The 72089-nt window shown below is 40.2% G+C and overlaps 1 protein-coding gene and 1 non-coding gene across 2 annotated transcripts; both read left to right on the top strand.

Annotated features, from left to right (window-relative positions):
• The first annotated feature begins 25151 nt into the window (after window positions 1–25151).
• On the top strand, window positions 25152–25258 carry LOC141615764 (small nucleolar RNA R71). The gene has a single exon (XR_012530166.1). It is a non-coding gene; the product is annotated as a small nucleolar RNA R71 (small nucleolar RNA).
• A 2820-nt stretch (window positions 25259–28078) lies between these two features.
• On the top strand, window positions 28079–29092 carry LOC141613166 (uncharacterized). The gene has a single exon (XM_074431908.1). It carries the CDS (start codon window positions 28079–28081, stop codon window positions 29090–29092), a length of 1014 nt encoding a protein of 337 aa, XP_074288009.1.
• Window positions 29093–72089: the final 42997 nt, after the last annotated feature.

Consider the following 72089-nt stretch of genomic DNA (forward strand, 5'->3'; position numbering starts at 1 on the left):
TTTCGGGAGGAAGTACATCAAAGAGAAGAACAAGCTCGCATAAGGGAAGAAACGATCATGAAAACCCAAGAAGATAATTCCGGCGGAGGTGGGATTGGGGGAGTCGGTGTAGCTTTTCAAGTCAATTAACTTTAGTCTTTTTTTAATTTAAGGTTGGTATGTACTTGAGACATAATGTAGTTGGTTAGACTTGGTGTTAGATGTTGTGTAGAAGACTTAGCTTGGTTTTGAATGTGTTATGTATTTGAGACAATTTAATTTGGTCTTTGTTAAATGGCATGGTGTTCGTTTGTTGGACCAAAAATGTGTGTATTTGAAGTTGCAGAAATTTGTAGTTGTGTGAAGAAAACAACAATTATAGGAAATGGGGATTTCCTCGAAAATGTTATGCTGATAAAATTACCGACCGAATAAAAGTAATTACCGACCGCAAATAAGCAATTAGCGACCGAATTTATTTTGAAAATTTATTGTGCGCAAAAATTTAGTGACCGAAAAGACAAATTACCAACCGAAAATCGGTCACTAATTACCGACAGACAAAAACTTTACCGACCGAAATTGCTTCTTTCACTACAAGAAAAACGCGGCATAGTGACGGTCATACCGACGGAAAAAACAAGCCGTCAGAAAACTCGGGATACTGACAGATTTTTGACGGAATTTCCGTCGATATCAATTTCTGACGGATTTCCCATCACGAGTAATTGGTGCGTTGACAAAGTCAATGGCGCTAAAAAACATGTGACGGAATATCCGTCAGTATTTCCAAAAAACTGACGGAATTTCCGTCATTGGCTGCCACACCCAACAGTGCATGACAACTGTATGGCAATTAAGAAAACTGACGGAATTTCCGTCAGTAAAACACAAAAACTGACGGAATTTTCGTCACATGTTTTATTTTTTTGAAACACACTGCATTGCAGGCTGGCACAATAATTGAGACAGTGACGGATAGTCCGTCAGGAATTAGAAAAAACTGACGGAATTTTCGTCAGTTGTCCATATTATGTGACGTGTCCACTTTATGTATTATTTGTCTGATAAAGTTGGTTAGTGACGGAATTTCTGTCAGTTTTTTAGAAATACTGACGGAATTTCCGTCAGGATTCCTATTTAATTGACGGGATTTCCGTCAGTCCTTCCTTTTATCTCAAACACAGGAATTCATTCATATCACTTTACCAATTTTCTCCCAAAATAAAATCGCCAAACCCTCCTCCACCACCTTAAAACCCGACACCACCACCACCCTCCTCCACTTCCGGCGCCGCCACCAACACCAACAACACCACCACGCCGTCGCCATCACTATAAGGTAATTTTATTTGTTTTTCTTCTTTTCTCCTTTCTCTTTTTCCTTTTCCTTTAATTGTTTTTAATTTTTTTTTCTCCATAGCCTCCCGCCGCCACGCCCCTGCCACCCCTGCTGCCTCCTGCCGCTGTCACACCTTTCCTCTTTCTCATCCTTCTTTTTCATTTTTTTCTTTGTGGAGCTAATTAGGTATTTCTCTTTTAAGTTTTTTTTGTTTAATTATCTTAATTGAATTAGAATATTAGTTATTGTTTTAATTATTGTTGATGTTGATGCATGTTGACTTAGGATAGAAGTCAATTTTGTTTAAATGTATGTTGTGACGGTTTTAATGTATGCATCTAATTTTTTTGTTAATTAGATTATTGTTAAATTTTGTGAAATGTTAATGTTTTTAAAATGATAATTAGACTAGATATGTAAATTGAAAAATTATTCATGTTAGTTTTTAAAATGATAATTAGACTAGATATGTAAAATGAAAAATAAATCATGTTAGTTTATGTTAATTGAAAAAGTAGTCATTGTTGTATGTTTTATTTTTAATATTGTTAAAATTATTGTTCATATTGACCTAGTACCCGTTCAAAAATTACTCACTAGGAGTAATTTTTGAATAGTCCCCGTTTTGGGACTGTCTTTGTACGTTTTAAGTCACTTAGGTAGTAAACATGTGCTTGTGATTTGTTAATGAGAAAAGAGTTTGGTGACAATTCCTTTAATGTTCTCTAAATGCATATGTAGAGTAATTATTTATTCTACATTGTGTATTTGGAGAACGGATGGGAATTGCTGCCGAATTTTTTTCCTCATTAATAAATCACAAGTACATGTTTGCTAGTGACTTGAAACGTACATTGATGGGTTTAAGTTGGAGTGATAAGGACCCAATTCAAAGAAATACAATATTTATATTGGTTAAAATGTTAAATTATTGTGTATTATTCTTGATTTTGATTGTTGTTAGGTTATTATCTTTTTTAATGACATATATAAATGTGTAGATACATAATAACATGAAAAGATTAGAACGGCAGTGGATGTATGAAAGATTAGACGAAAAAAAGAAACCCAAGAAAGCATTTGCAGAGGGGGTGAAAGAGTTTATTAAATTCGCGGAAGGACGTAGTGAGTACAAGAATTTAGGTGAAATGAGGTGTCTGTGTAAGAAATGCAAAAACCTAGGTTTTAAAAGGAAAGCAGATGTTCAAATTCATCTTTGGTCGTATGGTTTCGCCGATAATTATTATGTATGGACATATCACGGTGAGAAACTACCTAGTACAAATGCTAGTGAGAATCCTTACCGTGAGTTCGTGGAAAATGCATTGCGTGATACTGTTGACCAAATTTTGGAGGATCGACTTAATCCTGATGACCTTAACGATGAAGAAGTGCGTTATGAAACGCCGAACCCCCAAGTTTCTTCGTTCTTTAAAATGTTAGTGCAAGCCGAACAGCCGGTGTTTGAGGGAAGTGATATGAGTTTGTTGCAAGCAGCTGCTAGGTTGTTATCACTCAAATGTGAGAACAACATATCTCTTAGATGCGCTAATGGTTTTGTGTCGTTCGTTGGTGACATAATTCCAAAGGAAAATCAAATGGCGCGCAATTTTAATGAGATTAAAAAAGTTCTGAAGGGACTCCAACTTCCCCATGAAAAGATTGATGCATGTCTCAATGGATGCATGCTTTTCTGGGAGGAAAATTCTAATCTTGAAGAATGTACAAAGTGTCGTGCATCTCGGTATAAAGGTAAAAAGAATTCAAGTGGGAGGCGAATTCCATGTAAACCAATAACTTATTTCCCGCTTGCGCCAAGGTTACAACGGCTATATGCAACCAAGCACATAGCAGGTGAGATGAGTTGGCACTACAAAAACTCTCGATTAAGAGAAAGGGGGACAATGGCACATACAAGTGATGGAGAAGCGTGAAAGCATTTCGATAGAGAGCATCCAGATTTTGCAAGTGAACCCCGGAATGTTAGGCTAGGTTTGTGTACGGATGGATTTCAACCTTTTGAGCAGTTTGGGACGAAATACTCTTGTTGGCCTGTGATTGTGACTCCGTACAACTTACCTCCTTGGTTATGCATGAAGAGACAATTTATGTTCTTATCTGTACTAGTTCCCGGTCCTAAGAACCCTATGTCAAATTTAGATGTTTTTCTCCAACCGTTGATCAAAGAGTTGAAATAACTTTGGGAAACCGGCGTGGACACTTACGATATCTCTAAGAAACAAAATTTTTAATTAAAGGCTGCATTAATGTGGACGATCAACGATTTCCCGGCATATGGCATGCTTTCTGGTTGGTCCACAATTGGATATCGTGCCTGTCCTTATTGTCCAGAAAATGATCATAGATCTTTTTGGCTTAAAAATAGCAAAAAGGTTTGTTGGTTTGATTGTCACCGTGAGTTCTTAAGACCTGATCATCCTTTCCGCGACAATTGTAAGCAATTTCTTAAAAACAGAAAAACTGAGAATCGCATAGCCGCATCGAAACTAACGGGTGATGAAGTGTGGGAATCCGTAAAAGACTTGCCTAAAATAGTTGATGCTTCTGATCAAGAATTGAAAAGATTGAAAGATCAGAATGAAGGTTGGTGGAAACAAAGCATATTCTGGGAACTTCCCTAATGGAAATCGTTGCTGATTCGACACAACTTGGACGTTATGCACATTGAGAAATTTTTTTTTGAACAACTTATCAACGCCATGATGGATGTACCAGGTAAAACTAAATTTGGCCCTAAGGGTAAAGAAGACTTTAATGAACTTTGCTATAAACGGCCCACATCATCTAGGTTTGTTTTATCAACCGCGGAGAAAAAGGCTCTATGTGACTGGGTTGCTAATTTAAAATTCCCGGATGGTTATGCTTCAGATTTGAGTCGGTGTGTTGACCATAAAAAGATGGTGTTACATTCCATGAAAAGTCATGATTGTCATGTCTTTATGGAACGACTACTCCCTGTTGCCTTGAAAGAGTTGCTCCCGACAGGTCCTTGGAATGCAATAACTGAGATAAGCCAATTTTTTAGAGACCTGTGTACTTCTACGATTAGAGTTGATTCTATGGAACGCCCGGAGTCAAACATTGCGGAGATAATATGCAAGTTAGAGAAGATATTTCCCCGTCTTTTTCGGTTCCATGGAGCATTTGCCTCTTCACCTACCTTATGAAGCGAAAGTTGGAGGACCTGTTCAATATCGATGGATGTATCCATTTGAGAGATTTCTTTATCATTTAAAAAAAAAGATTGGCAACAAAGCTCGGGTGGAGGGTTCAATATGCAACGCTTTTTTGTTAGAGGAAATTTCAAATTTCTGTTCTTTTTATTTCGAAGATCACATTGACACAAAAGCAAAAGACTTAGATGTTGGTGTAAATTCCGATGACCAGTTGAAATCTAAGTTACCTGAGTTATTCAATGATGACATGGGAACTACAACCGGAAAATGTATACAGAGGTACTTAACTGAGAAAGAGTATGAAAAAGCTCATTTTTATGTGCTAAGGAACTGTGGAGATTTTTTAGAGACTTATGAAAAGTAAGTTAATACTACATCATTACTCAATTGTTTTTTAATTATCAAATTAGATCGAATTTATAGGTAATACATAACTAAAACATGCTTTCCCTACTTATAGGGAATTTGAGACACATATCAAAATCAATTTTCCTGATGTCACATCCTCTGATGATGTTTGGGCATCACATGACAAAAGTTTTCCAAAATGGTTCCGAAATCAAGTAAGTGATGATACATTTTCTTTGAAATTGAACTACACATTTAGATTTTTTATTAGATATTGAAAAAAATATAACAACTTAATTAACATTTTTTTATTCATAGGTTCATAGATTGAAGGATCATCTAATAATAGCTTTAGCATTGGGTCCTCGTAACATGGTGAAGTCTTGGAGACGGTATTCCATCAACGGCTATAAGTTTCGAGCTTTTAAGGAGGGAGTTGATGTTTCGAAGTCTACGTCAAGCAAAGGGGTTTCTGTGAATTCAACTGAAGGGTTGGACTACTATGGAACCCTAAATGAAGTAATTGAGCTTTCTTATTATGCCGAGCAAAGGGTTTATAGGGTTATATTATTTAAATGTGATTGGCTTGATAATTCCCCACAAGGACTTAGTATCCATAAGGTTTATGGACTTGTAGATGTAAACGAGAAAAAGAAACTTCGTGGACATAACCCATTTGTGGCAGCTTTTCAAGTCGATCAAGTTTGTTATGCTCCTTATCCAACCATTAAGGGGTCGTTTGGTTCACTACTTAGAAATGGAATGGATTGGAATGAGAAACCATAGAAGTATGGGGTTCCAATTCCATACTTTCCAAAACATGTTTGGTTCATTAGAAAAATAAACATGAAGGAATGGAGTTTGAATCCATGGGGAGGAGGTGGGTATGGGATTCCAAGGGGTTGGGGTGGAATGAGAATCCATCAGGATTCTAACTCCATTCCAAAATACACCAACCAAACACTAAAATGACTAGAATCCATTCCATTCCATTCCAAACCTCCCAACCAAACACCCCCTAAGAAAGGTAATCACGGTATTCAGTGGTCCGCGGTTTTTAAAACCAAGGCAAGATCACAAGTTGATGCTCCTATTGAAGAAAGTGTCTTTCAAGAAGATGTGGTTGTGAATGATCACTCAATTTCACCGATTTTGTTGGAATATATAGAGGATGAAGATGTATACGAAGTGGCAGTGGAAAGAGGTCAAGGGGAATATGACAGAGACGTCGGAGAAGAAGGGGATGAAGATGAAGTTGAAGAACTTATTAGATACGAAAATGAGGAATCAGAGGAAGAAGTAGGAGTGCTTTTTTCAGAGGATGAACCTGTTTTGATTTGTAGTGACAGTGATAGTGAGGAGGACTAGTTGTAATTGTAGAATTATTGATACATTTGTAAAAACGTTTAAAGTTTAAACATTCAATAAAATTTGCCCTCCGTTTTTTATTACTTGTCGTTCTAGCCTATTTAGTTTTTTGTTTTATACATGTCGTTTTAGCTTAACATCAATAGTGTGTTTCAATTTCCAAGGTTTGGTTATAAGAAACCTCTCAATTCAGCCAATAAAATGCATTAAAGAAGAGGCAAGTGGTAATTAGTTCACAGTTTTCCATTGGACACATGAACACCAAATAAAATAATAATGGTAAAAAGTAGTATAGTTGCAAATCTTAATTTGTGTGAATCAAGTTAAAACGACATATATCCAGTTTTCCATAGTTAGTGTTTGTTTCAATTGTTTATATATACCCTGCAGAAATGGTTGATTTGAACTAACGATTTTTTCTTTCAACTAACAATTTGAATTGTTTTCATGCAGTGATTATGCCGAACGTTTTTCGCCGTTATTTTGGGAGCAATAGGAATGCATCTCAACATGATCGGGAGGACGAGGTGGTTGAGGATGAGGAAGATCCTGAGCCTCCAACAACAAGACAGGAGAACATGCAGGTGACTCTCTCATCGGCCCGTGCTCGGCGAGATCATTTTTGGTAAGTTTATGTTAATTTTTTTATTTTTAAAACTGAACATTTACAGTTTTAATTTCAAATATTTATGTGTTTTTCAGGTGGGATGACGAACCAATCAAGAAATATGTTACTTGGTCGTTCACCCGTAACACAGGAGATGAGTACTTCACTAGGTGGGGTGAAGCGAGTAACGCACAGCGTCAGAAGATGTGGAATTACTTTGCGGTAATTATATTTTTCAATAATAATTTTCTTAAGTTTATAATAATTTTCTTAAGTTTATAAGAATTTTCATACGTTTTATATAACTAATTTCACAATTGTTTTTGAAACAGACTCATGTAAGATCCATCGATCCTGGCTATGATCCTGTGCCTGAGTGCAGTCGAGGGTAACGAGGCGGATTACCACTCTTATTAATGGAATAAAATATAATAAGAAAAAGCCAAAGTGGGTGCCTGTTACTTGGTGGGAGAACCTTAGGAATAGGCCAAATGATCCTACTTTTGCCAAACATTCGAAAATCAACACGACAAATAGGAAGTCGGGTGGTAAAGATGGGAAAGCATTGGGCACTCACACTCTTGGTCGGAAGAGTTGCTCCGATGCTTTCAAGGAATTGGTAAGTATTGTTTATATTACTTTTAAAAAGTGGTTAATATATATGATTGACAAATATATACTTGATTTTACTTGTTTCCATACTAATTTTAGGGTTAAGAGGCCACCCCCCACAAGTTGTTCACGAAGACGAAGAAAAATAAGAAGGGCGAGTGGGTTAACCCTCGAGCGGCTGAGATTGACGTAAGTTTTTGTATTCAATTTAATATTTATTTTTATTACAAAGAACGATAATATCTTTCTTATAAAAATAGGTATATATATATATATATCATTTCTGACGATTTTCTCTTTTTTCAGCGTGATTTCCAAGCGGAGATGAGTCAACCATTGCCACCTGGACAGTCTCCCGACGAGATTCGGGCGTACTTCAAGGTTGTAGGAGGCTTTGACGAAAAGAACCGGATGTTTGGGACCGGAGATAAAGGGGCCGAAATATGGTATGATCTTCCTAATAACAAAGCTGCCCGGCGGTCTTTCTCTTATGCTCCTAGCATGATTTCACAGCTTTCCACCCAAATGAATGATGAGCGAGCCGCTCGAATTGCTCTTGAAAGACAGGTTCGTGAACAGGCTGAACAAATGGCGGCAATGCAAAAGGCTTGGGCTGATATGCAAGCATCTCAACCCCCAAACACGTGCTCACAATTTCCTCCACATAGGCGGGATGACTTTGGGGGTGGTGATCACGGGTTTGGAGGTAGTGGTAGTTTTATTGAGCCTATAGGTTAGAGCCTTTAGGTTAGATTAGTGTTGTCGTCTAGTATGGACTATGAAAAAACATTGGTGATTTGTGTTTAATTAGTAAGACAATGTATAAATTTGACCGACTTTTTATGTACAAAATTTGTGTTCAATTCTCTTTCGTTGTCTATTGATTCCCGCAATAGCGATCGACGTGAAAATGGATTCCCGCTTGGCGGTCGACGATTGTATGTGTTTTGCAGGTTTTGGTTGTATTTGAAACGATGCCAATAGGCATCGTGGCTGTATTTGAAACGATGCAAAAAACGCATCGTGGCTGGGCAGCATGCTGCTGTTTCTAGCCCTGATTTTTAATAGAATTGACGGAAATTCCGTCAATATTCTAAAATAGCGATGGAATTTCCGTCACTGCCTGTTTTTCCTCATTTTTTCAGAATAAACCAGGAACTACCACGTGTCCAAAAACCCGATGGAAATTCCGTCAGTAATACAAAAAAACTGACGAAAATTCCGTCACTTCCATCTTTTTAATGTGATTTCAGAAAATACCAGGAACTGCCACGTGTCCAAACAACTGACGAAATTTCCGTCAGTAATGTAAAAAACTGACGGAATTTCCGTCACTTCCATCTTTTTTACGTGATTCAATTGAGTGTCAAAAAACTGCCACGTGTCCTTGTGTGACGGAAAGTCCGTCAGTACTGCCATTTCCTGACGGATTATCCGTCGCTTTCCAGCTAGAAATAAGGACGGTTTTCCCGTCAGTGATCCGTCAGTGTTTGTGAATACTGACGGAAATTCCGTCAGGATAGGATTTTTACTGACGAAATAAGCTGACCCTGGATCCTGACGGATTTTCCGTCAGGAAATGCAAATACCGACGGAAAAGCCGTCAGTATGGCCTGATTTTTTCCGTCGGTATCCCGTGTTTTCGTTGTAGTGTTTATTTGACCAGTCAACTTGATTTTGCACCGAGCGCATCTCTATTTACCGACCACAATTTCGGTGGGTAATTTACCGACTAACTTCAATCGGTCGGTAATTTATATTTACAGGCCATATTTACCGACCGAAATTTTCGGTCACTAAATGTTTATAATCGATCACTAAGCACTCTTACCGACCGATTTTGGCTTTTTCCGACCGTTTCTAGCGGTTGGTAACTGAGCTGTTTCTTGTAGTGCTCTCGGGTTCGTGACTCGGATTCTCCTATACAATACTCTAAAACCCGAGAATGCGCACCATCCCCAACGTAGTCGATTATTGCTAGGAGTCACTAAGCATACGATAAATTCCCGGCCTTCCCAACCCTTTTCCCAAAGGTGAAGTTCAAACCATTTCCCAAAGGCGCCCCCAATGAATTCCCTCTCCCGGGTTCAACCAAATAGACAAGTACTCTAAAAAGGTGGATGACTATAAACCTAACCAAACCTCATCGGTGGACAAGGGTAAACAATCAACCAAACTCCTAATTAGAACAATAACAAGCTAACCCTTTGGCAAACCCCACTAATTTCCCCTCAACAACTAATTTAAGTGGAACTAGTTGGGTTAATTACTCATGTTGGGTTGTAATCGAACCCTAGTGAACAAATTACTCACTAATCATATTCAATCCAACACAAGACACATAAATAACTACTCTAAACATGGTATTAAACAACATAAAATGATCTAACAACAACTAAACATAAAGGAAGAACATTTATGAACAAACTAACTTAAATATTCAAACTTTGAACAAATGTAAACAATTCAACAAAGGAAAGAAAGAGAAGAGAATATTACCAAACTTGAATTAAGGAGGAAAGAGGTGAGAAATTCAACTTACAATTGTGGTAAATTATCAATAATTAGATCAGGGAGGTGTTTGGTAAACAGTAGATTGGTGAATTTTCAGCATATTCAAGACTTTTAGCATGTTTGACTCACAAATCTACCATTTTGAGTGTTTGGTAAATGTCATATTGAAAGAGTGGATTGAAGCTCAATCTACCGTTTTTCAATATGCTGTTTCACCCAGCATAATCACATTAGTAGATTGTGAAATATGAATCCGTCAACAATTTACACATAGATACAACAATCTATTAACCAAAATCTGTTAATTACCAAACACTTCTACTAAATCTGCTAATTGAAATATACTAGTCAAACATGTTAATGCAATATGTCATTTATAATCTATTTGACCAATTTATTTCTGCTAATATTAATCTACTGATTACGAAACAGGGCCCTAACTTAAAATAAATATTAAATGAAGAAAAGATGATTTCTTTTTAATTTGGAAAATACCCCGGGTCAATGTTGCTGTCCGTCTTATTTTTGATGAAAAATTAATCAAGAGGACACAAGTGGGCTTATTTTCTTTGTTTGTGTCCAAGTCCACGTGAAGCATTGCCGAGGCCCGCATTCACATGATCCACTTGATCCCAATTGATCTCTTAAATTAGTTTCAGTTGATCCACTTACATTATTACGGTTTCCGCTCCGTTTGATACCTACAAATCTACAGTTACACAAAAGAAAACATGAGAGCAATACCAAATTCCAAAAAGTAGAAGTATAGAATAGCAACATTTAAAACTAAATAGGTAATGTGTTATATAAGACAAAAATGGGTGAGTTAGGCTAACTCGGGTTATTAATTCGGACGAATAAGAGGGAAAATGTGGGTTAAAAATAAGTAAAATAAAGTGTTATCAATAATGTCGACAAAATATTCTGAGTAAGCTATTGAAGTTTCTCTTTTCCAATTCTTAATATGAAATATTATCAATAGTTGATTTTATTATTAAATTTCTAAGAGCATCCACAACAACAAGGAGTTTTTGTTGTTTTTTGTGGGCCATCAACCTATTTACATCAATATGATATTTTACACAAAAACTTTTTATAAAATCAAAAAGTTTTAATGGATCTTGAACCTCCTACCACATCCTTTTTTTCTCTCCTACATCACATATACACTCTCATCTAAAAAACCGTACATTTGTACGGAACTACACTAGTCAAGGAATTATATTTTCTAGGTATCAGTAGTAGGACGAGGGCGACCCGTAACGAGAACAAGCGTCTACAAAACCTTGGCATCCTATTCAACTCTATGCGTTTCACCTGTTGGACTTATTTAATAGGAGTACTTTGATTGGATGAATAAGAAGAGCAAGATATTGTTAACGTAAAAAAGTCGGATAATTGTATTGCTAGGGAGAGTCGCGACCTACAACGATAATAGGGAAAATACACACAAATTATTATAATCCTATTAAGAAGCAAAACAGAAGCCTATAACCCTAAAAATTAAAAGAATGAAGTCGTCAAATCGATTATTAGGAGGGCAGCTCGTATACTCCTAAGAGTTCGACTTGACATTGTGATGTAGCCTCAACACACTCAAATAAAGTTTGGTAAAACCGTGGTTTGTTCAAGTAATTAAAATAAGTACGACGGCCACGGAGAGTCAGCTTCTCCAAAACCTTGGCACTTCTTAGCAACAATGTCACTAGATTCAACATTTCTTCGCCAAATTGATCGACAATCGTACTCGTATGCAACTCTATGCGCTTCACATGCTCAACGGGCACAAATACAGCTTCTTGATTCCAAACCATCTTGTCAAGGTTATCAAGACGTAACACAAAAACCTCTAATTTTGGACAATGTACCCTTAAGCCTATTGCTTCAATTACTAAAGGCAAACACCAAGACAATTGAAGATTTGTCAAATTAGGGAAGATAATTGTCTTCTTTGGACCACGGCTGACCCTCGTCGTATCTGCCTCGAGTTCAAGTGACGTGACCACGTTGGAGACCGAATCTAACATTTGCATTGATAATATGGAACTCGAATAATAATTCAATTTATCCAATATTGGAGCATCGATGAGTAGTACTTGCAGCAATCCGATGACACATGTTTAAATCAAGCGATACCAACGAATGCATTCGAAAAATGCTAAGTGGGTACACGTGTTCATCAGAATTATTGCGAGAAAAATTAGTAGTCGTGAAGTGTTGGATGTTACAAGCACGTAATTGACGAGCCCATGCGTCGATGATAGGCCAGCAACGATGTTCGCTATAATGAGCAATGTTAAGATCGAGACAAAACGTGTCAATAATGGGCGGGACTAATACGGTGAAGAGGTTATCTAGGGCGGTCCAAAACTCGTAAAGATCGTAAGTAGGTGCGTGTGTTTGTTTGATAGTGAAATTAGTAGTGGAAACAGTAATGACCACCTCACGAGGAAGGCCAACGCGGGCGATAATTTTGAGGAATATGTCGTCGGGAAGCGAGATCCATCTATGGTGGTATCTATTAATGGGAGGAACGCTAAAAAATGGATCTTCTTTAAGGAGCGAGCTATTAACGGCCGTAACGGCTTCACTCAACATTGAATCATCTTCAGGAAGCGAGCTCCATCTATGATGGTGTTTATCAACAGCCGGAACGGCTTCGTTAGACATTGGCTTTGTTGGAGAAGAAGGAAGTAGTTCCTTTGATTGAACGCTAGGTTTTTGTCCCATTGTTGAAATGTCTAAGCTTATAATTGGAGATTGATTAGGAACGGTGGGGTATTTAAGGTTTATGGAACGCTAGGAGATTGAGTAATATTAGGATTTGGTATTTAGGTTATTTTGAGATTTTATAAGTATAGTTGAATTTAGTCCGTTTTCGAAAAACTAGATCAGATAGGCGTTTAACTTGATTAATCATTTTAAGTTATATAGGAAGTAATTCTTTAACTTCACCCATTGCTCGAGATATAGGTCTATTTCGAACAAATATTCCATTGACTAGACTTCTAGGTGCTCTTTTAGGCTCTGTTTGGTAAAACTGACTGAAAAGGTACCTGAAATCTGAAAAGCTACCTGAAACCTGATAAGGTGACTGAAATTAAAAATGTACCTGAAAAGCTAGCTGAAAATTGGAAACTGATAAGGTAGCTGATTAATTGTAAAGTGTTTGGTAGAACTAACTGAAAAGTTAACTGATTTTTTGTAAAATGACATAAAAGGACATTAATAATTATAATAAATTAATTTAAATAACGGGTAAATATGTAAAGTAGAACATTTCAGCTACCTGGAACTTTAAAAAGCTACCCGGAGTAGCTTTTCATTTCAGGTACCTGAAATGACTTTACCAAACAGCACTAGGTAAAACAACTAGCTGAAATATTAGTCAAATCAGGTTGTTTGGTCAAATCAGGTACCTGAAATGTCTTGCCAAACATAGCCTTAGTCAAATATCCCCATAAAATCAAACACGTCCCTTGATCTCACGAATCACGAGTTCGATCCTCACCTCTATCATCATTGGTTATTTTAATTCGCTTCCGCACTCGTATCAAATGATACCAATGATTATATACTTTAACTCACTCATATGTCAGTGAGCAAACTATTTAATATTCCTCCATTCAAATGAATTTTAAATAACGGTCGTTTTATTTATAGGTGATATATTTTAATTAAACCTATAAAATTCACGTGAATGGAGGAGTATACCCTAGTCCTCAGTAAAACAGAATTCCGATGAACCATGAAAGTAATCTTGGTTTTTACGGCACATGTACATGTAACATGCACTAGTTTCAACAGTGAAAATAGATGTCATTTAATGATTTTTTTTAAATAGGAGCTTAAATTAAATAAAATCACTCACTTTCAACGACAAAATCACTCATATATTGTTTTTTCATAAAACGATAATGATTTAATTGATGAGGAAAGATTAGTACCATACAAAAGGGAGATTAGGGTTCTAAGAGAGTTTTCCAGCAATAACCAAGCAAAGTATAACGTAGGTCTCAATAAAACACGAGTCTTTTAATTTATAACCAAAGATTAACGTTTTAGGAAATTCCGGAAATAAACCCGCCAGAGAGGATCCTCGATCGAGTCAGAGGTGACTCGATCGAGGACAGCTGCTCTTTAATGGCCCACATAGCCCTATACTCAAGCTCTACAAGTAAATGACAGGACTTGCCATAGACAAGTCGGTAAGGTGAGGTTCCAATCGGCGTTTTGAAAGCAGTACGGTAGGCCCACAAAGTATCATCGAGCTTCCGACTCCAATCCTTTCTATTCTTGCTTACTACCTTCTCCAAGATCTGTTTCGACTCTCTGGGAAATTTCTACTTGTCCACTGGTTTGAGGATGATAAGCCAATCCTCTGCGGTGTGTAACGCCATATTTCTTCATGAGAGAATTGAGATGACGCTCATTGAAATGCGTGCCTCCATCACTAATCACTGCGCGAGGCACTCCAAACCGTGGAAAGATAGTCTTCTGAAACAACTTAACAACAGATTTAGCATCACAAGTGGGGGTGGCAATTGCCTCCACCCATTTAGAAACATAATCTCTGACTACTAATATGTATTGGTTCCCAAAAGATGTAGGGAACGGCCCTTGGTAATCAATGCCCCAAACATCAAAAATCTCTACTTCGGAGATTCCAGTTTGAGGCATCTCATGCCTTTGCGAGATATTGCCAGTTCTTTGACAAGCATCACAAGAACGGACAAAGTTAGTAGCATCCTTAAGAATAGTAGGCCAATAAAAACCCGATTGCATTACCTTAGCAAATGTCCTAGAAGGACCATGATGACCACCATATGAAGAAGAGTGACAATGAGAAAGGATGGCACGTACCTCACCTTCTGGGATACATCGCCTGTAGATACCATCGGCACACTCTCGGAACAGATAGGGATCATCTCAGAAGTACCTCTTCACATCATGCATGAACCTCTTCTTCTGCTGATAAGATAAGTCAAGAGGAAGTGTACCTCCTACCAAATAATTGGCATAATCTGCAAACCATGGGGTATTTGCAGCTACAGCTAGAAGATGGTCGTCTGGAAAAGAATCATCGATGGGCAAAATCTCTCTTCCTGAGAATCTCAATCTGGACAAATGATCTGCAACAACATTTTCAGCTCCAGACTTATCACGGATTTCCAAATCAAATTCTTGCAATAATAAAATCCATCTAATAAGTCTAGGTTTAGCCTCTTGTTTGGTTAAAAGATACTTTAAAGCTGCATGGTCAGTGTGAACAATAACTTTAGAACCAACAAGATAAGCTCTAAATTTGTCTAAAGAATAGACAACTGCAAGAAGCTCCTTCTCTGTAGTAGCATAGTTGATTTGGGCATCATCGAGAGTCTTGCTTGCATAGTAAATGGCATGTAACACCTTGTCCTTTCGCTGTCCCAAAACAGCTCCAACTGCATAGTCACTGGCATCGCACATAATCTCAAAAGGAAGGCTCAAATCCGGTGATCGGATAATATGAGCTGAGATAAGTGCTTGTTTAATCCTGTCAAAGGCTTGAACACACTTGTCAGTAAACACAAAAGGAGCATCTTTATGAAGAAGCTGAGTTAGAGGTTGAGCAATTTTAGAAAAATCCTTTATAAAGCGGCGATAGAAACCTGCATGACCAAGAAAACTACGCACACTTTTAACATTAACCGGGTACGGGAGTTGCTCAATTACCTCAACCTTAGCTCTATCCACTTGAATGCCCTTACCTGACACCAAATGACCGAGTACCACCCCTTCAGTAACCATGAAGTGGCACTTCTCCCGATTGAGAACAAGGTTGTTTCCTCACGCACGCAAAAAACTTTAGTCAAGTTTCTCAAGCAAATATCAAAATCAGTACCATACACACTGAAATCATCCATAAAGACCTCCATGATAGACTCTATGTAATCAGAAAATATGGCCATCATACAACGCTGAAATGTAGCAGGAGCGTTACATAAACCAAAGGGCATCCTCCTATAAGCAAATACACCATATGGACAAGTAAAAGTGGTATTTTCCTGATCCTCAGGATGAATGGGTATCTGAAAGAAACCGGAGTAGCCATCTAGGTAACAGAAATAACTATGACATGCTAATCTCTCTAACATTTGGTCAATGTAAGGAAGTGGGAAATGGTCCTTTTTAGTGGCCGTGTTCAACTTCCTATAGTCAATGCACATCCTCCATCCTGTGACAAGTCTAGTAGCAATCAATTCATTTTTATCATTCTTTACTACTGTAGTACCTCCCTTCTTAGGTACAACTTGGACATGACTGACCCATTTAGAATCAGAAATAGAGAAAATAATACCAGCATCAAGTAATTTCTGTACCTCTTTTCTTACCACCTCCTGCATCGGAGGATTTAGTCGTCTCTGACCCTGCGCACTAGGCTTGTGGCCTTCTTCCAGATGAATTCGGTGCATGCAAAAATCAGGACTAATACCTTTGAGATCGTCAATGCTATACCCAATTGCCTTTTTATGAGTTCTCAAAACGGTCAACAAAGCAGATAGTTGACCTTCAGTTAGGCTAGCATTGATGATCACTGGGTTCATTTCACAGTCAACAAGAAACTCATACTTAAGATGAGAGGGAAGAGGTTTTAATTCAGGTTTCTTTACCTCAGTTACCTTAGGTTTAGTATCCAAACTGTATACCCTTTGATGGGGGCATTCCTCTCCAGTTAGAAGCCTCTCAATCTGATGAACTTCTGGACTCCATGAACCTGTTTGATCAGCTGGATCTGAAATCAGGGCAATCTCCAGAGGATCCCTGTCAAAACACATAGGAAGACACTCATCAATAGTAAAATCAACAACATCTATACTATGACAGGTCTCTTCTATCATGGGGTTTTTCAATGCTTTTTCTAAGTTAAAAACAATCATATCATCCCCCACAGCTAAGGTCAATCTCCCTTGCCTAACATCTATAACCGCCCCCGCAATATGTAAGAACGGTCTGCCCAAGATGATAGGGATTTGGTTGTCTTCAGCCATGTCCATGACAACAAAATCAACGGGGATGTAAAATTTCCCTATACGAACGGGAACATCCTCTAACACCCCCAGTGGGTGCTTAACTGATCTATCGGCCATCTGCAGTGTCATATTAGTAACTGTCAACGGACCCATATTTAATTTCTTACAGACAGAATACGGCATAACGCTGACACTAGCTCCTAAATCACAAAGAGCTTTACTAATAAAAAGATTACCAATATGACAAGGGATAGAAAAACTTCCTGGATCCTTTAATTTGGGTGGTGTATTAATTGGCAACATGGCACTGCACTTCTGAGTGTAAGCAATAGTTTCCACCTCGTCAAAGGATCTCTTCCTTGTCAAAATCTCCTTCATGAATTTCGCATAAGCCGGCACTTGAGTAATTAATTCAGTAAAAGGGACACTTACCTGTAGATTCTTCACGACCTCCATAAACTTACCGAACTGCTTATCCAGCTTGGATTTTTGTTGTCGATGAGGAAAAGGTAGTGAAATAATTATGGGGTCGGCTTGCTTTTCTTTAGAAACATCTTTTGAAACACCGTCAGCTGCCAATTTGGGATCCTCGATCGAGTCAGGGGTGACTCGATCGAGCTGGCTGGATCCTCGATCGAGTCGCCTGTGACTCGGTCGAGGAACCTTTACAGGTTCAGCTTTTTCGTCTTTTTTACTTTTATCGTCAGCTCGTGTTTCAACTTCGTCAGGCTCTTTCTCATCATCACTAAGCTCCAAATTACCCAATCCCTCGGGATGCATATAAGGGACCTCATCAACAGTAATGGGCACTTCATTCTCAAGACTTTGCAGGTCGGGATTCGTATAAGAAGTACCGCTCCTCAGCTGAATAACATTAGCTTGCTCATGAGCTTGCTTACCTTGAGGAGGAAGACCTCCGGCCTGTTTTCATGGGTTTTGAAGTGCCATCTGAGCCACCTGATTATCTAGCATCTTGTTATGGGCAATTAGTTCAGAAATTTGAGCCGTCTGCTTCTGCTGCATCGTCAAAGTTTGTTGCAAAAGGTTTCGCAACTCAGCCATGTCATTATTCGGAGCTTGTTGAGGAATTTGTTGAGGAGTTTGCTGAGGAGGCTGCTGATATTGATTGTTGAACTGCTGGCCCCCTTGATTTTGCCTTTGATACCCCCCTTGTTGCTGATTACCGCGATTGTTGGGAGGGATATAAGGATTCTTTTGCGGTTGTGACTGCTGCGGGTTTCGCACATTCTGGCTAGACCATTGAAGGAACGGATGTTCCTTCGTTCTTTCATTGTAAAAATTGGAGAAAGGTGTACCTTGTGCACCTTGTCTGTAAGCCTGAAAGGCAGCAACCTGCTCAAATGTGCTCATACAATCAGCTGCACCGTGACCATCCAAACCGCATCTAGCACAAGTCTCCTCTACTTGCTGACTCATAGCATGAACTCTCTCTTTGCTACCCAATGATTGGGTAGTCTTTATCTCAGCAATCTGGGCAGAAATAGTCTCCAGCTGTGCCGCCAAAGCACTATCAACTCCAGTACCTCGCGTGCTTCCCCTAGGATTTCCATACCTGGCGGTATGGGTAGCAATCTGATCAATCAACTTCCACGCGTCACCATCATTGGTGTTATCTTGAAACCTCCCATTAGCAGATGAATCCAAAAGGGCACGATGATCGTCAAACAACCCGTTGTAAAACTGGTTGCAAAGGAACCACTTTTGGAAACCGTGATGGGGAACCGATCGAACTAAGCGCTTGAAGCGAGTCCAAGCTTCATTCAAATCTTCAGTAGGTCTTTGCTTGAAACTAGTAATTTGATTCCTCAAAGCATTAGTCTTTTGAGGCGGGAAGTACCTCTTGTAGAAAGCAAGGGCCAAGGAATTCCAGTCTGTAACTCCTTCAGTATCCATATCCATATCTCTTAACCACTCAGCAGCTCCATCCTTCAGAGAGAAAGGAAAGAGCATTTGCTTCACCTGATCTTGTGTCACTCCAGCTGATAATGGAATAGAACAGCAGTAAGTGACAAACTTTTCCATATGAGTTGCAGGGTCCTCAGCAGCTGTCCCTCCAAACATGTTTCGTTCCACCAAGTTGATGTAAGATGGCCGAATCTCGAATGTTCCATTGGTAGTAGTGGGCAGCTTGAATCCTTGTGGAATAGAAGCCAAGGTTGGCTCAGAATGACTGGCTAGAGTAGGCATGATGATAGTTTCGGGAATATCAGGAATAGGAATATCAGGAATAGGAATTTCTTCCTCCTCCTCTTCGTAAGACCGACCGGCTGACTCAGTGGAGCTCGCCGTTTCGACGTCAAGTATACTCAAGTCTTCTACTTGACCCACTTCTTGATTAAATTTCCGTCTGTAGCGAAAAGTCCGCTCGGGCTCAGGATTAAAAGGAATAATCTCGGACCTGTTAGACCTGGGCATAAACGGAACTAACAAGAAAGTGTGAGAACAGTCTCAAGGAACTGGATTCCCTGAGACAAAAAGACAAAACAAACACATCAAATTTGGCGCCGTTGCCGGGGAGGCAACAATTGTTTAGTCTTATCAATAAAAGAGTGGCTTTATATAAATAAATGGATTAAAAGCAAAAAGAACGTGCTCCTAGGGTTTTTCTAGGGTTTCATTAGAAATCACTGTGGAGATTCTGTCTTTGCTCGTCTCTGCTCTTCCTTTTCGCTCGAGGCTTTTCCCTTTCGTCCTGACGGAGAGGTGTCTTTCTCTTGTGCTACTTTTGTTCTTTGGTTTTTGGTGGCTCGGGATCTGAGTAGGTATTATGGGGGATAATCGATCTCGCGATAAACAACTTGGAAAACGTATAATTAGTGTCGACCAAGAGGATGAAGAAGATAATTATATATGGGAGGTTGGGGATGATAGTACAGAGAAGAAACACCTCTAGTAGGAGGTTTGAATTTCAAAAAGCCTGAAAATATATTTGTAAAATAACACAAATACTATATTACAACCAGTTGTATATTAGCATTGTACAACCGCCTCAAAGTTGTTGAGTTCTTTACACAAAGTTGTCGAGCTATTTTATAAGTTATTGAGCTAATTTAAAAAGTTATTGAGTTTAATAATTATTCCTCTTAAGCTCAATAATTTGTATTGTAACTCGACAATTTTGTTAGTAAAGCTTGACAACTTTATAACAAAACTCGACAATATTGAAAAGGTTGTACATAAACTACATACAACCAGTTGTATAATCTACTAATTGGTAAAATAATGGTATTTTATCCACATATCATCGGAGGTACTCAAATTAGGTACCATCCCGGTGGTAGCATCTCTTTTCCCTTAATAGCTAGAATTAATTCCTCATATCCCTTCTTTGGACCAAAAGTAAATTCTAGTACAAACGATTTGTGTAATACCATCAATAATGACCAAGGTTTCAGTTTGTCACAATTCAGAAAATAACACGAGTAATAACAACTGTAAATAATTATGATCGCAACGTTCATAATGGTAATTGTGTACTATGACGAGCTAAAATGTATCTACATAGAAAACTTTACAGAGTGAATTTGCATTTTGTAAAGATAAAGTTTAGAAACATAGAAAAAAAAAAGAATTTGGCCTAAAAAATAAAGATAAACAACAAAATACTTGATTTCTTGGATTATTCTTGAATCCTTACCAAGACTATTAGGCTCATCTCAATGTACTAGCTTCTGATATGCTCCTAAGAGTTCGATTTCACAACGCGAAGAATTCTCTTTACACTCAAACAAAGCTTTGGGAATAATATGCATTTCCTTCATCAATAGAGTTAAGTAGTCGTTTCCCGCCTTGGCATTTTTGTGTTTGAATTCGTGGTAGGCAAATGGATAAGGTGGGGTGACAATGGAGGAGGAGGGCTCGACAACTTCTTCCCCATGGTGTTGAATAATGTATTCGGCTTCTTTGGAGAGTGGGAGAAGGTAATTCGGTCTATGAACATTCAAGCGACAAATTTTGCTAGTCAATGTGAAGGATCTAGCTTTCATTTGTCAACCACCCAAATTTGTTATCAAGATTATCATTCTTGACCCATTTTTATTTTTGAACCATGGTGGGCAAATCGCTGATATGGCCTCCCTTTACCGGTGTGTATGCATCATTCTTGTTGAAATCCCTGTTAAAGTGCTTAGCCAAATAAGTCACTAATCCTCCATTAACAATAAAGGTCGTGCCTTCTTTGCCACAATCAACATTGAGTCATATTTCAATCAAGGGTCGTAAAGCGTTGTATGGCTTTGTGAACGCTCTTCCAATGTTCAAAGTCGACTCGAGAAGAATAAAGTCAAGTTTGGTGAGATGATTTGTACCATTCCTAGCTATCAAGGTATGCCCAATGACTTTATGCCACACTCTTATGCCCGGATGATGGACTAACAGAGCACGACAATCATGATAAGAAGTAAATTTCCTTCCGGAAATGGCTTCCCAAAGAGGAGCGGGGTCATACTTGGTAGGCTTCTTCGTGTATGTCATGTTATCACTAAGGCCAAATATTTTACCGAACTCTCCATAAGACAAACATCTATCAACATTCTCGAGACAAAACTCAATAGTGGTTCGGGTCTCCACCTTTACGACTTTCAAAGAGCTCAAAGACTCTAAGGTGAGGGAAGAGTAGGTCAATTCTTGCATCTCAAACAATGTACTAAATCCCATAGACTCGAAAAAGGCTTTGGTTTGTTCTAAGACACCCAATTTGGACAAAGTGTCTTGGCATATGAACTTGGTGGGCATGATAGTTTTCTTAGCAAAGGAAATAAATTTCTTCCTATGGGAGTCGGAAGTGAAAATTACCTCCGGATAATCGGCTAGTTGTTCAACAACCGGAGTAGTAGGAGTAGTAGCTTCCATAAGAGGAGTTTGCTCTTGAATTTCAAACCTTGCATTATGCACCACCAATGCCTTGGATGCTTGTTTATCTTGAAGAGCTTGTTGCCTTTTAGAAAGGTTCTTCATTTGGGGTGCCTTGTTTCCACCTTTCGTTCTTGCCATACTCCTTTGCTTAGTAACACCAAAGAAAGCTTGAAATCTTCAATTTCTAGTAATACCCAAATCGATTTTAGGATAGATGAATGTTGCCTTGTATCCCAAAAATCAACTCAAAACTTGAAGATTTTGGTGTTTTAATTACTTGTTGTTGCTAAAGGAGTGATTTAATTTGATTTTGAGGAAGTTTGGATTTGATTTGGTTGATTTTGGTTGAGAAATTTGTTGTTGGTTGATGGAGAGAATGAGGGTTTTGGGTAGTGTTTATGTTTGAATGAGTGAAAATGAATTGGGAAAAGGGGCTTTAAAGATCCGTTGGATTTGAAAAGCACAGAGGAGACGAGCGGATAGTCCTCGGGACGCTCAGATTCTTTGATTTCTGGGTTCAGGAAAAGACGCCTGGGGAGGAGCGTCTCGAAGGTAAGATGAGCGGATTCTTGAGCTAGGACGAGCGTCCTATGCTGGAGACGCTCGGATTCCTTTCCAGGGAGAAATCCCAAAATTTGACAGTATAAAGACGAGCGTCTTTTCTCTGGGACGACCGTCCTGACTGAGACGAGCGGATTCCTTGCTGGGACGCTCGAATTCTCAGTCAGACCCAAAAATTATTTCTGCAGCTTCACAAGACGAGCGACTTATGCCCTGGATGCTCGGGTTCACTTCAAGACGAGCAGACCTGCTTCGGATCGCTCGGATTGTTCCTCTTCCACACGGATTCAGGTCCATCAGTGGGTGCTTCGTAACCCATGTCATTTTTACCCTTCATTTCTTGTAGTCTTCATTGTGGGGGCACTACAAAGGCTTGTATAGCCTAGGCAATTGTTATCCCCACACTAAGGAAAAACACTACACATCAATAAACTCATAAGTCCATCCCTCACTTCTCTCAAAAATAATGAAAATCTTGATCAAGGCATAAAAATGTAAATCCAAAATTGACAAAAATGAAATACAATGATTAAAATGTAAGTTAGGGAGTTAGAATATTTACAAATGGTGGTTTAGGGAGGACTCCACCAAACTCTCATCTGATAATGAGATGTCAAGGGGGCATGTTCAAGGTGTTATTGATGTTGCTCAACACCTTGAATAAGTAGTCGAAAGCTTGTTTCATTGTCATGATAAAGATCTTCAATAGACCTTTGCACTTGTTGTTCTCTATGATGGTCTTGGGTCATAGCATTACCGATGTAAGGATTTAATATCCCTTCAAAATCATCATCCCAAAGACCGCATACTTCGTCTACTTGATCACTAAAAATGTTATGAGTTGATGAAGACAACTCTCCTTCTTTCTTGTCTTGGCCAATGAGGCCTTCTTCTTTACTTGTCATGAGTGACCTTTTCAAGCTCTCTTTGTTGCAATTTCCTTGCTCTTTGGATTGAGCATCATCCACTTTCTTCTTCCATTGAAGTTCCAACTTTTTTCTATCGTCTGGCCGGCTATAGTGATCGACCATAAAACATGGCTCATGTAATCGGGGAGCTCTCATGGTTTTGTCAAGATTGAAAGTGATGGTTTCATCTCCCACTTCAAGGGTGAGCTCTCCATGTTTTACATCAATCACCGCTCCCGCGGTGTGTAAGAAAGGTCTTCCTAAGATAATAGGAATGTTGGAGTCTTCTTCCATGTCAACAATAACGAAATCCACCGGGATGAAGAATTTGCCAATTCTTACGGGCACATCTTCCCATACCCCTTAAAGGTATCTTTGTTGATCGATCCGCCATTTGAAGCGTGATGTTGGTACACTTGAGCTCTCCCATTCCAAGCCTCTTGCTTACCGAATATGGCATGACACTAACACTTGCCCCAAGGTCACACAAGGCTTTGTTGATTGTAGTGTCACCAATAGTGCATGGAATAGAAAAACTTCCCGGATCCTTGAGCTTTGGAGGTGAATTTCCTTAAAGAATAGCACTACTCACTTTAGTGAAAGCAATAGTCTCAAGTTTCCGGATGGATTTCTTCTTTGTAAGAATATCTTTCATGTACTTTGCATAGGCCGGAACATGATTGATCAACTCGGTGAATGGGATTGAGACTTCCAAGCTCTTCACAATTTCCATGAACTTGCCAAGTTGGTCATCAAACTTAGGCTTAGCTTGACGACTCGGGAATGGAAGTCTAATCACAATAGGCTCCTTCTCTTTGGCCTTTTCTTCATTCTTCTTTGAAACTTCTTGAGTGGTGGGTTCTTGTTTTCTAGAGTTTTGCACAACTCTTTCTTTATCACTAGTCTCCACAATGTTATCCTCAACTTGCTTCTTTGGCTCTTCATAGCTTGTACCGCTCCTCAAGTGGATGGCACTCACCGATTCATGTCTTGGGGGATTACTTTGAGGTGGTAATTTCCCCTTTTGTCTTTGAGAGCTAGAAGATGCTAATTGAGTCATTTGAGTTTCCAACATTTTTGTGTGGGCTACGATGTTGTTGATGGTGATGTCTTTTGCTTGACTATCTTTTTGCATTTGAGTGAAAAATTCTTGTCGATTCTTTTTCATTTGGAGGACTGCTTTTTGAACATCAAAACCTTGGTCATTGGATCGGTTGTATGGAGTTTGATTTTGGTAACCTTGGTTTTGGTTGTAAAAGGGTCTTTGAGCTTTATTTCTCATTGGAGGTGGGGTGTATGTTGGTTGAGGGGTTTGAACATTTTGGCTTTTGTATGAGAGATTTGGGTGGAATTTGGTGTTTTCATTGTAATAGTTGGAATAAGGGGGTGCCACTCTTGTATGCTTGGAAAGCATTCACTTGTTCACTTGATCCCCTACATTCACTTTGGTCATGTCCCAAAGTTCCACAATTCTCACACACTCCATTTGGAATTGATGAAGATGCCACCATAGCATTAACATGTTGCTTAGGTGATTTGGAGGCTTCTTCAAGATTAGCCATAGCTTTCTCAAACTTCAAGTTGATGGTATCAATATGAGCACTAAGTTGAGCACCCAATTGAGTAATATAGTCCACTTCATGCTTTCCTCCTCTAGTAGCCTTTCGAGGTCTACTATATTGTGAGTTATGGACCGTCATTTCCTCAATCTCGTTCCATGTTTGATTATCGTCAACTTCGGTGAACATACCATTTGATCCCATATTGAGAATGTTTCGGGAGTCTTCATAAAGACAATTCCAAAATTGTTGTACCAAGAACCACTCACTAAGTCCATGATGAGGACATGAGTGACAAATTCCTTTGAATCTTTCCCAAGCTGCATACAAAGATTCTTCATCCCTTTGTTTGAACCCCGTGATTTGGGCTCTCAACATGTTAGTCTTTTCCGGAGGATAAAATTTCTTGTAGAAAGCAAGTGCTAATTTCTTCCAAGAGTCAATACCAAGAGTAGCCTTATCAAGGTTCTTTAACCATTTTTTCGCGGTACCGATCAAATAAAATGGAAATGAGACCCATCGAATTTGGTCTTGAGTAACTCCGGTTTGAGTAATCGCATCACAATAGTCACAAAAAGTCTCCATATGAGAATGAAGGTCTTCACTAGGCATCCCCCCAAATTGGCTCCTTTCGACTAATTGGATAAATGCGGATTTTGCAATGAAATTACCGGTCAAATGTTGTGGTGTGGGAGTACCATTGGGTAGGTTCTCCTCGGTTGGGAACGGAATGTGATGAAAACTTAGGCATTATGGGTTGATTTTATGGTTGATTTTGTGTTAGGTTCTCCTCTCCCTCTCTTGCAAAAGGATTGGTAAACTCAATGGTTGGATGAATATCCACAACTTCACCAATACCTCTCAAAGTATTTCTAGCAAGTCTTCTATTGTGGGTCAAAGTTCTTTTAATCTCAAGATCAATGGGTAACAAGTTACCTTGTGATCTTCTAGACATGCAAAACATCAAACAACTTGAAAACAATTAGAACAAACCTTGAGGAGTTTTAATTCCCCAAGGCAAAGAAAGACACAACTAAGAACAATCAAAGAAAATCAAATCAAGTTAACACCGTCCCCGGCAACGGCGCCATTTTTGGTCGGAGCTATCATTTTTGGTAACTTGTCGTTAGGAGTACCTAGACCAAAACAATATTTATAATTTCACAAATTACTCTACTCTTAGTAAAGAGGTAAGTAAAGGTCGGATCCCAAGGGACGGGTATTGATGTAGGATTTTCGATTGCAAATGGTTGTGTCTAAGGGTGTCACAATTTGGGTTGAGATAGAAGATCACTAAACTAAATAACAATGTAAATAAACAAGCAAGATGATTAAAATGAGATGTAAGAAAATGATTAAAAGCACTAGGGTGTCATGGGTTCATAGGGGATACATGGGAATTGATCATACAAACATGTTGTTCAATTATAAGCAAGCAATTATTGTTGTGATAGGATCGAGTTGGTTTATATCTTACAATCCTAGGAAGGTTTGGATCCTGGAGCCGAACCGATTAGATTGTACAACACCTACAAGTCGACTAAATCCTCCCTACTCAACTATATGCAAGGTCTAATGAGACTCGAGTTGGTTTATGTCTTACAAGTCTCATTGAATAGATAAGTGATGGGTAAAAAATGCAAGGATTCATAGGCTCGCATTTCATCAAACATAACATGTGCATAAGTTGAGATCACAACAAGCAAGCAAATAAATTATATGAACATATTAGATTAAGCATGATTATCCCCCATGTTGGTTTCCCTTAATCACCCATTAACCCTAGCTAAATGACTACTCACTCATTATCAAGTTTAACATGCTAACAAGGTTGTCAATTTCATTAACAAAGCAAAACATGATGAATGAATGGAAATGATTAACAAGGATTAAAACAAGGATTAAGAGAACTATACCTAATGATGATCCCAAAATAATAAGCAAAGGAATAATAGAAGTACTTGATGATTGATGGAAAGTTGTCAATCTCCCAATAATACCCAAATAATCTTCAATTACCCAAAATAAATGATGAACAATAGAGAAATTAAGGAAATGAGATTTGTATTAATACTTAATTAAGAGTTGATTATAATATTAAGATGAGATTAGAACATAAAAAAGAGCATAAGATGGTTCTCCTATTTAATTAGTACAATGGGGTATTTATACTATGGATTAGGTACATAAATTAGGGTTACTAAGGGCTTAAATGACAATTAGACCCTTAAGAAAAGTTGAGGAAGTGCTCCTCTCGAAGGAGATGCGCATCCCCGCTTTGCTAGTCTTTTCAAAATATGCTCATTTCGAGCGGACTGAAGGTGAGACGTGCTGCACTCGCAAGGAATCCGAGCGGCCTGAGGGATGCGACGCTCGGATTGTGGAGGGGTAGGACGAGCGGACTGGCTATGGGACGCTCGGATTTTAGCCAGCCAGGACGCTCGTCCCGTGGCTGCGATGCCCGGATAGTAGCTCAACAAGCTTCTCTTCTTTTCTTCTTCCAACAATCCTCAAGGATCTTGTTGGAGATGCAAGGATCTTTTTATCATTGCCCATTTACTTCATTATTTACATAGGCCTTCTAGTCTTGTCTTCACTTCGATGCTTGGTCATTAGATTCAATCAATTTAGCTCCATTTTGCCATGAAAATGCAAGGTTTGCACTCCTCTCCTACCAAGGGAACAAAACCTCAAAGAAAATGCAAAACGAAAGACTAAAGATAGTAAATGACCCAATTATGCACTAAAAAGCATAGTAACAAAGCTAATTCGAGGACTAAATATGTTCAAATATTGGTAACATCAAATTTCTGTATAATGCTACCCCTAAAGTTGGAGTTGGTACAAATGGTAGTGCATTACCTCCTCAGGGGGGTAATGTATAATTGGGGATTTTGGAACATTAGGGGGTTGAATAGCCTATCTAAACAAAATAATATTAAATGGTTTATGCATCAGCATCAGATAGGGTTATTTGGCCTCCTTGAGACAAAGGTAAAGCCTTTGTCTCAAAATCGTGTAAGGAATAATTTGTGTAGTCAGTGGTGCATCTCTACTAATACTCATCTACACAAAGGGGGCAGAATTTGGATTTTGTGGAAGCCTCATATGTTTAATGTTCAATTCCATGAGTATAACCCACAGTTCATTCATATGAGTATTACTGATTTGGGGACTGGTTATAGTTTTTGGTTAACTATGGTATATGCATATAATGGGACTCAGGAGAGAAAGGAATTGTGGGACAGGTTGTGTGTGTTTAAAAGAAGCATTCAAGGAGCATGGGTCATCTGTGGTGACTTTAACACAGTGCTGGTGCCTGCTGAGAGATTGGGGGGCAATAGTTCTGTGGAGGAAATGGAAGATTTTAAGGCCTGTGTTGATGAATGTGAGGTAGCTGATAGCCCTGCTAGTGGGTCTTTCTTCACTTGGTGTAATAAACAAGATCCAGCTACTAGGGTTTATAGTAGACTAGATAGAGTTTTGGTCAATCACCAATGGCTTTCTGATCACCCCTCTGTCTATGCTCATTTCTACTGTGAGGGCATCTTTGATCATTCCCCTTGTGTCTTACAAGCCTTTGATGACAAAGATAAGAAAAGAAGAAGTTTCAAATATTACAATATGTGGAGTCAAGCTGAGAATTTTAAGCTTTGTGTTCAGGCTAATTGGAAAGGTAATTGGTTTGGCACAAAGATGTATATTTTGACTAGACAGCTCAAGAATTTGAAGTGCCATCTTAGGAAGCTGAATAAGGAGAATTTTGCTGATATTGAAAACAATTTCTATAGAGCTCAAATGCATCTGGAGGATATCCAGGATAGGCTAAGGAGAGATCCTCAAAACTTTCAGCTTATTGAGATGGAGAGAGATGCATCAAATAGTGTGAGATTTCTGGCTACTGCTAGCCATGATTTTTTAGTGCAGAAATCTAAGGTTACCTGGATGGAGAAAGGAGATAGCAATACCAAGTATTTCCATCAAGTAATCAAGTGTAGGCAGGCCAGGAACAAAGTCTTGAATATCACTAATACTCAGGGGGTTGTGTGTGAAGACACTAGCAGCATTCAGGGTGCCTTCCTGCAGTTCTACACTTCCCTTTTGGGTACTTCTGTTGAGACTAGGCAAGTGTGTCAGGCTGTGGTGCAGAGGGGGCAGCTTTGTACTGAGGATCATCATAACATACTTCTATCCCCTCACATCGATCTTTGAGATCAAAAAGGTTATGTTTTCTATTCCTAGCCATAAGGCTGCTGGGCCTGATGGCTATTCTAGTGCCTTTTTTAAAGATTCATGGGACATTGTGGGGAGGGATGTCTGTGATGCCATTAAGGATTTCTTCCATGAAGGGAAACTGTTAAAACAAATAAACCATACTTTAGTAACCCTCATTCCCAAATGTGATTTGCCTCATAGTGTTACCCAGTTTAGACCAATTTCATGCTGTAATGTGATCTATAAGTGTATCTCTAAGTTGATCTGCAATAGGCTTGCTGCTGTACTACCTGACCTTATTAGTGAAAACCAAAGTGGTTTTATTCAAGGGAGGAGTATTGTTGAAAACATTTTAATTTGTCAAGATATAGTCAGGTGCTATAATAGAAGAGCTGCTTCACCTAGATTTATGCTTAAAGTGGACTTACAGAAAGCCTATGATTCTGTAAGTTGGGCTTTTCTTGAACAGATGCTGAACAGTTTGGAATTCCCTACTCATATGATTCACCTGATTATGGAGTGTGTGTCTACTGCTACTTATTCCTTGGTATTAAATGGAGATACTTTTGGGCATTTCAAAGGGGCAAAGGGATTGAGGCAAGGAGACCCCCTTTCTCCTTTGTTATTTACTGTGGCCATGGAGTATTTTAGCAGAATTATGGCCTTCACAACTGATACTATGCCTTTCAAATTTCATCCAATGTGTGGGCAACTGAGGTTATCACATCTTATGTTTGCTGACGACCTTCTTCTTTTTAGTAAGGGTGATATTGCCTCTATTATGGTCTTATTGAGATCTTTCAGTACTTTCTCTCAAGCATCAGGGTTGCAGATGAATGCTACTAAAACTAATGCTTATTTCCAAGGGGTCTCTAAAGACATCAAAGCTGATGTGTTGCAAGTCTCTGGTTTTATTGAAGGTAAGTTGCCTTTCAGATATTTGGGAATACCAATTACCTGTGGGAAATTGTCTAAACAGGACTGTCAAATTCTTGTTGAAAAGATTATCACCAAGATTAGAGGATTTGGGACCAAAAAGCTCTCTTATTCTGGAAGATTGGTGTTAGTAAACTCGGTCCTTACTGCTCTATACAACTACTGGATCAATATCTTCCTAATTCCTAAAGGAGTTTTGAATAAGATTAATTCTATTTGTAGACATTATCTTTGGGATGGGAGTGTTGATTATATCAGGGTACCTCCTGTGGGCTGGGATAAAGTGTGTTCTCCTAAGGAAGAAGGTGGACTAGGCATTAGGGATAGCCTGTCCTGGAATATTGCAGCAATAGGCAAACTTGTTTGGTGGATATATTCTTGTCCTGATAGATTGTGGGTCAAATGGGTTCATCAAGTGTACTTAAAAGGAGCTGATTGGAATGACTATATCCCCACTGGAGATGTTAGCTGGGGCTGGAAGGTCATTTGCAGAACAAAAACTAAACTTGCTCATGGATACACAAACCATCAGTGGACTCTGGATCCTAAAGGATACTCAATTAGCAGTGGCTATGAACTGCTAAGAGAAAGATTTCAGACAGTGGTATGGCATAAGGCTCTGTGGAATAGCTGGTGTGTTCCCAAACACCAGTTCATTGGCTGGTTGATAGCTCGTGAACGCCTTCAACTGAAGGATAAATTGATGTCATTAGGCATTGTATCTGATGCAAATTGTCTGTTATGTGGGGAAGCAGAGGAGAGTCATCTTCACTTGTTTCTCCAGTGTAGATATAGTCAGAGGATCCTTACTGAAATGGCTGGAATCTGCCATGTTTCGTGGCCTAGTTCCAATCTGCTCAACTGGATTGGAGTGTGGCAGGGATCTGATCTTCAGAGGAATGTTATTATGTGTATTATCTTGGCTGCCTTCTATCACATCTGGATGCAAAGGAACAAAGTGCGGGTTGATGCTAGCTTGTTGAGACCTGAGTATGTTATACAACAGATTAAAAAGGAGGTGAAGATGAAGTTGGCTACTAAATCAATTCAGGGCCTGAATATCAATGATGTATCTTGGTTGAATTTAGTTAGCTTGTCATTGTAAAACCCTTTTATGGGGTTTAGAATTGTTGATGTGTTAAAAACTGGAATAGCTTGTAATAGCTCGTTTGTGCTTAATGAAATTCTTACATTTCATCAAAAAAAAAAAAACATCAAATTTCAAGTTATATTTCAAATTACATTTCAAGTTATTTCCATTTACTACCTTGTTCTTCATTTTCATGTTCTATTTCTATTGTTAAGGTAATTATATTTCTAGTACTTACTTTGTTAATTTCTTTGTCATTTTCATCACTAGTTAGTTTGTTAATTCATCATTTGTTAATCATTATACCGTCTATTTCATTATTCCAATGTCATCATGTTTTCATATGTTAATAGCTTAATTTTCATTATGTGTGAGTAGTACTTATAGTCTAGGGATTAGGGGAGGCATGCATAAATAGTATTTGTAATTGTTGAAATAGAATGCTATAATATCGGTTAAATCTTTCTATCACATGCTTGTATTGTTTGGCTAATCTTTGGTAATTGATCACAATCTTAGATTAAATTTGTTAATTTACTTTTAAAAGTCGAGAGACACAAAATTGAATTAGACAAAGCATATTTTAGTAGACCAATCTAGTAATGGTGAGAGCTCGCTAGAACCCGATCTGTGGTCGACAATAATGCCGAGAGGTGGTTCTCATTAATCTAAAAAAATATCGTTATTAAGAATTTCTAGCTTTTTGTTATAGTTTGGATGATCTTAAGGGCATCAGTCCTGACATTTGTATGCACAGGATTGAGTTAGAGGAGAACCATAAGCCTTGCAAACAGGGTCATCGTAAGTTGAACCCGAAAATGCAGGATGTTGTTATTGCAGAAGTAATGAATTTATTAGATGTAGGTATCATTTATGCTCTTGGAAACTCCAAATGGGTAAGTCCGGTTCAAGTAGTTCTAAAGAAAGGGGGAATACAATGGTAATAAATGATAAAAACGAAGTAATACCAACTAGAGTGTTAACAGTTTGGCGGATGTGCACTGGTTATAGATAGTTAAATGCCGCCATGAAAAAAGATCACTTCCCTTCCCCTTTTATTGATCAAATGTTAGAGAGATTGGCCTCACAAAATTTTTTCTGCAATTTAGATGGATATTCAGGTTTTTTTCATATCCTTATCAATCCCGATGACCAGGAGAAGACTACTTTTACTTGCCCGCGTGGTGTCTTTGCTTATCGCAGGATGCCATTTGGATTGTTTAATGCCCCATCTACTTTTCAAAGGTGCATGATGAGTATATTTTCTGAGTATATAGAGTCAATTATGGAGGTATTTATGGACGATTTCAGCGTCTATGGTAGTGATTTTGATGATTGTCTGACTAACCTTGACAAATTTTTGCAGCGATGTACTGTGGTTAATTTAGTTTTGAATAGGAAGAAGTGCCATTTTATTGTCAATGAAGGAGTTGTTCTTGGGCACTTTGTATCTGATAAGGGCATCTAGGTTATTAAAACAAAGGTGTAAGTGGTAGAGCAATTGCCTCCTCCCGTGAATGTTAAGGGAGTTAGGAGTTTCCTTGGTCACGCTGGCTTTTACCGCCGATTTATCAAGGAGTTTTCTAATATTGCTAAACCACTTACACAACTTTTACTTAAGGATGCCCCATTTGTTTTTACCGATGAATGTCTTTTTGCTTTTAACAGGTTAAAGCATGATTTGATTACCGCACCAATTATTCAGGCTCCAGACTGGGAGCTACCATTTGAGATCATGTGTGATGTTACCGATTATGCACTTGGCACAGTGGTGGGTCAAAGGAAAGACAAAGCTTTTAGTGTAGTTTACTATGCGAGCCGAACTCTGGATGAGGCTCAGGTGAAATATGACACTACAGAGAAGGAGCTGTTAACTATAGTGTACGCGCTGGAGAAGTTTCGGTCATATTTACTAGGTTCGAAAGTTACTGTATTTTCTGACCATGCAGCGCTGAAGTACCTTTTTACTAAGAAGGAAGCCAAACCAAGATTGTTGCGATGGATACTCCTTTTGAAGGGGTTTGATTTGGAGATTAAGAATAAGAAGGGTGCCGAAAACTTGGTTGTTGATCATTTATCGCGCCTACAATCGCAAGAAGGGGAAGATTCTTTACCCATTAATGATTCTTTTCTTGACGATATTTTGATGGCTATTATTAATGCTTAAATCCTATGGTATGCCGATTATGCTAATTTTATTGTAGGATATTTATTGCCTCCCGACTTGTCTTATCAGTAGAGGAAGCGGTTTCTTCACGATATGAAGCAATACTTTTGGGATCATCTTTATCTATTTAAGGAGTGCGCCGACGGTCTTTATAGATGGTGTATACCACAATGGGAGACCAAGGCTATTCTAGAAGCTTGTCATTCCTCATCCTATGATGGTCACCACGGTCCATCCAGGACTGTGGCTAAGGTACTTCAGTCCAATTTCTATTGGCTATCTATGTTTAAAGATTCTAAAATTTTTGTTTCAGCTTGTGATGCGTGTCAGCGAATGAGAAATCTATCTATAAAGCATGAGTTGCCTCAAGTTGGAATATTGGAGGTTGAGATTTTCGATGTCTGGGGCATTTCTTTTCAGGGCCCATTCCCGTCTAACAAAGGTAACAGTTACATTTTGGTAGTTGTGGACTACGTGTCCAAGTGGGTAGAGGTCGTTTTTTCGGTCCATTTTGATGCAAAAACCGTCATCCAACTTTTCAAAAAGGTAATATTCCCTCGATTTGGTGTCCCTCAGGTTGTCACTAGTGATGGAGGTATGCACTTTAAAGAAAAACAACTTTCTGCTCTTTTATCTAAATATAGTGTTTTACACCGTCGTGGTTTGGAGTATCATCTTCAAACTAGTGGACAGGTAGAAGTTTCCAATCTGGAACTTAAAGAGATATTAGCAAAGGTTATGTCTAAATCACGAAAACATTGGAGTCTGAAATTGGATGACACTTTGTGGGCTTATAGAACTGGATTTAAAACACCGATTGGCGGCTCGCCGTACCTATTGGTTTATGGTAAGTCATGTTATTTGCATGTAGAGTTAGAGCATAAGGCATGGTGGACAATTCTTGAATTAAATTTTGATACTAAACTGTGTGGTGAGAAGCGTTTATTGAAGCTGGATGAGGTCCGAAGAATTTAGGCTGAATGCCTATGATAGTGCCAGAATTTACAAAGAAAAGACAAAAAGATGGCACGACAAGACAATCATGCCTCGTGAGTTCAAAGTTGGGGAGAAAGTGTTGCTGTTTAATTCCCGACTACGCCTGTTTCCTGGTAAGCTGAAGTCCAGGTGGTCTGGCCCTTATATGGTGACATTTGTTTTGAAGTTTGGGTCAGTTGAGCTAGAGAACTCAGCGGGAAAAACGTTTAAGGTGAATGGTCATCAAATAAAGTATTACTATGGCCAAGATGATTTTATTGGAGTGGTTGAGGTGTTGCACCTCGAACCTGTTACCGAAACTGCTAATTGAGGTAAAAAAAAAAAGGTCGTGCGGGACCGTATAAATCAGCGCTGACCGGGAGGCAACCTGGATTGTAGACATCTTGTAATTTAGCAAAAGACTTTTAGTAGTTTGTTTGTTTTATTGGCATTTATTTAGGACTTTTATTGCGTATACCATTAGAACAATTGAGACAATTACTTGAGTCTTTTTGGGAAAAAGGTGTGCTATTTTTCAGGTATATTGACAAAGAAATGAACGTTGTTGGTGAGAATCACACACAAGAAGAAGAAATTACACTGATTTGAAGAAGAAAAATTCAATCGACTAACTATACTTGTCGATAGACAGAAATCCGACGCACCGCAGGGAGGACAAAAGTCGATTGACTAAAAATCCTATAGTCGATCGACCAAACTTGAACATTGCTAAGCTGAAAAATTCGATCGGCTAAAGGCAACTGTCGATTCACTAAAACTTAAGTTCAGACGGGATTTAATAGGGAGTTTTATTTCTCTTTTTGCCATTTGCATTCTCACTATTTTATAGAGAGACAAAGAAAAAGAATAAAAAACGCAGCACCCATCTTCAAAGAGAGATCCCGTTTTTTCTTCTTCTCATTCATTCCCAATCTTCATCTAATCTTTCTTCTCCTCCTAAATTTGTGTAATACATGTACTCTTTTCCTTATCCCTTTTCTTTGTTTTTCAATTTAAAATTGAAATTAGGGTTAAGGTTTGTCTTAATTAAATTTGAGGATTTTTGAAAAAATTCAATTACTAATTCAATTGTTTGCTTTGTGTAATGAATTAGGATGGAAGGAAGCAAGAGGAGGACGATTGCAGGCCAACCGTCACGACGCGCGACAGCTGTACAATTGACGGGCAGCAGCAGCGACATCCCATTTATGCCTCAACCAAGCATCGATCTGATACCATACACGCCTATTCCGCCTATTGAAGTACCCCGAGGTAAATTTCTCCTCTCAGCTGCAAAAGGAATGTTTTAGTGCACTTACGGAACATGCTGTAGTTACGACCCATTTTTTAGACCGCGACGGTCTAATTGCTTTAAGTATTTATGAACCCGTTGTTGAAATTTTGAATGGTACGGGTATGTCCAGTCTAATCAGTATGAGAGAATATACTTATCAGACACCCACCCTTGAGTTTTTCAGTAGTTTCAAAATTTATGGGGGTGATTTTGACAAAGGACGCTAACTTCACTTGCGTTCATTTTCGTCTGTTTACTCGGGATTTTGATATGACTTTAGCTGAGCTTGGCGCTCACCTTGGTATACACAGTGAGGGACCTTACACTCCCCCTCGGAAATTAGTTGAGCCCATGTGGGCCGCCATTTTTAACCAGTTTGAAGGTAGGCGGCGGGGTAGATTTGTCCACCATCCAAGGCTACGTGTCTGGCTCCGCCTTATCGGCGGTACCCTTGTTGCTAGGAAAGAGTCTAATAATGTTGAGGAGTTGTCCATTTTAGCTAGTTATTTGAACATTGATAGTGGCCCTCGGTATGTTCTTAACATTGCTTACCTAGTTGCTCAACGATTCACTAATGTGGCAACCAGAGCCTTGTCTTCCATTCACTATGGGGTGGGGGGTTAGTCACACATATTGCTCGTCGTCTTTTTGATGATTTCCCCCGGAGCATGCTGCCCATCGGTCACGCGGACCCAGATCTTGATCTAGGTAGCACGGACACTCCTCCTCATCGGCGTTCTCGTGTCGGACACGACACTCGTCGGACACACGTCAAAACGTGTCGGACACTTGTAAAGACGTGTCTAACTTTCATCTTTTATTTGGGCACGTGTCGGACACGTGCCCATGGTATTTTGAGCTGTGTCCATGGTATTTGGACACACCTTCAAACGGAATCAAGTTGAATTTAAGGTAAATGGCGTGAATTGTTATATGGTTGAATTTGGTGGGGAAATAAGTTGAATTGGGGGTAAATGATGTTCTTTAGACTAGTAATGAGATGTCGAAATAAATTGATTATAAGTTGGTTTTTGGTTTTGGAAATGAGAATGAGTTATAATTAACGTCAAGTTTTAATATTCAACACTTTTTCAAAAATAAAATCGCACATAAATAACTATATAATATATATTTTATTAAATTTAAATGACGTGTCCCGTGTCCTAAATTTCATGGGATGCCGTGTCGCAACTCGCGTGTCCGTGCCGTGTCAGTGTCTGTGTCCGTGTCCGTTTTGGTGCTACCTAGATCTTGATAATATGTGTCTACTTACTGTTTCTTATATGAAACACCTAAACTGGCTGACTAATGATTGCACGTGGAAGATCTCCATGTATTTGTCAGTCCCTTTGCCATGTGATACCCTTACACCTCTTATCCATATGTCCCATGTCAGGAATAGAGCAGCTGATGAGTGTCTATTTTGTACCATTTTCCCCCTTCTTCCCTTTGCATTTTGTCTCTAATTTAGACGGTTTCTGCCTATTTAGCTTGCATTTTACAACCTTAGTCTCGTTCTACGAGTTTTATGTCTCTCCTTGAAGGTTGTGAGCCCGAGAGGACTAAAGGAGCTAGCAAAGGACCTCAAGAAACAAGCATAGGGAAGAAAATTGAAGAAAGACGAAAAAGGACTCCCGGTCGGTCGGTCGGTAGCTGGTCCACCGGCTGAGAGCCCTTCCAGGAGCCGGTGGCTGGTCCAGCGGCCCAATGGAGCTATTATTTAATTTTGGACGAAAAAATACAGGAACTTTTCAGTCGGTCCTAGCCCGGCGGCCGGTTGACCGGCTCAGACTTCTATTTTCGCACTTTCAATTTCTTGTAATTTTTGACCTAATGATTATAAACAATAAATACCTCTCTCCTAATTTCATTCGACACACAACCCTAGATCTGAAACTTTCCCTTAATTTATGCAATCTTTTCTTAATCAAAGCACTAATCTTTCCTTAATCAACATTAATTATTTAGCAAAATTAGCTTAGTAATAGTTAAAATATCAATTGTACGGGCATATTTATTTATTACGTTTGGGTACTTTATAAATTGTTTTTGATATCGGAATTGGCGGTAAATCCGACTTATCAGCAGTCCGACCTCCATTTCTCTCCTACCTTGTGCCTTATTCCCTGCCCGAGAAGTCCACTTCTCACTCTAGACAGCCTTCTCAGTCCACTAGGGAGGTGGGTTAGTCCTCTAGGGCTCCACATTCTTCTTCGCGTGTTAATTCTGCCCCTACTAAGACTGAGACTAGACCTGAGCCGGTATACCCGACCCACTTTATTCGACCCCCTCCTTTTGTGCCCCATATGGTCATGGACCAGGAGGCATGTGATAACTTTTACTTGATATGTGCATGCGTACAGCGCGGATGAAGCTGAACTAAGCCTTAGCCGGGTTCCCGGTTTACGACTACTATGCCCGCTCCGGACGGTTTCCACCCACTGGGTGGCCATGCCCGTTTTACTACCAGTACCCTGCCCGGCTGAGGAGGAGGAGGACACTGCAGAGGTAGATGAGAGGTACTGGGCTGGGCTTGCTTCACATTCCCGTGAGAGAGAGGAGGACGACCCCGACTTTGTCGCGGGTGATGACTAGTAGCTGCCAGCTACGACCTCACCTTGTTGTTGGCTGGTTTCAGGAGGTCACTTCTGTATAACTTTATAAGTTTACTTTCCTGTATTTCGTTTTGCATATCCCTTTACCTTATTTATTGATGATGTTGATTGTTTGCTGAACACAATGAGGGCAATGTATGATTTGGTTTGGGGAGGGTATGCATCTGTTTTTGTCTACATCTGATGAGGCTGTCGCAACCCTATCAAAAGTAACCAACTATACTCTAACTAACACATCTAGGGAAGCCGGGATCGTATCCACAGGGAGACAGATGATAATCTATTTGCTAATTCAAGTTTGTTATGTAACAAATGGGGGATTTTGTTTGTTTGAATAATAACTAAGACAATTAAAGTAAAAAGGATTAAAAGGAGAAATTAAACTGTAAAAATATAAGGAGAGAAGACTAGGATCGTCGCTTCACCATGGATTGTCGCGGGTCTAAGGTAGGGTCATAGGTCAGTCTCAATTACCGGTCTAAAAGGCAGTGAAAATGTCCTCTCGGATCACTATTCGCCCTAAAATGCTTCAAGCAGGCTCTCGGAACTTACTAGGGCACTCTAATGTTTACAACATGTCTAATCCTTACCAGGATTTCGATCTTTGGTCAGGATTTACCAAATCAAATAACCAATTGTGGCCTTTAATTAACGATTCGTATATTTAATGTTGCAATTAAAAATAAAGAATAATAAAATTGATTAACCTAATCGCCTAATTAACAACCCTTATCTACTCATATTGAAATCGATAACAATAATTAAGATAGATAAGAAATAAAAAGGATTCATAATTAAATTGATCAAAAGAGAAATAAACATAAACTAAAACTAATGATGAACACAAGAGAAATAAATAAAACTAAATAAGAAGAACGAAAGAGGAGATTAAATTGATTACCAAAATAAATCCGAGTACGAGCAAAGTAGATGAGAGAATTCAATCTAGATCTAAAAATTCGAGAAAGTTTCTACGTAGCAATGTTTCTAACTGCTTGCATAAAGTGTAAAAAGTGTCAACCTAACAGAAAAATACAAGAGCTTTAATACTAAAGCCCAAAACATTAAACAAACTAAACACAAAACTCGACTATCCGTGTACTATGTCGATCGACAATGGGGTTTGGTCGATCGACAATGTGTATAAGTGTTGGAATATGTCTCCTCCGACAATAATGCGATCACAACTGTCGATCATAATGATCACATGTTTAAATCTCATATTTAAGAATACATGTGGGAATTAATATTTTACAGTCAACTGGTCCACACATATCGGTAATGATTGGCTGACTAGAGTTTGACATTACTGTCGTGCGACGGTGGTGATCAGTTGATCCTCTTAGGTCATACCTATAGAGAAATACTCTTAATTGATTATTTAATTAATCGTATCCCGATACAAGTTAATTAAATTGCTTAAAATTGACGGATGATTTTGTGAGTAAAGTTAACATGTCTTATTGTAATTCGATTAAATTAGATACGGTCTAAGTAATTGAATTGTTTTATTACTTAGAATAAAATGTTGTTTACGAAACAATTGAAACAGAATGAATAATTTATTATAAATACAAGTTGTTGTAATTTATAATTTGATAAACCATTTTGGTACAAGTAATCAAGAATTACTATTTAAATTTTGTATGTGACATATTTTATTAATATGTTAAAAATACATTATAATGTAACAGGTCATGCAACATGTGACATATAACAAAATTGACAAATGACAAAATAGAATGGACCTTCCATTTTATGTGTATGTGCCGAAATGGAGGGAGTATTAGAGGATAAATTGTGTTGTTTATTTTAATTGGAAACATAATAATTATACTCTACTCATAGCCATGCAACCCTATAGCTTTTGAGAAGAGCAACTTTTGCATGCATTGACCTCAAATACTCCCCCCCTCCAACCGATTTTTGGATGAGTGAAGCCAAGGGTTTTCCTCTATAATTATTCACTACTTTATCATCTATTTTCTAGTGTAAGAAAATATTGATTAATTCTCTACATTTTGTGAAACAATTGTAAGAGAAATAAAAGCTCACAAAATCCTCTTCTCTTACCGAAATACAAGAGAACAAAAACACCATTTTTGTGTCCAAATTTTAAGTAAGATTAGTATTATTACTAGTTCATAATAATATTAGTTATTAAGGGTGTTCCTTGGGTATAAACTTTTGGGAGAGATTCTAATTTGAATCTTAGTTCATCCATTGTTGGAAAGCTCAAGAATTAACAAGTAGGAGATCTTGTTGGTGCCCAATAAATCTGAAACACCAATGTAAGAAGTGACGATTTCTTCTCTACTTTGTTTTATGTTTGCATGCATAAGATCTTGTTTTAATTTTATGACTAAATTAAACTATCATACTATGAATATGTATACTAATGAGATTAATGAATCCCAACAAGTGGTATCAGAGCCTTAGGTTGTTTGCATGCAAATCGGTTTATTGTTTTTTCGAGTTAATCTTATTAATAAATAAAACTTGTAATTTTGTGTTTATTATGATATATCACGAAATCACTTTGCATGTTAAAATTTCTGGTCCTAAAATGTATTTGGGATTTTTTGGTTCATTTATGGATTTTATTGTTCATTTTATATATTATTGGCATTAAAATGTGATTTTTATGAGAAAAATGTCATTTTTGGACGAAAAATAGCTAAACTTCGAAATTTTCAGTGATTTTTAGATATGTTTTCACATATATTATATACTGATGGTATGTTAAATCTCGTGATAAACTAAGTTATTTTGCATGAAATATGGATTTTATAAGCTTAAATCGAATTTAAAGGGTTTATTAGGTTAATATGAGTTATATTTCAAATCTGGTCATGGAAATTTAATATGTTGTCACATGAATTTTTACTCAGTGTGTGTGAAAATCTTAGAGGTTTTTGACTCCTTTAGCATGATTTATGAATTTTTGAGTAAAAATTCAATAAATAGTGACTTTATTTAGTATATAATGCTAAAACATATTTCATGACTAAAGAAAAACGTCACATGTTGCATTTTATCATATATTTCAGATCTAAAAGTGAAAATTTGATAAAAATAGTTTTTCTCATATTTTATGGTCATATTTGTTAAAACCGATAAACCGCAACATTGTTTTTCTCGATATTTTTTTTTTCGAAATATTTAACCTAAGTTTTGAACATTATGAGTGTCATGGTATTTTTCCAGAATGTTAATGAGTTTAAATTTCAAATTTTGGAATTATTTGAAATTTTTATAATTTAATTTGAAGTTTATAGCATAATTTTGTATTTTTGGTCCATAATGAACAATATTAAGAAATCAAGTTGAATTATTGTCAAAATGTTAGTGGAGACTAAGTTTTGAGTCCTAAGATGGTTAGGGTAATTAAATTGTACATAAATATGAATTTATGTAACTATTGTGATTTTAACAAGTTATAATCACGCAAATCCATAAAAACCGATAAATTATACGATATTGGCTCTTAAAAGGCGATTTAGCATAAAATTAAGCATGTTCATACATATTATAATGCTGCATTTTATTTATGATTGTCATATTTTAATTTTATATAATTTTTGAATTATGTAATTTTACTTAGTATGGCCTTAGTTTTAAATTGATATTACCCGAAATACATGGGAATATCGATTCGGTTGTAATTATTGTGATCTCGTATCACCGTTTTGTAATTTAATAGTTTTATTTTTATTACAAATGTATAATAGGAAATTATGTAATTTTATTTATTATTTGTAATTTTCCCGGAGTTTCCATGAAGACGGTGTTACCTCGAGATGCGTGCCAAAACCGAAGTTCAAGGGACCAAAGGAGTTGGTTTCCGAATTTGTAATAGTTTATTAGATTTACTATTTTAGGAAGGCCATACTAGGATTTTATTTTATTTTAATGCTTTGCATTTTATTTATATGTTGCATGCATCGCTAAATCGCCATAACTAAACATGCATTTTAAACCGAGTTTATCGACCGTGTCAATTACAATTATCGTAGTTCACCGCTTTAGTTCACTTAAAACGTGATAGATAATAAATTGATATGACCTCTCGCTAAATAAACAATTCAGACTTAGCCTTACCAAAAATTAGAAACCATGAAAACCTATTTCGTGAGGGAGTGCGCTCGGCCAAACCGGGGTACAAACCTTGTTACGTAGGGGAAGTGGGTGATAAATGTCTATCCACCGAATTCATGTTGATGAGGTTTGTATCGCCAAAGCGTGCCCAAGTTAATGTGAATTTGGATCATGGACACATTTATTCGAAATTTGGGTTGAACTCAACAAAAGTATTCTCGACCATAGCCGGATGTTTTTTGGGCTAAAGATAAATATTAATGTAATTTTATCGACCAAGAGTTCTAAAAGTAGAATCGATGAAAGAGTTAATCCACTGAGTTATATTGATGAGGGTTGTATCACCAAAGCGTGCCCAAGTTAATATGAATTTGGATCTTGGAATCATTTATCAAAGTTGGGTAGAGGTCACTAGATAAATGCAATAAAACTTGTTTAAATTGATATTTACGAGTATTATTATTATTTTAAAAACGACAAGTGTTTTATTCCTTCTATTTTTGTTTTCTAGACCACTTTTATTTCTCATAACAAATGGCCGCACCAAACAACCACGCTCACGCTCTCACTAATGTTTCATGGCTCCGATCCTTCATGGATTGTTGTAAACTTGAAAAGAAAGGGTCAAATTTCTCCGATTGGGATGCCCAACTCAAATTAGCCGCTCAAGGTGACGACAAGCTTCGTTACCTCATTGAGGCCTCTCCACCCGAACCTAATGCTAGGTCGAGTGCCGCCAGTAGGGAAGCATATGAGGCTTACCACAAAGAGTCCGCTGCCATAAAAAATGTGTTGATTTTTGCTATGGAGGCGGATCTCCAAAGGAGAGCCTTTAAAATGGGCACCGCTTATGAAATCTATTCCAAACTTGTGACAATGTTCTCACAAACACCGAGGATCGTCCAATATGAGGCAGCCTCGGCATTCTTTGATCTCGATTTCAAGGAGGGCCAAAAGGTTAGCCCTCACGTGCTCAAATTGTTGGAGCTAGTCGAGACGTTGAAAATTCAAAAGGTTAAAATCCCCAAGGAGCTCATTGTTGATAGGATTCTTCACTCCTTATCCAAAGTCAAAGAATATGTGCAATTCCGGGTTAATTTTAATATGCAAGACAAGGACGTGTCTCTTGAGGAGTTGCACAAGTTACTTGTGCAAGCCGAAAGAGACATGGGGCTAAATGTTATCCCACCTAAGGATGTGCTAAATATAAGCACTAAGAGCAAGGGGAAGTTCAAGAAGAATGGAAAAAAGAGTAAGAGGCAAGCTCCCATGAACACCAAGGCTAGGACTTTTGAAGCTAGCACTTCCAAACCCAAGAAGGGTCCTCTTAATAAATGCCATTATTGTAATGGTGTTGGACATTGGAAGAGGAATTGTTCAAAGTATCTTGGTGACATCAAAGCTGGAAAGATCACTCCAGTAGGTAAATGACTATCCTTTCTTTTATGTTTCTAATTCAACTATGGTATTTTGAATACAAGTTGTGATAATGTATCCCCTTTTTATCGTAAATAGGGCCTCCTCCAAGCAAAGACAAGGGAAAAGAGAAGCAAGCTTGAGAAATCATGAAGGAGCTAGGAGTAGCTACCAATGAAGCTTGGCTTTTATTATTGTCTTTATTTTAATGTTATGGATTTTAGAACTATTTTGATTTCCGTGTTCGACATGGAAATGTGTGATCCTTTTAAACAATGGTTGTATTTTGGATTTTGGTGGCTTGGCTTGCAACCCAAGTCATCCCTTTTATCGTATTTGTTTGTTCTAAAAATTCGTTTTTATATGCTTCCACATAGAAACATATGAACATCTACTTAAAGTGAACCATTTGACAATTATAATGATAGGATTCATTATATGTCCACAAGCTTGAAACTTGTGTATGATCAATTATAAAGTGATGTTGAGTTGATGAACTCTCCTAAAGGAATGTCAATTACCAAGAACACTCATCAAATCTAAAATCTATTAGTCAATCTATGAGATAGTCCTCCTTCTACTTCAAAATCATTATTTGTGTCTCATAAGCTATCTTTGAATATCTAGTGTATTTATTCTAAAGATAGAGTAGGAGAAAAATAAAGACACAAAGAATACAAAGAATAATTTGTATGCTTGAGTAAATGAGATCTACGAAATAAAGAATGATTTGTATACCAAAATAGATAGTATACATGAATAGATGAGATCTACATAACAAAAGAGACCAAGTGAAGTAATCGAAAGAATATGTTCTTAAGATAACTACACGAGGAGACCAAAAGAAAGTTCTTGAAAGAAAATGACTAAAGAGAAGTCTCAACAAGAGATTTTGCTAGTTTATGACCTAGATATATATAGAGTTTCAAAATTGATATTTACTTAAGAGCCTAAATGAAACAAAGTTGCATCCTTGAATATAAATGAGATTTATGATTAAAAGTTGCAAAGAAAGATATGCCGATGTCTACAAGAGCTAAGTTAATTGTTAACCACGCTAGTGTCGTTACTTAACCTCATTATGAAAATGAAATGGTTAAACCTCCTGTTGGACCATATTTATATAAGTTTTGATAATGACAAGTATTATGATTTATAATATGTTATACACTTGTGCTTGTAATTGTTTGTTGAATGGTGTATATCTTAGTTAACAATTACCTGGGAAGCATGATTGTGGTTATAGCATATGATGGAATTCTCATGACGAAATTGGAGCTTGGTAATCAAGTTTGGTTATGGTTGTTTTGCCTATAACCATAGAAGACTAAATCAAGCAAAACAATATATTATTTTATGGGAGCTCAAGATGAAGAGTTTCTAGATCAAGATGAAGAAGAGAACCTATATTTGAAGATTAGAGATATAGGATTTCATTCTATAAATGGTATGAGCAAAATGGTTTTTGAGAAAGTATGGTTATAGTTATTTCATCTCTAACCTTACCTATCAAAATTCATGGTTATAGCCATTTGACCTATAACCATGAACGACTTATAAGAGAGCACAATCTAAGTATCCTAGTCTTACCATAATTCCGCCACGTGATTAGTATAAATAGGAGCCTTCGCTCCTCATATTTCTCACGCGAGTGTCCGCCCTTCTCTTCTCCCTTTGCATTCTAGACCACGTTCTTACTTTTTGGCGTCTACGTGCTTGAACTTTCGACCACGTAAGCTCGGATCCTTCTGATTACCAGCCTCGTTTTGCATGACCGACCAATTTGACCAACTCCACCATAATTAACATTAATCAATCTTATTCGTTTTCCTCTTACAAGGGCACTTTCGTCTACATTCGAGTCGAGCATCACTAATCGTTAACTTAGTTCATCTCGTTTCGTCAAACATGTAAGTCTGAGGGTTTAAATCTCTCTTTTATTCATTGTTATTTATTTATTGTAATCATATTGTAAGATTTATGTCGAAAATACAATTAAACCCAATTTCTAAAACCTTTTGTTTAAAACCCTTTTTACGGATTATCAGAGGACAACCGTCGAGAAAGGACGCAGCAACTGCTGCGCCTCTTCGAAGGGACGCAATACCTACTACGCCTCTTCGTGAGGCTGCCGCAGTTCCTGCTTCCTTTCTTCTTCCTTCGTCTTTTGTCAATTCGTTTGCTTTTATTTTCTTTCGTTTGTTCTTCGATTCTTTGATATGAAAGCATAATAATTCCAACATGTAGCATATTATTCATCATTAGTAATTAATTCGTCCTTAATTCCCGACTTAAATCCCAAGTAACTAATATTTGCGGGTTTTCGTCATTAAAGTCAAATCCGGGTTGTAGAAATTCGATTCATTCATATTGAGTTTCTGGAATTCGACCTTTGATATATTTTCCATCTGTTTATTTATCATATTCATCATTAATTCATCATATTTAGCCTAATTAATTTGTCTAGTTTATTAATTTGTTAATTAATCTCTCATTAATCATGTAAATAATTCGTATTAATCGGTTTCATCCATGTTTATTGCTTTCATGACCATCAATCATATGTAAATAATCCATTAATCACTTTCATCCGAGTAAATAATATAATCAATCGTTAAAATCACCAACGAGCATTAACAATTCGCAATTCTGGCTTCACAGCCAGAACTGAGCCAAGGAACAGACGCAGCAACTGCTGCGCCTCTTCCAGAGGGCGCAGCTCTGCTGCGCCTGTTCCTGGCTGACTTCTGTCTCTGAACTCCCGTTTTGCCTCGACCTAGTTTATTTATTACGTAATTAATTAACTATTATTCGTATTATTGCCTTAATTCATGTTCGTTAATTCATTCATTTACTTCTTTTCCAAATTATCCGTTTTAAAAGTATTTTCGACGTAAATCAATTAATCCAATGTAATTATTGTAATTCTCTTTATTGTATTATTATTGTAATTTTCATTATTGTATTTATTGTATTCCATGTACCATATTGTATTGTATGCCTTCACATGTAATTGAACTTAAATTCCCACCTTGACGTTTATTGGATGTTAAATTAATTGTTAACCTACTTACAATTAATTCTTTACATGTTAGGATTAAAACGTTGGATGTTGCATTGCATGCATATAATCGACAATATATCGACTATAGACAATTTCCCTAATCATTAGTAGAGGCCGCTATCGAGGCGAGCGGGGTTAGGTGTTCGATCAAAAGAGCTTCCTAATACGTACCCTCACCCCTTTACTCCAGATCTCTATGAACATCCGTGTTCATTGGCATCCACGAGAGTCATTCTAGACATAGAATGCTAAGGGTAACGAGTTCTTGGTGTTCATGTCACTACTTTGTGTCTTGACGTGGCACGAGGTATTCGAACGGTTTCCAATTTTCCACAATAAATTGGTGGCGACTCCACAAATGCAAACGCTTGTTCTTCCCAAGCGCCCCCGTGGGCCCATTGTCCACAGTTTGGCGACTCCGCTGGGGATAATACACTTACATGTAGCCAAAAGGGTGAAACTTGAACAAGGTTAGGGAATAGTTTGTACGAGACAATTGTCGGTTTTCATAACTCGGTCTTCCTAGATCGTTTATTCGGCCTTCCTAGGCCCAACCCAACCCACTCGACCAATCGTCCCGTCTAAACGGTCCTAATTCTTATTTGGGCCTAAGGATGGATAGCGATTGACGTCATCCATACCATGGTGCTTACTCTTGTTTGTATCAAGGACTTTCACTACTTGAGGAAATGGACTAGGAATCGGCCTTACTCTTGTTTGGTACGAGCCTCTCCACAGACGTCGGGTTTGATAGTTCGGTATGGCAACCCACCCTTTAAACCAAAACCCATTTAAAATGCACTCAGCATCCCGTTATAATGCTTGTATATTGTTTGCACCATACATGATCACCCTTTTTCTAAACAAAACCATGACGATTTTTGTAAAATTCAAAATCCTTCTTAAACATGTAAAATTTCGAACTTGGGCCTAATATTAGCGCAAAACAAGCCGAAACTCTGTCCAATTGTCGAGTCAAAATTCGGGCCTCAAAACCCATTTCAAAACCTCACTTCGAGTCCACTCCTACAACTACACTAAAGTTGACTAGGACCAACATTTTTCAAAATTTGTCATTTCCTCAAAGCTCACTGACACAAGTGGAACACTCCCACTTCACGAGTCAAAAACATTTCTTTTCAAGTAAGTGTGCTAGAGTGGTCGATCGTGTTTTGATTCATCATCGATCTCTTATCCAGTTCCCAAAGATACCTGGAACAAGCGACGTGAACTTCAATCAACTCCAAGATAGTAATGATCAAATCCTAACCGCGCTAGCTCGTCTCCAAGTTACTCAAGACCAAGTGTATGATCGCCTTGACACCATTGAGGGCCGAATATATGCCGTAGAAACGAGGATGCCTCCTCGAGAAAATGAAATCGTTGATGACTTCGTTAATGACTTCGGGGACGAAAACCCTCCCATGGGTATGACTGCATCTAAAAACGAGTCCAATACTTAGAGGAGCAATTGATGTATATTAAAGGGGATGACATTTATCGGGAGAATAATTGCAAGTATGAGGCCGTGAGTTCCAAGTTGCCAACCAACTTCAACATGATGGATATTCTCAAATTCAAGGGGCATGAAAACCCTTTGAACCATATGCGTGCCTTCAAGGATTACATGTCTATCAAGGGCATTAAACCCGAGATGTTTTTAAGGATCTTTCCTTCATCTCTGGACACCATCCCAAAACAAGGGTTCTATTCGCTAGATAACAAGAAAATCGCTACTTGGGACGATGCCGCAATCGAGTTTGCTAAATAATATGCGGATAATGCTGAAATCCAAGTCAACATGCGCACTTTAGAGGTTCTTACCCAAAATGAAAAAGAAGGTTTCACCGATTTCCTAAGTCGGTGGAGGAAGACTAGTACTCAACTTGTTAAACGTCCGGATGAGGCTACCCTTGTGGAGAAATTCGTGGACAACCGAAAGCCCATCTATGCAAATCATTTGAGGTATCAAAACGTCAAGACTTTCAAAGATTTGACCGTACTAGGGACAAGGATCGAAGATGACATTCGTATAGGGCTCTTGTCCACAACGATAGGTCGTGGATATCAAGGCTCCACAAGTCGTTCTTACGGGTCTACTAGCAAGACTGATGAAGTTAACCTCCTTGAGCCATCTAAGAAGAGTACCCCTCCAAAGAAATTCACAAATCTAGGGGACACATATTCCAACGCTCTAAAAAGGTTGATAAAACTCGGGAAACTTCAACCCATAGGCCCTACGCCTGAACTAGAAAATAAATCCAAGTTCTGGGATGAGAACTCGTACTACGAATACCATAGAGGTAAGGGACATGATACAGAGAAATGCTACAAATTGAAAAATGTACTTCAAGACATGATTGAAGACGGCCGCCTACCAATACCACCTGGAGGTAAGCCTAACAACACTAAGAATCCTCTTGGAGTTCTAGTGATTACAAATGAAGAATCTACCATAGATTGTTCACATCTCATTTCCCCAATCGAAGATGAAGTTCATGCAATAGAAAACGAAGGGAACTACTCCACCATTTGTCCAATCATCGCTGTGAGTCTACTATTTGGAGAAGATCAATTTGTTAGAGCCGCGCAGGACGAGATCATTACTATGATACTTCAAGATGATCACTTCAACTCTACCGCATTAATCACAGAAATCAACACCAATCAGTAGAAAGGATGGAGAAAATCGATCAAGTGGACGAACAACCAAGGAAGACTCTTCAAGCTCACTACTGGAGAAGGATAGATGTTCAAAGGAGAACTAGAAGACGATGAATTCGAGTCAGAGTCAGAGTCGGAGTAAGAGTCGGAGTCTAGAGAAGTTCCTAGAGAGTCTCATCTTGTCGTCGTTCCCACTCCCCTCGTTTCTCCTAGCCTAGTATCTAATAGCAACAGTAGTTCGGGAAATGTTCCAACCGCTGTCCCTTTGCTGCCACTGACCACAGATCAGATGGCTTCTTTGTTTCAATTTTTCTCAAATCTTAATATGAATAAATCAGGTTCTGCTTACTCTTCGTGTTATCTTGAATGCAATTCTGTTTACGATGATGATGAGAATGACCCTGACCCTGACTCAATCGAGATACCTCCTTACATAGCCAAAGAAATACTACAAGAGGGGGAATGGGGACTCGTGATAGAAGATACTGAACCTATCAACGTAGGAACTGAACTAGAACCCCAAGAACTTAGGATAGGGACAACCCTGAGCCCCACCGAAAGGGCCAATTTCATAGACCTCCTAAACCAGTTCAAAGACGTTTTTGCTTGGTCCTACAAAGATATGCCAGGGATCGACAGGGAGATTGCAGAGCATAGAATCCCAATCAAACCAGGGTTCAAACCCGTGAAACAGAAGCTTCGAAGAATGAGGACAGAATGGGCTCTCAAAATCAAAGAAGAAGTCGATAAACAATTCAAAGCCGGTTTCATCAAAGTTTCCGAGTACTCAGACTGGGTGGCTAACATAGTACCCGTACCCAAAAAGGATGGGAGAATCCGTGTTTGTGTTGAATTTAGAGACTTAAACAAAGCAAGCCCTAAAGATGACTTTCCTCTACCACATATCGACATATTAGTGGATAATACAGCGGATCACGCGTTGCTATCGTTCATGGATGGATACGCGGGATATAACCAGATCAAGATGGCCTTAGAGGACATGCATAAGACCGCCTTCGTCACTCAATGGGGAACCTACTGTTACACGGTCATGCCATTTGGGTTAATCAACGCCGGAGCTACATACCAACGCTCCGCAACTACGCTCTTACATGACATGATGCATAAAGAAGTTGAGGTATACGTAGATGACATGATTGTCAAGTCCAAGGAAAGAGAGGGACATATTGCGAACCTTCACAAATTCTTCTCGAGGCTACGGAAGTACAACATGAGGCTCAATCCTCATAAATGCGCATTCGGAGTGACATCTGGCAAACTTCTGGGATATGTGGCTAGCCAATGAGGTATATAAATAGACCCTTCAAAGATCAAAGCTTTAATCGAAATGCCGCAACCTCAAACAGAGAAAGAAGTTAGGGGATTCCTAGGCAAGGTACAATACATCAGTCGATTCATATCGAAACTCACCATGATCTGCGAACCCATATTCAAGAAGTTAAAGAAAACAGATCACACCATGTGGGATGATGACTGTCAGAAGGCTTTCGACCGAATCAAAGAAATACTAGCCAAACCGTCAGTGCTCATGCCACCTCAACGGGGTCAACCTCTTGGTTTATATCTCACGGTAACTGAAACGGCCATGGGCGCCATGCTAGCTCAAACCGTAGGAAAAGAAGAAAGAGCCATCTACTACCTTAGTAAGAAATTCTTGGAGTACGAGTGCAAATACACACCACTCGAGAAGATATGCCTCGCTCTTGTGTGGGCAACGAAGAAGCTACGCCACTACATGCTTAGCTACTCCGTCAAAGTATTCTCCAAAATGGATCCTGTCAAATACCTCTTCGAGAAACCCGTTCTCAATGGACGTCTAGCGAGATGGACTTTGATGCTCTCAGAGTTCGATCTTAAATATGTGCCTTTGAAAGTCATAAAGGGGCGCGCCATTGCCGAATTCTTCGCAGAAAATCCCATCAATGATGCACAAACGATAGACATTTGGTCATTCCCGGATGAGGATATACTCCAAACAGATGTAGACTCCTAGGACCTCTATTTTGATGGAGCATCGAACTTAAGAGGATTTGGAATAGGAGTGTTGCTCATTTATCCTGAAGGCGAGCATACACCAATCTCTGTCAAACTCGACTTCGAGGTGACAAATAACGCCGAGAATACTGGCTTTGTCTCATTGGATTGCAAACGGCAGTAAGTTTAGGCATCAAGAATCTTCGAGTACATGGGGATTCCTCTTTGATCATCAATCAAGTTACGGGATCTTGGAAAATCCGAAGCGAAAGCTTGGCGCCTTATCAAGCCAGAATAGACCAAGTAGCCCAATTCTTCGATCAAGTAACCTATTTACATCTACCTCGAGAAGAAAATCAATTTGCGGATGCTCTTGCAAAACTCGCATCTTTGATTAACATGCCGGATAGTATGGTAGAAATGCCTTTATGCATCGAACGACGATCAGAGCCAGCTTATGTGCACCAAATCACCGATGAAGAGGAAATCGCGGAGGAACCCTGGTTCCAAGCAATCCTAAACTTCAAACTCAACGGCACCTGTCCACCAGAAATGGAAAAAAGGGTACAACGCGCCATCCGTTTACTAGCTTCCCAATACGTCCTCATGCAAGGAGAGATATACAAAAGAACACCTCTTGGTGTAATCCTACGTTGTCTTGATCATTCACAGGCACAAAAAGTGATGGAAGAAGTCCATGACGGAGAATGTGGCCCTCACATGAGTGGACCCATGATGGCAAAGAAAATCACACGTTTAGGATATTATTGGACTACGATGGAATCTGACTGCATCAAATATGTGAGACATTGCCATAATTGCCAAATCTTCGGGAATGTGCAACATGTTCCTCCCTCATTGCATTACACCATGACATCTCCCTGGCCATTTTCTGCTTGGGAAATAGACATCATCGGCAAGATCACTCCAGCCGGAATAGGAGGTCACTGTTTCATCCTAGTAGTAATCGATTATTTCACCAAGTGGGTAGAAGCGACTTCCTACACCAGTCTTACAACCAAGAATGTGGCAAAGTTCATACAAACCAATATCATCTGTCGATATGGTTGCCCACATGAGATCATCAGTGACAATGGATCACATTTCCAAGCTGAGACTGAACAATTGCTAGCCAAGTACAAAATCAAGCACCACCACTCCTCGCCATATAGACCACAAACCAATGGCGCGGTAGAGGCAGCGAACAAAAACGTTGTCACAATTCTCAAGAAAATGATTGACAACTATAGAGATTGGTCGAGCAAGATACCCTTTGCTTTATGGGGATACCGTACATCCGTTAGGACGCCCACTGGGGCTACTCCTTTCTATTTGACCTACGGCATGGAAGCCGTAAACCAGTCGAGCTAGAAATACCATCCTTGCGTATTTTACTCGAAAGTCAAATACCCGAAGCCGAATGAAAGAGGGACAGATACGAAGAACTCATCCTCCTAGATGAACGAAGGTTACGTGCATTACATAATGTGGAGACATATCAGGCGCGTATCAAACGAGCCTTTAACAAAAGGGTTAAGCCAAGGAACATCAAAGAAGGAGATTTGGTCCTCAAATCCATTATGGCTCTTGTACCTGTCGATCCACGAGGAAAATTAAAACCTAATTGGGTCGGGCCACTCCTAGTCAAGTCCATACTTCCAAGGGGTGTGGTTAGGATCACAGACCTAGACGGGAACAAATTTACCAACCCATCAAACCTTGACCAATTAAAACGTTATTATGCCTAGAATAGGAGCAAAAAACGCGCCTCGCGTAACCTGACGTGTCGCTCTTGTGGCACGAAATAAACGGCCCCTGGCCAAGCTGAATCAAGCTAATGTCATCTTGCTCTTGCATTTTGACAATTTGTCATTCTCATATCATCAAATAAACTAAATTGCATTTTCAGAGTAAGTAAAGCACATGCTTATTTTCTAAAGTTCATTACAAGCTCTTGCTTAGAACAATTATTCTTTTACATTTACTCGAACTACGCACAAGGGTTTGATTTCATTTTTTTAAATGAATACGTAGGCAATCCTTCACGGGATACAACCCACTTAATCGCTTTAAATGTAAATAGAAGGACATTTGCAAATGCATTTGAAATTCGACAAGAATAATGAAAAGAAAACCACAACGGTTTCATAACCAATTAACCTCTTTTATTTCATTTCATAATAATAATACGTTACATAATAAAATCATAATAAAAATAAATAGGCTAGGGTTCTAAAAACCCCACCTTCTTATTACAATAATAATAATAATAAATAAATAAATAATAATAAGAGACATAGGCTACTGTTCCATTTTCCCTTAGCCTTTGTCATTTTTATCATACTTCTTGTCGCGACCTCGAGCCGGACGCTCCTGCGCCACTTCAGACCTAATCACCAATGGTCTCTCTCGTGGTCTCGCTTTGCCATTCTTGCCAACCACCATCTCGACGGCAGGAGAAGTCTTCGGTTTCTTCGAAGGACGAACAACTCGAAACCCGACTTCTTCCTCTCCCTCGGTCAGGTGCTTCTCCTTCTGCTTTTCCACCTCGCGAACCTTGTAGTCAACTGGTTCACGCTTTCTCAGTCTCTCGCGCTCCTCCGGAGTAGCAGCCTTCCTCCACCGCATATAGGAATCTGACACCCATAGAGCACTGACAGAAGAATTCAAGAACCAAATGTTCCTTTGAGCCCGTTTGATGGCCCACTCTCTTCGAATCTCCGTAGTAAGCGCCACGGCAGTCTGCGGGACAGTGTCAAGCTTCGGGATCATCTGCTTCAATCCAACCTGCCTCATCAACCTCTCCGGGAAGATGCATATCATAAACTTCAAGCCGGGAATGCGAACAACTCGGATAGGATCCAGGGAAGATACTCCAGTAACAGATTTGAGGTGCCACTATGGTACGATCCATCTAATTAAGGGGCCATCTTCACTTTTCAACTTGTTTTCCCAGTAGTTGCACACTCGAGTGAAGTCCACCATGTAAAGCCTGGTCCTCATTGCAATCGAACGAGCATGGTAAGAAGGAACATTAACCGGGGGCTCAATCAATCGAAGACGCTCCATAAGCCAGACCTACCAAAAGCGGGTGTTAAAAAAAATGAAAAAAAAAGAGAAAAAAAAGAAAAAAAAAAGAAAAAAAAAAGAAAAGAAAAAAAAAAACGAACGAAAAAAAAGAGAGAGAAAAAAAGAAAAACGAAAAGAAAGAAAAGTATTCTTTTACCTGCAAAATAATGGGACTTCCCAAATATGGTAGGTCGCGGTTGGCTTTCCTGTTATCCAAGCCCAATAGGATCTCTCCTAAACAAAGATAAGCTGGGCTCCTGCGCAGCTCCATTTGCTCAATCAGGCTCAAAAGACGAGGGTCGCCCCTCATGTCCTCATCAACATGCTCTTGAAGGACATATACATGCAGTAGGCAAAACCCGAATGCCCTTCGCCTTGCAACATAAGAAACAGTAGGATCAGCCTTATTGATGAAGCGATCGATGAAATCCAACATTCGCACTCCTTTAGAGGTCACAAGACGGTCAACATCAACCCTGGCCAATCCAAGCAAGTCTCTAAACTTATTCTTATACCCTTGAGAAGTGGAGGGAATAGCAGGCAAATGTTCTGGATCCCAATCACCAATCGCAGCAATCTCCTCAGGAAATAGGCAAATGTCTCCTCCAGGAAAGGCAAATACGTGATGATTAGGGTCCCAATAGTCAAGACAAGCATCGAGAAACGGTTTGACTACCTTGATCAATTTCAAGCTCAAAAGTGCTCCAAAATTATAAGCACCCATGTCATACTTCTCCACACTAGAAAACTCATTTGTCCACTCTTTTAGACGAATTTCAAGAGTATTCATGATATAGGCTTATTTTGGGATTTTTTGTGTAATAAGACGAAGAAAGACGGAAGAATTATGTGAATAAAACCTCCTTCGACGTCTCTATTTATACTAAAAGCTGTTTCCTAAAATCCGTCAGAACGGACGTCGAGAACAGCGCGGCAGTCTTTGCGCCTCTTGAAGGACGCAGCTTCTTTGCGCGCTCTTCCTCAGCTCTTTTTCTGTGATTTTCCGCGATGGATCTTTCCTAAATTCCTAAACGAATAATTTCCTATTCATACGGGTTATTATTTTGGTAAATGCGTCAAGTTACCATATTTCGTGCTCCCTAATTTTCCGAGCACGCATCTCGAGACGATATCGACATTTTCGTCATTTTAGCACACTTGTACATTTCTTTTTAATTTTATTTTTGGGGAATCATTTCACCAATTTAATTTCATTAATTTCTTTTTACATTTTGGTATTTAATTATATCATTTTTTCGAACTTTACCTCTTTTCCTTTTGAGGAATCATTTCACTCTCCATTTCAAACTTATATGTTTTTCTTTTTTTCTTTTTTTAGGGGGTAACCCTCCCTACCGTCCGGTCATTTCCGACCAATTTTTTTTCATTTCTGGTCATACTTTTTTGCATTCTCGAGTCATTGTTTTGCGCTAATTTAGGCCATATGTACAAATATATGTTCTGTGTGACTTCTGTCTAAATTTCGGCAGCATGACGGCGTAAACCGTCATCTACCAAACCTATTCAAAGCTAACCTGCAAGAACAAACAAGGCAACCCAGCAGCAAAGGCACTCAGGCCATCATATATATAACCAAAAAAGGGGATGTGTACACCAAACTGGGGGCTCGAGCCCCAAGACAAAATCCAAAGGTCCAAAAATGTATAAATGTACTGCTGGTCGCCGTCTAGCTCAGCAACTCTCGCCTCGAGAGCAGCAACCTCGGCGTCGCGAACCTCGAGCTCCCTCACCAGGCGAGCCGTCTCCTCTCGGGAATGGGCAAGCTCTCGCTCCAGCTCGCGCTCCCTTTGCAAACAACAAAACTGACTCATGTCAATCATTTCAAGCATAAAGGAAAATTAGGAAACTCAAAAATAAAGTAAACGGAAGGTTCATACCTGACGTCCTCAGCCACCAGCAAGTTCCTCGACGACAGTAGCCCGCAGCCGGTTGGCTACCCTCCACAAAGCCACAAACCGAGATGGCGCGACCTGCATTTCAAAAGAAAAATGTTTAGCAATTGGACAAACTTGAGCCAATGTGTTTTTACACGAAAACTATACAGGCTAGAAGACTCACCTTCCGAATCAGATGCTGCCAATCGTCCAAGCCAGCATCTCTCACCGCCACGTCAAAGTCACGTAGCTCGGAGATTGTCGTCATCCCCGTCGTGTTGGTGTACTCAAGGGTCTCGGGGTACTCTGGGGGCTCGATGCCCGGCACCTCGACCTCCTGCAAGATCAGATGATTTTCGTTAACCGATGATCCTTCATCGTATGATCAAACAATCAAAATGAAAGAGGGCAAAGCACTTACCAAAACCGGCCAGTACGCCAACCTCCCATAGAGGAACGCTGAGTAGTCCTCACCAGGAAGGAGGAGGGCATCGCCACCAACGCCAACCAAGTCAGACTCCCTCTCAGCCTCAGAAGGCTCCCTAAACATCGTCCGAGGAGGATCGATGGGAACCGTCAAGACATCCCGAGAGCACTGACGAGCCAAGCTCTCACCCAAGTACCACACAGGACCCATCGACGTCCTCAACAGCAGCCGGCTCGAGCTCCTAGGTCGAAGGACCTCAGCCACAAAAAGAGGAGCGCCAGCGTACTCCTCCCAAGGCCTAGGCACCCACTAGAAAAGCAAATGAAGGGTCATTCTTATGATCAGTTCTAAAAGAAAGAGAAAACACAGACAAATGTAAGGTAAAATACTCGACCCGTCCAGCTGAAGAGCGTTCACCTCCCGCCGACAGACGTCGTGGAAGGTGATACGTGCCTAATGTACGGTCTTTTTGGCCTATTTCAGCACGTATTTCCATGCATTTATATACTGTTTTTATGGTATTTTGCCCCGAATTGTCTACTTTGGTGTATTTTGTCCTTTTTGTAGGAATAATCGCGAAAGTAGCGAAACCATGCTCTATTTCGTCCTTTTTGCATGCATTTAGAGGAGACGGGATTATCCCAGAGTGAGATGCTGTACTTGAAGTGTCGTGGCACGCATTACGAAGCATTTTGGTGAAGACGCGAGCTGAATTGAGGACCCAAGTGGTCTATCGAGTTGATAGGTGGTCTATCGAGCTGTCTGGAGGACGATCGAATGGTCCCTGAGCTCGATCGAGTGGTTCCTTTCTCGATCGAGTAACCAGCCTTTGATCAAGCCCTCGATCGAGAACCCTGCTGTTCGATCGAGGAGTTCCTGTTGAGACATTGGTCGATCGAGTGGTCTAATCCACTCGATCGAGAGGATTTCGTCTGTGGGCTTTAATTAGTCCGTGTTTTATTACTTACGCATAAACACTTAGGTTTTTTTGGCTATATAACCTATGTTTAACTAGGTTATTAGTCATCTTCTTTTATCTTTATCTAGCTTTTAATTACTCTTTACTCTTAGATTATCATTCATATTAGAAAACCTACTGTTAGTTTTACGTTGCTTTCACTTTGGGGTTATTGCACTCGGATTTCGTCGTTCTTTACGCCGGATTGCTCAGATTGTAATCTCCTCCTTTTCTTAATAATAATTAACCTTCATTTATTGTTTCAATTCTTGTTATTGCTCTTATTTCCCTTGCCCTAATTTGTTAATCATTGCTTTTTATTATTATATCATCATGTCTGTTGCTGGAATCTTATGTGCTGTTAGATTAGTTATGAATATGAGTAGCTAAACCCCCTCATGTTGGGATTAGGGGATCTGCGGTAGGATAATGACGACGTAGTGAATGAATTAGACGAATTGACTAAGAGACTCTGTCACTATAGCAATATAACTGTAATCACCGACCTAGTTGAGTGCACGCTTCTATGTCACCTATTAAACTGGCTACAATTAGTCCTGGATCGAAAGATTGGATTAAACAGGCCTGCTATAAACAGTAGACTACCCTAATGAGGACGAAAGTTAAGTTAGTGGTATTTTAGGGTGGGAAGTGGACCGAAAGGACCTTCTAATATCCGTCTCGCATTAGTTAAATCCGAGTCATTTATCTGAGTTGTTAAATTACCGTAGTGAACCGAGTTCCCGGCATGTCTCCCTCTTATTGATAGTTAAATCATTTTCTTGTTTATTGCTTCCGCCTTTATTTCTCTTCCTTTTACTCCGTAGTTTAGAACCAAAAATTCAATCAACCCCATTGTTACCTTAGGATTAAAGATAGACAGCTGTAGTTGCATTACCTCCCTGAGGATTCGATACTCGACTGCCTCTACTACATATTTAGTGAGACCGTTAGGTTTTATTTTTGATGAGTCAACGACAGGCGTGTCAAATTTTGCGCGCCGTTGCTTGGGAGGCAATTGTTCCAATTACTAGCTGTTTTTATTTTTAATTCCTTTTAGTTTAAGGAACATCGTTCCTTAAACTGTTCTCACATCTTGTCCGTAGTTTTGTCTTATGCGCAGTCGCAAGGTGGTCCATTGCTACCTTTTGATCCCGAGATTGAGAGATCCTGTCGCGCAAAGAGGAGACTATTTCGAGAGCAACAGGAAGAGCCCGTTCTCGCGGCAATTTTTACGAGAACGAGCTTTTCAAGACAACCCGCCGTCTTCTCCGCTTTCCGACTATTCACTTGAGTCTATCACTTTTCCGAAGTACCGAAAATGGCCGAGGAAGCATCCATTGCTAGTCACTCCGAGCCCACACCGACAATCTTTATAAGGGGTTCGAATCACTGGGGAGATGCCGAGAAAGTTCGAACCGAAGCCCTCTTACATCAAAGATGGTAGAGAAAAACCGATTCGGGGAGTGCGAAAGAAGATGCAGCTCAGCACATGGAGACCTTCATTGATTACTGCTGCTCCATACCCCCTCCCACTGGAGTGACAGCTGATCAGATCAAAGAAACTATGTTCATCTTCTCACTCCGCGATGCTGCAAGGGAGTGGTACAGGGATTTGGACAAAGCTGTTCACGGCATAACAGATTGGAATTCGCTAGCACTGGCGTTTTATAAGAAGTATTTCTCTGCTTCGAGAACCATAGCCATCAGAGCCCAGATAACTAGCTTCAAACAAGGTCCCGACGAGAATTTCCATGAGGCATGGCTTCGTTTTAAGAAATTGGTGCGGACCATACCGCATCACGGTTTCGAGAAATGGAGTCTATGTAACCATTTTTACAATGGTTTATATGATGATCAGAGAGCTATACTTGATGCGGCAGCCAACGGTCGATTTTCTGACAACTTGGGGCCGACGAAAGGATGGAAAATCATCGACGATTTGGCCACTCACAGGGCCGAATACGGGAACTCGAGGGGAAATCAAAGGAGAGCTGCTGAGTCATCTTCAGTGGCCGCATTAGAAGCCCTTACTGCTAGGTTCGACAAGTATGAACTAGGGGAACTTTCAAGCCGGGATGTACCAGGTTAATGCTATGACAGACGGTCCTTTCGTGCATGCGAGGTGTGGGGTAGAAGGACATGTCTCTGATTTCTGTCCTAGTCCCTATGAGCAATGTGCTGCCTTTCAACATTATAGGCAAAACAACAACCAGTACGAGCCGAATATCCACCCCAATTTGAGGTGGAGTAACCAGAGCAACATACTCAATCCCACCGCTCCTCCAAATCAGCAGCAGCAGCCCTATATTCCGCCACATCAGAAGCAACAAGGCTATCAGAAGCCTCCGTCCTTTAACCCACCTAGCCACGGTTCATCTTCAAGCGGGGTGAGTGAAATGGGCGAGTTGAAATCTATGATACAAGCCTTTACCAAGCAGCTCCATGCAAGTGATCAACAAAGAAGCACGAGTGATCAACAGCGAGACGCGACCATAAAGGCACTTGAGACTCAAGTTGCCCAACTCGCCGCGAATCAATCCTCGAGGAAGCCAGGTCATCTACCGACTCAAAATGAGAAGAACCCGAACGAGACGGTACATTTGATAGAGTTGAGAAGCGGTCTTTCTTATGAAGGACCGGAAATGACGAAATCGACTGAAGTCTGCCAGAATCGCTGATGAACAAGTGTTCGAAAGAAAAAGGGACTCACGACGAAGCAGTTGCTCGATCGACTGAAATCTGGTGCTGAACCAGTTCGATCGAGTGGAATTGATGAGGGAAGTCCTCGATCGAGTAGTCACTCTGCTCGATCGAGTGACCTGGAAGCTGCAGAGAGTCGATCGAGTGGTACTGCTGCTCGATCGACTAAAGTTGATGAAGAAACCGGTCGATCGAGTGGACCCATTGCTCGATCGTCTGATATTGTTGACGGGAAGCTTATTCGAGAGCCTGCTAGTGCTCGTTTAAGCGATGAAGTACCAGAAAGGCCTCGTTCGAGAGGTAAGAAGCGCCCAAAGGACACCGAACTTGCGCCGGAAGACACTTTGGAGGCGAGAAATAAGGGACTTGAGATTCCACCATCGTTCCCTTCCCGAGGCGGCTGCAGAATACCAAGATTAATCAACAATTTAGCAAATTTGTTGAGCTGTTGAAGAGTTTGGAAGTTTACGTATGCCATTCTTGAATCGCTTATGAAGGTACCCTCTTATTTACGATTTATGAAAGATATTTTAGCACGTAAGAGGACCGTTAATGATAATGAGACTCATCGCTTTGATCGAGATGGGGTCCACCCTGTCTCAAAATAAGCTACCTCTTAAGCAATCAGACCCGGGTAGCTTTTCGATCCCTTGTCATATAGGAATGCAGTTGATTGATAATGCGCTATGCGATTTAGGCGCTAGCGTAAGTGTACTACCTTTGTCTCTAGCTAAGAGACTTGGTGTGACCAAGCTGAGTTGCACCAATATGACTGTCCAGATGGCCGACCGTAGTCTATCACGGCCACTAGGTGTAGCGGAAGACGTACCTGTTAGGATCGGGAAGTTCTTTATTCCCGTTGACTTTGTCGTCCTTGATATCCCAGAAGATGTGCATACCCCTATCATTTTAGGGAGACCATTTTTGTCCACTTGCCCGTGCAAAGTGATAGATGTCGGGGAAGACTTTGACCTTCCGGTAGGGGATGAGAGAGCCGACTTTCCATCGGTCCAAGTTCGGAGGGCTCCCATGCAAGCTCAGCCTTGCAATGCCCTCTCTTCTGTTGACCCCATTATTGACACTCCAATTTTGGAAGATATTGCTATTGTTGCTAACCCTCCGCCTCATACTGAGAGCAAAAAGGAGGAAGATCCGTCTGTTCCCCTTACTGCAGGTACAGATGAAGGCAAGAAAGGAGCTGTCAAGGGACGTGGTAAGACCATTATCAATCAACCTGGAGCGAAGGATGCCAAGGAAGATGACAGAGGGGCGAAAAACGAAGACGTTCGCACCTACGTAGATTGGAATTATATTCCTCCCCTCTCGAAATTCAAGTTCATGGAAGTCAAAGAGGACGGTTAGTATCGCTGAAGTGACGTCCTCCAGTCAGAAGCCCACGAAGGGGCTACTGACAGCTGATGGAAATTAAACGGGGAAATGCCCCGTGTAACAAAGTGTAATAGACAAGTTTGAATTTATTTTTGAATTCCTTTTATTACGTTTTAATTAGGACAATTAGTCTAGACATTATTTTTAGCGTAAGACTAAGACTATAGACTGTTTTTCTGCATTTTTGGTATTTTGGGATTTGTTTTACGCAGGTTTGGGGAAATGCACGCATTTCGAGGAAGAACGGTAGAAATTCAAGGAAATATACACGAAGAAGTCCTCGATCGAGTATTGTTGTACTCGATCGAGTGAAAGATGGTTCGATCGAGTCTGCTGGCCACTCGATCGAGAAAGACCACAGAGGAAGAGGTCGATCGAAAGGGTTCTTATTCGATCGAGCTAAGGGACATCAGAAAGCCCTCGATCGAGTGACTTAAAATCACTCGATCGAGTGAAGTGAACAGTAAACGGGAGTTCTTTTCTATACTTAACTCCTTTTTATTTCAGTTTTCATTTCTAATTGTTTTAACTCCTAATTTCTCCCAAACCCTTCCTTAATTGCGATTGAAATTTCCCCTAAATCCCCATTTCTTGCCCAAAATCATCAAATCAAACACCTACATTCTCTTGCTAGTTAATTAATCTTCCATAACCCCTTAATTTCCCCCTCTTTTGTGCTTGTTTTTACGGTTTTCAAAGGGATTAGGGTTCGCGGGTTTTTGATTAAAATTCCGCCATTGTTGCTCGTTTTTGGAGTTTAATTGCTACATTGTAGGTCAATCATCATCAAGTAAGTATTTATATCACACTCCTTGCGATTTCTCTTGATTCATTTCGAATTTTTGAGATGATTTTGCATTAGGGTTCGAAAATTCCATGTATAGTCGATTTTATTCGATTAATTTGTGTTTATTTGCCCTTGATTAGCTCGATGATGATGTTGTCACAATTCCTCACTGTTTTTGCATGTTAATTTCGATTTTTGCGCGATCTCCGCAACTAGGGTCCCTGTAAGTCGAATTCATCGACTGTCCGACGGTTTTTCTATCGCATTGCTTGCTTAATCTAGACTCTTGACTACCTTTTGCTGTTGTTATCTGTTTTCCCGTCCCCTATCGCCTTTATATGATGTGCATTGTTAGGAATCTCGCGCTGTGAGTAGGTTATTTTCGACTGCCCAAAGTTATACATGCCCCATTCCTGGTTCCATGCTGTTTTAGCCCTTTTTGCAGTCACTGATTATCATATATTCACCACTCACTTGTCTTTTTTTTTTGAAATTTTATGAGGAATTGTTTGTTTTGACTTACGAAGTCGAATTTTCGACTAATAGGGCTGCTCTTTTGCTGTCACATGTTGGTTAGCGATCGTTTTAATCACGGTTAGCAGCATATTTCTTATTCATGCCCTTTGATAAATTGCAGGATGGACGCGAGTTCCTTGTCTTCTACTAGCACGTCCTCCAGCTCTTCCAGCTCGTCCGGGAAGGAGTTAGTGGTCCCTGCTGTCACCACTACGGCCCTGGTAACCACTACGATCCCCGCTTCTAGCACTACTTCCACCAGACTTTCTCTTTCTTGGATCGTGGACGCACTCCCCGCTTCCGGCGGCACGGGATGCCGCCACCGAGGCCACACCCGCGGGCTAGCTATCCACAAAGCTAGCCGGTTAGCTTCGTTACTTCCCAGCCCTTCGAGGTCATGTTTCTACGAGGGAGGACGCACTCGCACCTGTACCGAAGCTGCCTTCGGTACGTTTCACTTCAGAGGCTCACCGGACACGGTTAGTTTCTTTACTTCGTTGCCCCCTCTCCTCCACCCGTTTCCTTGCACGAGCTGACTTAGAGACCTTAGGCATCTATGAGGAGGTCTGTAGTTTATTGAGCGGGACGGGTATGTCGGGTCTGATTCACATGCAGGAGGCTACCATTCGTACCCTTACGTACGAGTTCTTTAGCTCCTATTCCTTTGACACCGACACCTACCAGGCTGACCACTCCAGTACCTGCATTCACTTCCGACTCCGTAACGAGTCACATCACTGGACATTGGCCAAGTTTGGGGAGGTTTTGGGACTAGTTAGTGATGGTCCCACTGCCCCACCTAGAGAGCCCCTTCAGCTACTTTGGGCTGCTCTTTCTCACACTCCCTTCCAGGCACGGAAGGGAGCTCACGTTCACTTACCTGCGCCCCGTTATTACTTGCGTCTGCTAGCAGAGACCATTTTTGGGCGCCCCGAGCCCAATAACGTTACCAACACTGAGCTTGCCATTCTCGCGGGGTACCTCAACATTGACTACGGTACCCCGTTTGTTCTGAACATCGCTTTTCTGGTAGCTCAGCATTGGAACGGTATTGGGACTCGGGTTAAGAACGCAGTCGTCTGCGGCGGGCGGGTGACTAGGATTGCCCGCCACCCGCACCCTACGACTCTTCACTCATTGCACCTGATGGGGTGGATTATCTTGACCTGGATGCCATGGCTACCTTGACCTGGTTTCCCAGGGCGAAGGGGAGTGCGAGGACGTGGAAGATCTGTGGTTCCACGTCTGTTACCTTGCCGTGCTCTACCCTTCCCCCACTTTTACCGCTCTCCTCTGCTGATGAGGGAGCGAGGCCACCTCCACCTACCTACCACCTTACCTTCACCCCTCCCCCTTCTTCCACGAAGAAGAGGAAGCGCGAGGCCGGAGCATCTTCTAGCTCCCAGGCTCAGACTCAGGCCCAGGCTGGACCGACACCCACGCCTCAGCCTACACCTTCACTCACTCCACCCCCACTTGACCCTCCTTCTGGTTCGGCTTTTCCGGCCAATTTTGTTTGCCCTCCCGCTTTAGAGGCGCCCGCGGTCACAGACCAAGGGCGTCGTGATGCCTTGCCTCCGGAGTTGTGCAGGTACCTTACTGAGATGAGACGGGATATGGCTTTAGCCGTATTCCCTCTCTACGAGTTCCACATCCGGGCCCGGCGACCGATTCCAGCGGGGTGGCCGCATCCTTCCTTCTACCGATACCCAACGGAAGGGTACCCTCCACTATCCTCTGACTCAGATGAGGAGAACGAGGAGACAGCGGTAGAACGAGCGGTGCGGTTACGGGCAGAGCAGGCGTCCGCGAGAGCTGCCAGAGAGGAGGCGAGTGATCCTCCGTTCGTACCCGGTCCGGATGATCAGCCTGGAGATGATGACTGAGTCTCCCCTTGTTTGTTGCTGGTTTGGGGAGACGGGTTTGTTGAGTCAGAGTACCGGAAAGACAGCGGTGCCGACGACGAGTAGCTACTGGTCTACTCACTTCCCCAGTTTTCTGGCTGGTTTGGGGAAGTTCGTGTTTTGTATGTTCTCACTCTTTTTATTTTTCGTCTCCTTTATTTGTCTTTTTATTGGTTGTATACCCCCATCCCCCATTTTTCTGCTGGTGTATGTTTTGGTACAATGGGGGCATTGTACGATTTGGTTTGGGGAGGTTATGCATCCATATCTGTATCTGCATCTTGTTTTTATTGCATTTCTATTATCATCGTTTAATTTCAGTATGCATTGCTGTTTATTTTCATAAAAATCAAAAATCTCATAAAAATTGAAAAATTTCAAAAATTCAAAAAATATTCACGTTTATTTTTGCATATAGGTTGAGTCGGAACGGTAGATTCCCGTGATGATATTGCACTTAACTTGTCAATTCACTTGAGCCTTGCACATTATTGATGGTTTTTAGCTTTGTCAATTCGCATTGTCTACGAATTTCTGTTCAAATAATAGCTGACTGTTTAGACTTGACCTGATAAACTGGCAAACTACTTAAAAATTCTGAGTTTTTAGAGCCAATAACTGGTGACATTCATGACCAGTTCATTAGGAATTTTGAGTAGTACTCCTTGCATAGCATGTTCGTCTCATTTGCACATTTATGACATTCAATTTCTTGTCAAATGCACATATTCGGGTTTGTGGTTGGTGTCACATGCAGGGAGGGTCTTGCAATTTCCCTTTCTTTATATCTTTCACCCATTTAGCTCCACATTGACCAAAACTTGCCTTTTTGACCCATTAGCTACATTCCAAACTAAGCCTGCCTAGTCAAGCTAGTTAGTCTGTCCTTTTGTGGTATGTTTTCAGTTGCAGTTTGGTCCGTAATTCTCACTTGGAGTTGGTGTTTGAATTGAGGAAGGAGGAAATTCAAAAAAAAAAAAAAAAAAAAAAAAAAAAAAAAAAAAAAAAAAAAAAAAAAAGTATTGGAAAAAGAGGAAAAACGTGAAGAAAGAAAAAAAAAGAGAAAAAGAAAATGAAAAAAAAACTGTGATTCACGAAAAAAGAGCGATAGATTGTGGAAAAAGTTGTACCCTCTTGTCAGAGTTGAGAAGATGTTCGAAGATGTACAATCGACAAGAGGGTTGGTTGGTTGTTAATTGTCTCAGACGGTGTTTAAAAAAGGGAACTTTGTGACCGTCTGACTCCTCCACTCTTATTTTACATTTTGAGGAGATTGTGTATTGGGTAGTGAGTTTTGTGCCAAATGAAGGGCACTTGTGTTTATTTTTCAGTCAGTTGAGATTCGGATGGTTTACTATGGTCCTGTTAGGAACTAGCTTGACGCTTTTACCTCCACATTTCCATAACATGTTTTGCCTTTTCTCACCTGAACCTCACTATTCCCATATTATTTGTAAGCCCTCGGCTGTGACGGACATTATTGGTTGGAGTATGTGCATTAGTACTTGAATTGTCTTTCATTTTTGTTGCATGCATGCTATGTAGGTCGCAGTTAGGTGAGTGACTGTTTTTCTTCTCTCTTTTACATACAACATTTGCCTTTGCTTCATGAGAGAAGAGTGACCACGTGAGAGTCCGGTTTTGTTGGTCTTGCAAGGTCGATAGGTCAGCTTTATTTCGAATGACTTATAATTCGTTTGCGTATTGACTGTCTAGCTTTAATCGTTAATTTCATTTGCATTAAAGTGGTTCAAGTGGACAAGTTAGGCTAGCTCTGAGTTATCATTTCCGTTCCATTAGTTTAGTTTTGAGTTTACTCGAGGACGAGTAAAGGTTTGGTTTGGGGAGATTTGATACGTGCCTAATGTACGGTCTTTTTGGCCTATTTCAGCACGTATTTCCATGCATTTATATACTGTTTTTATGGTATTTTGCCCCGAATTGTCTACTTTGGTGTATTTTGTCCTTTTTGTAGGAATAATCGCGAAAGTAGCGAAACCATGCTCTATTTCGTCCTTTTTGCATGCATTTAGAGGAGACGGGATTATCCCGGTGAGATGTTTGTACTTGAAGTGTCGTGGCACGCATTACGAAGCATTTTGGTGAAGACGCGAGCTGAATTGAGGACCCAAGTGGTCTATCGAGTTGATAGGTGGTCTATCGAGCTGCGGAGGACGATCGAATGGTCCCTGAGCTCGATCGAGTGGTTCCTTTCTCGATCGAGTAACCAGCCTTTGATCAAGCCCTCGATCGAGAACCCCGCTTGTTCGATCGAGGAGTTTCTGTTGAGACATTGGTCGATCGAGTGGTCTAATCCACTCGATCGAGAGGATTTCGTCTGTGGGCTTTAATTAGTCCGTGTTTTATTACTTACGCATAAACACTTAGGTTTTTTTGGCTATATAACCTATGTTTAACTAGGTTATTAGTCATCTTCTTTTATCTTTATCTAGCTTTTAATTACTCTTTACTCTTAGATTATCATTCATATTAGAAAACCTACTGTTAGTTTTACGTTGCTTTCACTTTGGGGTTATTGCACTCGGATTTCGTCGTTCTTTACGCCGGATTGCTCAGATTGTAATCTCCTCCTTTTCTTAATAATAATTAACCTTCATTTATTGTTTCAATTCTTGTTATTGCTCTTATTTCCCTTGCCCTAATTTGTTAATCATTGCTTTTTATTATTATATCATCATGTCTTCATTCTTTGAATCTTATGTCTTTGTTAGATTAGTTATGAATATGAGTAGCTAAACCCCCTCATGTTGGGATTAGGGGATCTGCGGTAGGATAATGACGACGTAGTGAATGAATTAGACGAATTGACTAAGAGACTCATCACTATAGCAATATAACTGTAATCACCGACCTAGTTGAGTGCACGCTTCTATGTCACCTATTAAATCACAATTAGTCCTGGATCGAAAGATTGGATTAAACAGGCCTGCTATAAACAGTAGACTACCCTAATGAGGACGAAAGTTAAGTTAGTGGTATTTTAGGGTGGGAAGTGGACCGAAAGGACCTTCTAATATCCGTCTCGCATTAGTTAAATCCGAGTCATTTATTCTTTGAGTTGTTAAATTACCGTAGTGAACCGAGTTCCCGGCATGTCTCCCTCTTATTGATAGTTAAATCATTTTCTTGTTTATGCTCTCTGCCTTTATTTCTCTTCCTTTTACTCCGTAGTTTAGAACCAAAAATTCAATCAACCCCATTGTTACCTTAGGATTAAAGATAGACAAATTTGTAGTTGCATTACCTCCCTGAGGATTCGATACTCGACTGCCTCTACTACATATTTAGTGAGACCGTTAGGTTTTATTTTTGACAGGTCAACGACAGGCGTGTCAGAAGGAACGCCGACTCCTCGTGCGGCACATCACCCAATCTCTCACAACGGGATAGGCCTTCTCCACCGGCTTCGTCCTCTTGGGCGCAAGGCCCGGAAAGTAGGAGTACACCCACGCCTGTAAATCAAAATAATCAGAAACGGTCTTTCATGATTTGACAAGAAAAAAAGATTATCTTTCATGAGAAGAAGTGAAGGTTCGTACCTCCAACAACAGTCCAGGGCCGACAGCAGCAGGAGAAGTCCCCTTCTCCATCAACTCCGGACGAACCATGGCCCTCATGAAGAGGATGAGGATCGCAAAACCAGCAGTGACCCAGTCCCAACAGCCTAGGGAGCTCAGGTCAGAAAGGAAGGGAAGAAGCTTCGTCGAAAGCCTCTCGCCCTTGTCTCCGAGGTAAATCGAAGACAGAAACCACCAGAGCCACAAGCGAACTCTCTGCTCTGCAGTGCAGGGAGGAGGAGCCGTCTCCCTCCTCTCGATCACCACCAACGCTGGGGTCTTCCCCGCGAAGTAGTCCTGCACGTAAGAACTAGGCACCAAGCCAGGTACCGCAGCCGCCTTCGGCGCCAAGTTCCAGCCGATCAACCTCCTGGCCTCCGCCGAGTCAACCCTCATGGCCGTCTCTGGCCACTCCACCACCTCAGGACCACACGGCAGACCAGAAATCATGCCGTAATCCTCCAACGTGACCCCCACCTCACCAAAAGGCATGTGAAACGTGGAGGTCGTGTCCCAAAACCGGTCCAAGAATGCTCAGACGAGACTGAGGTTAGCCCGAAGCTTCCTCCTCGCGATATCCCTCCAAGCCTGCACCAGGGAAACGAACGCTCCCCGCTCGATCATGGCCCGCTCCTCAGCCGACATCCTCTCGTAGCACCCCATCGCCGTTGTGTAGCCCGAGAACGACCTGATGTTCCCGGCCTCCTATATTGATTTGAAACAAAAGCTATCTTTAGCTCAAATGAAGAAGAAAAGGAATGACAAACAGAAATGAAAGAAGATGAATGAAGAGTTATGAATCCTATTTACCAAGCTCTTCACCATCCTGTAGAACATATGACCCTCCGCAGCCCAGAGCAGGTGCTTACTGTCCCAGGTCTCAGCCCACGCAGGTGCTCCCCTCAGCTGGCGACCACCTCGTCCAACGTTGGCCCGTCTTGGGGCCTCCTCCTCCTCAGCTGCCTCCTCCTCCTGGACCTCGTCCTTAGCAGCCATCACCGCAGCGGTGAAAGCCTCCTCCAACGCCTCCTCAAGCACCTGAGAAGGGTCAACAGCAGTGTCTATATCCATGGGAGCCCTCCCAGACGTATAAGCCTCATCACCTTGATTAGGGGACTTTCGAGTTTTCGGAGCTCCGAAATCGCTCTTTTCTCGCCATCTTTGGCAATTTTCCCACAAACCCGACCGCTCATGTAGTAATTTGGGTCAACTCAAGCCTAAGTTGAAGCCTAGTCATGGGTTCGAGTCGGAATTTCGACAGCATTTCGTTATAACGGTCATTATGCCCTAAAAAGTGTCCTGAAAAAGCCGTCACAAACCAAAATTTCGGGATGGTAGGAAGTTTACCCATCACACAAGGATTCCAAATATCAAGTTTCGTCATAAATGGGCAATCCTAAGGCTATTTTCGAAGTAATTTACGGTTTAGCTGTGAAACTGTCTCAATTTCACTCAAATGCTCAAAAAATCAACGAAAATTCGAAACAAATACATGGTTATGATCCTTATATTACCAATTGGCCATTTGCAAAGTCAATTTGGCAAGGCAAAATCATTTGGGGGAAAAGCCCCAAATTTTCGACTAATTAGGGTCGAAAGCCCTAATTTTGTCGATCCCATTTGAGCAAATACGGAAGATAAATGCAAGATTGATACACATACCTCGATTAGTCATGGCAAATGCAAGCTTTTGGATCAAATTTCGACGGAAGTGGTTGGAATTTGAGAGAGAAATTGAGGAATTATGTTTCGAATAAATGAAATGAAGCCCCTGTTTCATCGGGTTTTTACGCAGAAAAGACGCCCAGGAATAGACGCAGCAGGTGCTGCGCCTTTTCCAAGGGATGCAGCTCTTGCTGCGCCTCTTCCTCAGCCTCCTTTCATACGAATTTTCAAAAATTCGTTATGAGTTCGTTATTTTTGTGGGCGCATCCTTGGTGCGCCTCTTCCTTGATGCTACATCATGTATTTGGTCCGTTTGACGTATGTTCTTAGCCCGGATCCACATCCTCCAAGCCAAACAACAAATTATCGCCTTATTTTCTTACCCCAAGACCTAGCTAGTCACAACAAGCATTCCTTCTTTGACAGGTGTTTTGACACGCCTTTATTCTGTTCCCCCAGCGAGAGTACACAGATAGACTTTCCCTCTCGAGACATGGAGATCAGTTCCCGATTAAGTTCTCCAGCGAGAATTCACGAGCGACAGTCACTTCCTATCGAGACATGGAGATTAACATCGACCCCAAATTCTTCCGAAGTTTGTTTGAAGCTGAACACAAGCAGATTTCTCCCAGCGGTTCCAGACTGTGTCCTGCTGTCTTCCCCAAAATCGTCGTTTTCTTCCCCAGGCGAACCTTCATATCTTTTAGGTAACCCTTTTCAGGATAGACCCTTCAGATATTTCAGAAACTTACCTTAATCTTTCAGACAACCCTTTAGATAACCTTTGGGATAATCCTCCCTTCAGATAATCCTTTATTTCTTCAGACACTTCAGGATAATCCTTTCAAATAACCCCTTTTCAGTTAAGTCCCCTCTCAGTCCTTTAGAGAGAGTTGTCCTTCAGCCTTTCCTTTAGTGAGAGATAGTCTTCAGAGTTAGCCTTCGAAAGTGTTAAGAAGTTTCTTCACAATCCCTGTGACCCCTAATGCCTTCAGACACCAAGTTATCTTCAGACCAAAGAGTTTTGCCGAAGCGTCTTCAGTCCCGTTTCACCCAGGGGTATCTCAGGTATGGTCTCTTCTTATGGCTGGCGAGCCTCCTTACGTAGTCTAATGGACTTTAAACGACCCTCCCCGACAGTCGACAGACTCTAAAATGTTCCCAACGACAGGTCCTTGGTTCAGACCCCTTGAACCGCCTCGCGTCGCCATAGTTGTCAGGTTGTAATCTTTGATTGACCTGATGGCTATACTTTGACTTTTGCCTTGTCCAAGCCTTAGTCAAAGTGGGGCTCAGAGATACCTCATTTCGCACCTCCCGCAAACCACCCGGTGATGATTGGGCCGCATGTTTGGTACGCGGAACGATTTGTGACAGTTCGTAAGTTTATCGTCAAGTGATCGCTCAAACATTTATGTCTACCTCTTAATTGTCATCTACGCGCCGATACGGTCGTTTTGACAGTAATTAGAGTACATTTGGAGTCCGGGCCTAAAACCGTCTTCATTTTCTGACAGCCATTAAAATGCCGAGTCGGAATGTTCTGGAATGTTCCGGATATTTCTATTCCATATTTTATAAATCTTTTAGTCTTTGGTAAACAATTTCCCGTAATATTCACACAAAATATTAAGGAAAACCAAATTATTCCGTTATTCCATAAACTAAACACGGAAATCTTTCTTTCCCAGGAGGAAACCACTTGGGAATAGACGCAGCAGGTGATGCGCCTCTTCCAAGAGACGCAGCAGGCGCTGCGCCTCTTCCAAGAGACGCAGCAGGCGCTGCG

The sequence above is a fragment of the Silene latifolia genome, chromosome 11 (genome assembly GCF_048544455.1).
Source record: "Silene latifolia isolate original U9 population chromosome 11, ASM4854445v1, whole genome shotgun sequence".
Lineage (NCBI taxonomy): Eukaryota > Viridiplantae > Streptophyta > Magnoliopsida > Caryophyllales > Caryophyllaceae > Silene > Silene latifolia.

Bases quoted from the DNA above. Each gene is read 5' to 3' on its own strand.
- LOC141613166 (XM_074431908.1), top strand. From the start codon at position 28,079: ATGGTATATGCATATAATGGGACTCAGGAGAGAAAGGAATTGTGGGAC.